This window comes from Sturnus vulgaris, chromosome 12, assembly GCF_052056855.1.
Source record: "Sturnus vulgaris isolate bStuVul1 chromosome 12, bStuVul1.hap1, whole genome shotgun sequence".
NCBI classification, from domain to species: Eukaryota; Metazoa; Chordata; class Aves; order Passeriformes; family Sturnidae; genus Sturnus; species Sturnus vulgaris.
In genome coordinates, this window is record NC_142254.1 from 1,691,619 (window position 1) to 1,757,689 (window position 66,071).

Genomic DNA, 66,071 nt, shown 5'->3' on the forward strand with positions numbered 1-66,071 from the left:
AACCGACCGGGGAGGGGCCCCCCTCCGACCGGGGATACGGGGAGTGGTTCGCCATTCCTCACGTATCAAAGCATCCAGGCTAACAATCCCACTTATATACTGTAGGCTACAGAAGTTTCTAGAAAGCTCCTCCTAGTTTCTATTCCTAAGATCTACGTAACTATACTGCACGGCGCATGCTCTACTAATGGGTTGGGGGTCTCTTATCCTTTTAAGGGTCTTATTTCCGGTGAAGGCTCATCATCATCATCAGTGACCGAGGTGTGACCTGCAGGTAGCGCAGGCGCCCTGTGTGACTGAGCAGATGTTTTCCATAACATGACTTTAATTAAGTCCCATGCTTGTGATCATTCCATTTTTGACAGCTTCAAGGTTGAAGCTGTATTTCTAGATGCCGCTTATCAGACCTTCGTCCTTCGACTATTCTTATCTGACTTTCTTCCAACCTCCTTCTTCGACTCCCAACATCTGTAAGATGTCTTTTATCCTGTCTCACCCATCTCCCCCTTCTCACTCTGTAACAATTGTCTTCTATTGATCTAAATACAATTTTGTTAATATAGTTACAACTTAATTAGCACGAATCACATTTATCACACCTGGGAGGCACCATTTTGGAAGGGAAGGGTGTGATGCCATCTTCCCTCGGTCCCTCAGCCACACGGAGGGACCGCCTCATCCGGGCGCCATTTTGGGAACCTCATCTTCTGAGGAAGCCTGCGAGAGCATTCCTTGATCAAGTCAGGACATAAATGTGTTAGGAATCAAGACAATTCAGTGGCCATTTAGCAACTGGTTTCCCTTTCAGTGGCTTTTGAGGGTATCTAATGTTATGAATGGTTTTCTATTTTTCCAATTAAACAAACAACAAAGATTAAAAGTAACAACAAATTTTTAATAGTAGCAATTATAAATGAATACAATCAGAAGTATTAAAGATGATTACAAAAATTATTGAAGCTAAATACCATCCACTAAAGTATTATAGTTGTATAATTTGGGATGGATAAAATATGAGAGTAAGTGTTTTAGTATAATTGAGGTTCGTATAAAGCATAAGCAAAACCCACCGGGGGTACGGGGAGGGGCCTGCCCTTCCTCACGTACCAAAGCATTTGGGCTAACAATCCCACTTATATACTATAGGCTACAAAAGTTTCTAGGAAGCTCCTCCTAGTTTCTATTCCTAAAATCTACGTAACTATACTGCACGGCGCATGCTCTACTAATGGGTTAGGGGGTCTCTTATCCTTTTGAGGGTCTTATTTCCGATGAAGGCTCATCATCTTCATCGGTGACCTAGGTGTGACCTGCAGGTAGCGCAGGCACCCTGTGTGACTGAGCAGATGTTTTCCATAACATGACTCTAATTAAGTCCCATGCTTGGAATCATTCCATTTTTGCCCATTTCAAGGTTGAAGCTGTATTTCTAGATGCTGCTTATCAGACCTACGTCCTTCTACTATTCTTATCTGACTTTCTTCTAACCTTCTTCTTTGACTCCCAACATCTGGAAGATGTCTTTTGTCCTGTCTCACCCATCTCCCCCCCTTTCACTCGGTAACAATAGTCTTCTATTGATCTAAATACAATTTTGCTAATATAGTTACAATTTAATTAGCACGAATCACATTTATCACATCTAACAACTCTCAACTGGCCATCACATATTTCTAAAGGAATCTCTGCCTTCAGGGAAGGAGTCAGGGCTTTGAACACTGAAGAAGATTTTTTCTTGAAGAACTACAGCAAAACTGCTCCTTGTTGAGACAGGAGGAGAGCTGGGGAGATCTCATGCCTGAACTAGTATCCCAAGCTGAGCTCTGGGACGAATGGTTTGTCTATGACAATTGTGGTGCCAGTGCCCACAGCCATCAACACAAATGTAGTCCAAAGGCTGTTCCCAGTGAACAGCTGGATAGTGTCAGCAAGAAGCCCAGTGTCATCCAGGGTTGCTGTGCTTGTCACAGGAACCTCATCCCTAGTGGGGATCATTCCTTCTCTGGCTTCAATAACATAGCAGTGGGGTTGGCAAGCCTGTAAGACAAGCATAGTATGCATGTAGGATAAATGTGATTCGTGCTAATTAAGTTGTAACTATATTAACAAAATTGTATTTAGACCAATAGAAAGACAATTATTACAGAGTGAGGGGGGAGATGGGTGAGACAGGGCAAAGGACATCTTCTAGATGTCAGAAGTCGAAGAAGGATGTTGGAAGAAAGTCAAACAAGAATAGTAGAAGGACGTAGGTCTGACAAGCAGCATCTAGAAATAGAAAGTTTTGACCTTGAAATGGGCCAAAATGGGATGATTCCAAGCATGGGACTCAATTAAAGTCTTGTTATGGAAAACATCTGCTCAGTCACATAGTGCACCTGCGCTACCTGCGGGTCACACCTCGGTCACTGATGAAGACGATGAGCCTTCATCGGAAATAAGACCCTCAAAAGGATGAGAGACCCCCTAACCTATTAGTAGAGCATGCACCATACAACATAGTGGCGTAGATTTTAGGAATAGAAACTAGGAGGAGTTTTCTAGAAACTTCTGTAGCCTACAGTATATAAGTGGGATTGTTAGCCTGGATGCTTTGGTACGTGAGGAATGGCGAGCCACTCCCCGTACCCCCGGTCGGAGGGGGGCTCCTCCCCGGTCGGTTTTGCTTATGCTTTATACGAACCTCAATTATACTAAATTACTTACTGCCAAATTTAGTAGAATCTTAAAAATATGCTCTTTGATTGTTTCATCTCCAATACTTTGTCATTTCCAATACTTTGATTGTATTCATTTTGTTACTATTAAAAACTTACTATTAAATTTAATCTTGTTTCTCGATAAATTGGAAAAATAGAACATCATTCATAACAACTTGGTGCCGAAACCCGGGAACTCCAGTCCAAGTGAAGAGTGGCTAGTTTTGGCAAGGAGCACCCCACCAGTTGTTAAGGTGGTCCCGAGGCTAGACCAGGCTCTCTTGGAGAAGGAGTTCCAAATTAAAATAAAGCATAAAGAAAAGAAGCTAGCTACAAGGAGGCACGCCAGAAGAAGAAGGCTCCCGTGGGAACGCCGGCAGAAAGGGAAAGGTGCCCGTAAAACGTCCTGTGCACCAGAACCCTGTGTGAAAACGGGCTGTGTGAGTACCATGGGGTTGGGTAAAGGGGGCGGCTGTGTGCTTGTGTGTGAGTGAGGAATGTCTGAAAGGGGAGAGCGAGTGAATACCCCGGGAGGGACCGGGAGGGAAAGTCTCAGCCCGAGAACTCACGGGAAAAGTCTTTGAGAAGCGTGCTGATGCTCGGAGAAGTGATTTAAGAAGGGAGTGAATGAATCAGGTTCAACTATCTGTTGGGAGGATAATAGATGGAAGTTTCAGTACGTGATTACGAAGGATTGTGGAGAGTGGCCAGAAAAAGAAGTTGGGGAGAGAATAAAAGGAAAAGAAGGAATTAGGTGGGAACCAAGTGGTTGGCAAAAGAAGTGAGATCATGTATATTAAGCGAAGGAGTTGAACCGCAGAACGAGTGAGAGAGCAAGGGAGCTGCTGCCGCCAGAGATGGGTCAGAGTGTTACCGTATGGACTAGAAATCCTGAATATTAGAATATAAAGTGTATAAACCATAATAGTAGTAGTAATGCTAAGGCTTGAAGACTGCAGTCCCCAGAGTAGGCCCTGGGAAACTAGCTTAAGAATGTGCTGTGCTAAGAGCATGCAGAACCGTTAGTGATAAGGTTAAAGTATAAACATAAATAAAGTACTGGTGGTGGGCAGTGGCATAAGAGAGAGATTGAGGGGGAGAACACTATAGTCCTAAGATAAGCAACCATGTAGGATTTATGACGCCAAAATGCTATCTTCAAGGTGAATGTATCTACAGAAGAATGTGTACTTCTGCACATAAACCATTTGTAAAAAGGGTATAAAAAACCCTCTAAAAAGCGAACCAGGGGGATCCTGACTTAGGACGCGAGTCCGCAGGTCCCCGGGCCCTGAATAAAGCACCGCATAAACTGACACTCTGTTAGTTTGTGTTTTACTTGGGGTTTCGGGCAGCAAGAGGAAAAGTAAAATCTCCGACCCAGGGGTTGCGAAGTGTGAGAAAAATTCACAAGAAGCCAGTGTGCCTGGGAACCGAGAAGGGGTTTCCAAGAAGGGGAGCGAGATTCCTCAGGACAGCCCCCTGGGGATAGTGTTACAATACTGGGGTACAAGGGAATCCCGAAGAGAAAAAAGTAAACAGAAAATTATACAGTACTGTATGTTTGAGTGGAGAAAAGAAAAGATTTGTGCAAATAATTTATACTGGCCAGAGTTTGGATCATGTGAGGATTGGATTTCTCAGGTTTTAAATCTATATGTGAATTCAAAAGAACCTTTTAACCAGGAGGAAAGTGAATATACTGCTTTGTGGCTTCCAAAAGTGGGGGGTGAATTTGTAGTTCAAAGGCAGGAAAAAGAAGGTTATTCGTTATACCTGTTGCAAACTAAAGGACAGGCAGTAAAAAGGGACCAGATAAAGCCATGGGACCCGTTAGATCACCTCCCACCCCCATACAGACAGCCTGTCCAGCCTGTCCAGCCCTTGGTCCCCGATGCACCCCCTATTCAGGACGAGCCAGTAGCACACAGAACTAGAGGCAGAAGGGAACAAGAGGAAGAAAGTGACAAAGAGGACGAGGAAGCAGGAAGGGAAGATAGATTATACCCTCTTAAAGAGGTTCCAATGGCAAATCTGGCCCCAGGACAGGGACCTATTAGTTATGTGAGTGTTCCCCTGAACACTGGGGATGTTAGAGAATTTAAGAAAGAGATGGGCAGGATGCTAAAAGATCATATTGGAGTAGCAGAGAGACTAGATCAGTTATTGGGACTGAATATTTACACCTGAGTGGAATTGCAGTCTATTTTAGGAATCTTGTTTACAGTGGAAGAGAGAAATGATTAGACAGTCAGGAATACAGGCTTGGAATAGAGATCATTAGAAGCCAAACCAAGGAGATCAGAAATGGCCTATGGCAGATCCAAACTGGAATAATCAGGAGGTAGAACATAGGCAAAATACGAGAGATTTCAGGTGGATGATTATCCAAGGAATTCAGGAGGCAGTGCCCCGGGGACAAAATATAGGGAAATCTCCGAGTGAGCACCAAGGGAAAGATGAGTGCCTGGCAGAATGGTTAGAGAGACTAAGAAAGGATTTGCAGTTATACTCAAGCATGGACCCCGATACACCAGCAGGGCAGGTCCTTTTGAAAACACAATTTGTAGCTAAGTCTTAGGGGGGGACATCAGGGAGAAGTTGGAAAAATTGAAAGATTGGCAGGATAGGGGCTTCAGGAGTTGTTAAAGGAAGCGCCAGAAGTGTATGTTCGGAGAGATGAGGAAAAAAAAATAAAAGCCAGGATTCTAATGGCAGCAGTCCAAGAAATACAAGCAGCCACAAACACAAAGAATTTATCAGGAAAGAATAAAAAGAAGAAAGAAAAATCAGGTCCTACTTCTGAGGACACAAGACCTATGTGCTTTTCTTGTCACAAAAAAGGACATTTACAAAATTTTTCTCCTGTTACTAGGGTTACAGAACCCAGTTGTTTCTATTGTCATTAAAAAAAAAAAAAAGGACATATACAAAAAAAAATCAGGAAAAAAAAGGCAGCAAAATAAAAAAAAAAATGATTCAAGAAGACTAGGGGTGTCAGGGGCTCATTTATTTAATAAGGACCGAAACACCAGAAGAGCCCTTGATAAAGCTGAAAGTAGATTCTCAAAATGAAGAAATCATATTTATAGTAGACACAAGGACTTTGTTTTAGTTTAGGGTAAATTTCGGAGGAAATATTTGAATAAATTTTTTCTGGGGAACAAATTTAAGCAGTCTTTTTTTAATTAGTTAGAGAAAAAATATTTCCTCAGAGACAAGTGAGGAAAATAACTGTTTATTTAACAGGCAAAACAATTTTCAGTATAAAAATGAACAATATTAAACAACAAAACTTCTTATTGTTTCAAAAAGATGACAGATTCAAAAGAGGGTTTTTTGGTGAGTTGCAGCTTGACTTACTTTGTCTGGTATCAGTTCCTTCAGTGCTGGGAAACGCCATGGCCCAGGCCAGGCTTGGTGGGCTACGGTGTGAGCTTCCAGTGCTTTCTTGGGATTTTAGTCCAGAGCAAGATTGAATAATTCAAGAAAAAAAAAAAAAAGAGGCAAAACACATTCCAGGGAACTTTTTTGCTTTAATTGGTTAGGGAAAAAAAAAAAATTAACCAAAAAGCAAAAGAGAGTTCTCTCCCACTGTCCACTGCAGACAACTAGGTCTGTGAGCAGGAATGCAGGAGAGTCAGTGTAGTTTCTGATAACTAATTCTGCACTTTTTCTCCCCTCTTTCACTCCTGGAATCAGTCTTAAAGCTGCAGAATTCAATATTCAACACCAACTGAACAGACTATTTAGGGATACAAGCATCATAAAACAAGAAGAAACAATTTGACTGATAATGAAGCGGGGGGGAGCCCTGGGAGAAAACAGCAGTGTGAGTGTGGCTTTTCGGGAAGCAAAAGCACAGGGTGGGGAAACATGCTTTTCCTTGGCAGAAGTGGAGGCTGTGAAGAAGCTGGGGGTAACTCTGGAAGAAGAATGGATTCTTCTACCCAACGGTAGAAGAGCGGTGCCGGGACCTTTGGCCCAACAGATCCCAGGCAGCTCGCATGGGGGGATTCACTGGGGCATGAGAGCACTTTGTGACCATTTTTTCTAAAATTTTATGGGTGTATAAGAATATTTGAAATTAGAAAACAAATTACTCAAGAAAATTGTAACGAATCCATGGTGAAGCTAAGGAGGGTACTGGGTGCCAAAAGGCCACAGTCTACATCAAGTTGGCATGGAACCGCTGTACTTTGGGACCAAGGGGAGATGTGGTTTTTGTATGTGTGATAAAAAATGTTATTTTATGGCAATGCTGTTTAACATACCAGTTTAAAGTTGTTTTGAGAGGTGCATTATCGAAGTCTGGACATCCTGAATTGGCTGCCAACTGCAACCTCATTGAGCCTGAAGGCCAAACAGCGCTGATGGGAAAGAATCAGACACCTCGTTAATCAATGGGAACAACCCAGGAAGATGGAAAAATTTCTCCAAGAGCCTCCAACAGTCAACATTAACTGATTTATTTGAAGAACTACAACTCCAGCAAAAGAGACTGGTAACACCTGTTATTAAGAGGGTCAAAAAAACAATTAACACACTGAGAAGGTACTAACCATGGCTTAAAGTGTTGTCCATAAATTTGTGTTATTTGTACCTGTTGTTTTAATTTGTGGTGAAGAGTAACTAGAGTGAAAGAAAAAGAGAGACAATTGGTTTGTTTAAGTTGTGTATGTAAACAGCTAACTTTAAAAAGATTTTTTAGTGATTTTTTGGAACACCACTGAGACAAGTTGTGTAAAAACAAATCTTGTAGTTGGCATATCTCCGGAGCTTCAGTGGATTAGGAAAAATGGCTGATCAATCTAGGGAGAGAGATAAGGCAGTGCTGCAGAACTACAAATACTTTGTGCCATCTTTGGAACAGAAAAAGTTAAAATGGCTCATACGAACCTTATGAGGCCAAGGGTATCAAAGAGAAACAAATCCCAGGATAAAAACTTTGCTACCGAGAAGATGGACATCTCGGCCCTTGGCTGCAACCCAAGGGGCCTTGAGACAGGTAGAAAGTTAAAATTCCTGAGGATTATTTTCATTGTGCTTACTATAATACCCCTGGCAACTGGCTAAAACCATAAGACAGCATGGAGCAAAAAAAGAACAGACCATGCAGGAACAAATTCCAAGACGACAAGCAACACAAGAGCCAACAGTAAAGAAACAAACTATTCCTGATGCCTGTGGGTCAAGGATAAGGTTAAATCAGTTTTTGTGGCACATTCAAATGTTAGTGCTGCCTGTTACGATTGTAGCAGCTTTTTAGAAAACTGTGTGAGAAGTCAAAAATTCTATTGAGTAAGAAGAAATTTAGGATTCAATGGGTGAACTCCTTATCCTAACCATGATCAACTTTGTCCTAGATATAAAATTTTCTTTTGTTTTTAAAAATATGAGAATAGAAGTTGAAGAATAAAGAGAAACAAAAAAAGATAGAAAAAGATCAGAGGGAAAGAGTTAAGAAAACTGAATGAGGTGTAGAAACAATGAAAACAGCACTATGGCGACTGGGATTTGCCAACTTCAAATAAAAACCTTTTTGCAGATTTGATGCAAGAAATTGATCTAGACTATCTATTAGCAGAAGAAGGATGAGTTTGTGGGAGGTTTAATGAATCTGAGTGCTGTATGGAAATAGATGATCATGGGGAGGCCATCACAAAGCTTGCTGATAAACTTAAGAGTGGCATATGGACCACTTCAAAAATGGAATTCTATCCTGAAAGCTGATTGGTGGGATAAACTTTCTGGGGGCGTGTGGTGGAAAAAACTGGGATTCATGCTGTTGTGTTCTGTTTTAAAACTATTGTTTCTACCCTGCATGATACCCTGTCTAAGCAGACTAATCCACTCAGTAATTCAAGGAATGCAACTTACAGCCATGCCCATGGATCTAGAATCAACAGCAAAAGGGAAATTAAATTCCTTGATGGTACTGAAAGCACAATCCACTCGCACTCGAGGGAGAAAGATCGAGAAAATGGTGACTGAATGCAAAGAGAATACCATGGCATGAGAAATGTTAACCAAATTTGAGAAGGAGTATGAAAAGCTGGATGCCACATAAGAAATGTTAGAAAAATTGGAGTCTAGAATGAAGAAACATAGACAATACCAAGTAGCAACTTTTTAGAGCACGAATCAATATGATCAAAAAGAGAAATGGGGGAATTGTGATAAATGTGATTCGTGCTAATTAAGTTGTAACTATATTAACAAAATTGTATTTAGATCAATAGAAGACAATTATTACAGAGTGAGGGGGGAGATGGGTGAGACAGGGCAAAGGACATCTTGCAGATGTCGGAAGTCGAAGAAGGATGTTGGAAGAAAGTCAAACAAGAATAGTAGAAGGACGTAGGTCTGACAAGCAGCATCTAGAAAGTTTTGACCTTGAAATGGGCCAAAATGGGATGATTCCAAGCATGGGACTCAATTAAAGTCTTGTTATGGAAAACATCTGCTCAGTCACACAGGACGCCTGCGCTACCTGCGGGTCACACCTCGGTCACTGATGAAGACGATGAGCCTTCATCGGAAATAAGACCCTCAAAAGGATGAGAGACCCCTAACCTATTAGTAGAGCATGCACCATACAACATAGTGGCATAGATTTTAGGAATAGAAACTAGGAGGAGTTTTCTAGAAACTTCTGTAGCCTACAGTATATAAGTGGGATTGTTAGCCTGGATGCTTTGGTACGTGAGGAATGGCGAGCCACTCCCCGTACCCCCGGTCGGAGGGGGGCTCCTCCCCGGTCGCTTTTGCTTATGCTTTATACGAACCTCAATTATACTAAATTACTTACTGCCAAATTTAGTAGAATCTTAAAGATATGCACTTTGATTGTTTAATCTCCAATACATTAATTGTATTCATTTTGTTACTATTAAAAACTTACTATTAAATTTAATCTTGTTGCTTGATAAATTGGAAAAATAGAACATCATTCATAACACAGCCTAGTGTCTTGTGGTATATAAGAAAAGGAAAGACTAAAGAGGGGAGGATAAAAATCGTAAAGGCTCAATATCCCTAAATTTAAGCAGCAGTATCAGGCAACAGCAGAGCTTATACAACCTGTATTTCCCCTTCCTCTTTGCTCTTTAAACAACCAATGAACAAAACATTTTAAGCTCCCCTTACGAACGTATTTCCCCTAGAACTTGCCTAACCCGAACGTATACATCCTTGTCAGCCCTAGTAAGAGCACCTCCCATGACTGTCCCTGATCAAAAGGGATTCCCACTCACAGGACAAAACAATCCCAACAATCCTGAACCCCAGGCGCCTGCCCACCAACTCCCTCTCCGGCGGGTCCGGGTACAGGTCTCGAAAAATGTCCCGTGGGCGTCGTCAGCCAAAACTGTTCCTCATGCCGCTTGGAGGGTGCCAACTCTCCCTTCAGCGAGCCCTGATATAAGTCCGGTCTCGCTTTAGGGTTGTGGCTGAGCCAAAGGCGTCTTCTTTCCTGGGACAATGGTGCAGCCAATTTGTCCCAGGAGTCGCTCACAGAGACTCTTCCTGTACTTGTCTGGGCACCCCTTGAAGCGGTGCACTTCAATGGGTCTCTCTGGGAGCGACCTGTGCTTTCGGAGCCCGGAGCACGCTTGCTAAAAACAAAAACTGTCTGACGAAAGAGACAAAGGACCCGTCTTTGTACGGAAATCTGAGGGAAAGTTTATTGGGTCTTGAAGGGAGTCCAGGATCTGCAGTTCGCTGATTCCCACTTTCACGATCGAGGGGGCACTGAAGGGGGAAGGAGGTGGGATCGAGGGTGGACTGAGGCGGAAACGAGGCAGGATCGAAGGGAGAACAAGGCGAGAGCGAGGGGGGAACGAGGCGGGATCGGGAGCGGACGGAGGCGGGACCGAAGGAGAGACCAAGGCCCGCCCAGCTCCACCGCCCTCGGGCCCCGGCCCGGCCCCGGCCCGCCTGTCGGGTGCCGTGGTTGCCCGGTAACCGCGAACGCGGCCCCACCGTCTGTGACGGCTTTGCGGCCTCAGCTCCCGCAGAACGCGCTCCTGGCCCGCTGTTGGCAGCCTGAGCGTGTGCGGACGGCTACACTGCGCCAGTCGCCAAGCGAATTGTTCTCAGAGCATTGGTCTCTGTGAGTCCTGAGCTCGCAGAGCATTGGGCTCTGCGGGCTTGTCCTGAGCTCGCAGAGTATTGGGCTCTGCGAGCGAGTCCTGATCTCGCAGAGCATTGGTCTCTGCAAGCGAATCCCGAATTAGGTTTGAAGGTAAAGGTTGACTAACGTTGTACTTTTTGGTTTTGTCACATCTGTGCTCTGAAGAGAATGCCAGAGGGAAATACAGGATGTGAATAATGCCAGTCTTCGGGTACAGCAGTTCAGTGGCATGTACAGCTGAGTGGATGTACATTAGATGGTCTACTGATGGGGCTTTTTTTTCACTGAAGAAAAGCAACATTTCCTAAATATATTCGTCTATACGTTTTTCCCTCTAGTGATTACTTACCTGCTTAAAGATGAATGAGTTCTGTTCAAGTTTCAGCGGGTTATTATGATCTGGTTACCAAAATTATTAGGGAGATGCCTCTGAATTAAGGTGCAAACGAGACCATTTGCCAAAGTCAAAAGCCAGGATTTTATGTAACAGTAAATGTGAGGAAGAGAGAGAGAAAAATAAATAGAAAAAGGAGGAGTGGGGGAAGGGGGGTTGGGAAGGGGAGGGAGAAAGAGAGTGACAGAGATGATTAAATAGAAATTATCACCTTACCTCCCTGCAGTGGGACAAGATTGACTCTGTCTCTTGTTACTTTCAAATAATAGAAAATCTTTAGCACCAGTACATCCTTTGAGTCTGGCATGAATTGGGTTCTGTATTTTCAGATCTGTTGTGTTACTTTGCATCCCATGCAGTCATCTGGTTCAAGGCCTCAGGCATGGGTCTGGGGGCACTTTGATGGGTTATGACACCTCCTCAGCTGCCCCTCATGGGAATCCCCTGGATGGGGCCTTCTGGGCTGGGCAGTTTTAGAGCTGAGCCAGTTTGTGGGAGGGAGGATGGGTGTCCACTGCCTATTACCAGAGGTTATGCCATACCCCCAAAATTTCCTCCTTCTCCCTCTGTTGATGGGAGGTTTGTGTGCAAAGCTGGCCTCAGCAGATGAGTCTGTGCCTATGATTTGCTCAGCCTGAACCCAGACAGGGCTGATTTTCAGGACAGCTGCTGGGTTTGGCTTTGTTGTGGATACATTTTTCTCCCTCAGCCTTGTTTACTTCTCCCCAGACCTGAGAGAATAGGACAACGGAGTCCCCTTTATCTTGTCTCAAGTTCCCTTAGGTGGCTTAACTCACAGTCCAAACTTCCAGTCAGGAGGCATTTTCAGGGAGGGGTGGGCTTTGGTGGTCACAGCTTCATTATACAGTTTTTTCACAATGGGCAGAAAGTCCTTTCTAACAATATTTAAGCCATTAGCTGTAACATTCAAGTTTCTCAAGTCTTGTGAGGAGCAGCTAAGAGAGTAGAGGTTGTTTAGCCTAAAGAAGAGGAGGTCAACTCAAGCTATTTTAAAGTAATATTTAAACTACAGCTTTGTCTGTTCTAACTATTATTAATGTTCAGATTTTTAGCTCCGGGTTTCAGTATGATCCATCTTGGAATTGCAAAACGTAGCCATATAGTTCAAAGAAAGTCCAACTAGACGCCTTAGGACACTGGCTGCTTACGCCAAACAAGCACTTAGCTACTTTCAAAGAATTTAAAATTTGTAGCACCAGTATATCCCTTGAGTCTGCCATGAATTGGGTTCTGGATTTTCAGAGTTCCATTGTTGCTCCTTCCAGTTTTGTTGAGGAATTGTCACTCATCTGTGACATCCTCCCACCAAAATGGCTTCTGCATTCCCGGAGAAGTCATCGACACCTCGTCTTTTGTCCAGGGAAAGACTGAAGTCTATTACTGTAAGTACCCACTGGGGCCGTGTTAAGGCTGGAAACTCTCCTCGTGTCCCTCCTCTCCCTGCCCTGCCTGTTGTCCAGCAGCACTGTGAAGCTGCAGACCCCTCCCCACCTCTTTGTGCCGTTCTCCTGTGGGTGGGGGCTGTCCTGGTGCACTAGGGAACACCGTGTGCTGCTTCAGGGACACTCCAGCATCTTGCCTGGCTGTGCCACCGGAGCCAAGTTAAACCAATGTACAGCTGAAGCCCTCAGCATGTGCTTCTCTCCCTTTCCCTTTGTCACAGTAATTCCTCCTGTCAGGCTGGACACTCACCTGTGCTGCTCTGACCAACCTGCCCTTGGGCGTGTGACGTGAGGGGGAAGCTCAGACTCTGCCCAAAGACTTGAGAGACAAGGCTGGTCCCAGCTAGAAGAGGTTCCAAACCAGCTGCTCTCTCTCATCTCCTGTGTGGGGCACAGATCCAGCCCTGCAGACAGCAGTGGAGTCAGGGCCACAAAGGTTCCCTGGCTGGCTGCAGCTCACTTGACTGAAGATGCCCCACTGCTGAGGCTCTGTCAAGGAGATCCCTTTGGTTTCTTCTGTGGAGGGGTCTGTGAGCCAAGAAGGAGAACACAAATGCTAATTAACAGAGAGAACTAAAACTTGGACACCTTCCTGTGCACCTCACTCTTGGGCCAACTTTGCTTTCATGCATCTCTTGGACTCTCTCAGCAGTGCTCTCTCCTCGCTGTGAGTTTTGAGTGTTGTGCAGGGATGGAGTTAGGGGAGTTCTGAGAGCTAGCTCCTCCCCACTCTCTGAAAAGGTCACTGCCTCAATCCAATGAAACTAAAGAGGAAACAAATACCCAAAGAGCAGAAATCCCCAAATATGTCACATCAAATCACGGAGAAGCTAATGGCACAGAGCCATGTGGTTGGAGTATGTGTGTTGCACCCTGTATTATTAGTTTACTGATGCTAAGTATTTCAGCAGGTAACTTCCAGGGCTTCTGGAACTGTCCTAGACGATGTGATCACAAATTATTCACCAGTGCCACTTGTTCAAGTAAAGCTTTTCTGAACAAGCGCATCTCTGAGGCTCTAGCTGGGTTTTTTTTGCCTTTCAGCTGCTTCCCTCCAGATTCCTGAGGGAGAAGTTTCTCAATGTGAAGAAGAAGGCCAGCAATGGGGCGAGTTTTCTGCCCAGAATTGGCCCATTTCTACCCATGAGTGGAACTAGTCAAAAGGTAGCCTTTTCCTGTTCTTTTCTTTTCTGTTTGATGTGAAGTTTGAAGAGGGCGTGTGCTTTTGACAGGCTTGCCTCCAGCAAAATACCTCAGTGTCTAGGTCCTGTTGTCATTGCAAACTGCTGGTGGTGGTGGACTTGGAGTCCTGATCTGCACTAAGCCAACACAAATAACCTCTGCTGAAGCTGCTGGGATTTGTTGGAGTGTAGCTGCCATTGCTAAAACAACAGGGGGAAGGCTGGGGACACAAAGGCACAAAATTACCATTTGCCATTCTCCTGCTGAAATAGCCACCTCTTGCTTTGGTGTGGTCACCATCAAGAGCTTGGGGTCATAGGATTCCCTCCAGAGTGGCAGCATTGGCCTTTGAAGGCCGAGGACCTGCAGTAATTCCTTCAGATTTAACAAAACTAATTGCATTAACGCCTTGGGTTGGAACAATGTGTAGGGACTCTGATGGGATGTTAGATTTTGCAGGCTGCCAGATGTACAGGGGATTTGCCCTGGGCAGAGGGGAATGGATGTGCTTTATCTGGATCAGAGCCTACTTAGAGGTGTGTCTAAAGCTGCTTTTCTTGCAGGACTGGCTCAGTATAAAGCACAGACGAAATGGGTAGGTGACTGAGGTGGGCTGCTGAGCAGGAAATTGGCAGTAAGAGACATGTAACAAACTGGTTAAGGATTGCCCTGGAGAGGGGCCTTAGGAACACCTCAGAGAGGGGCACAACTAAGGGACAAGCGTGCTGCAGCCACTCCCTTCAGCAGACTGAGTCTCCTGTGAGGTCACACAGGAGACCTGCTTGTGTCTCTGGACTGACAGCAGTGTGGCTGGAGAAAGCAGACAAAGCAGGGGAGAGTTTTCTCAAAGCAATGTCTGCTCCAGAAGCATTTGCTGTTGTGTCCTTCCAGACGTGCCTCTACAATCGTATCAAATAAGATAGCAATACTAGGTTACAAGAAAGCACCCATTTAAAGCTCATGGAAAAAGGAGATAGCAACTCTACTCTTACCCAAGTTGCTGCTAAAAGAACTGAACCTTATCCTCATTCAGCATTCACCTCATTTGTCTTTTTCCCAACTTCTGTGTTACTTCATGTTTGCCTTTACCTCTGTTAGAAACGCACTAACGTTTAAATACAAGTATAGGGGACAAAATCATCGAAGCAAAAGAAAACTGTTTATTAGTAACGATTCAGCTGAGCCAGGCATCTCTTGCTCCCACCCCAGACAAACAAACACACCCTCCAATCTTTCTACCCCTTTATACCTGGCTAGAGTGGTCCCTGTCCCCTTTGCCATTGGATGGGTACTCGGGAACTCAAATTCTCTCCCGACCGCCAACTTTCCTGCCCCCTCCCCTCTCATCCTGCATCTTTTTAGTCAGGTCTTCAACCCCATCCCTCTCCCAGCTCAGCAACATGCAACAAAACAACCAGAACAAACCCAAACACATAGAACCAACAACTTTCACTCCTTCACTTAGTAACATTTGGCTTCAGCAAAATATCACCTCATCTCCCACACCTCCTCTGGTACTGTTCTCTTTTTACTGATGTCTAAGTTCTAGATCAAAAAAGATATTTGTAGTTATGTGGGCCTCAGTTTCTTAGAGTAAGGACATCCCAAAATTGTTTCCCATGGAGTCTGATGTAAATTCATGGGTTTTACTTACTCCATGAGTGCTCAGTCAGTGCCCCAGAGCTCTGTGACTCCGTGGGCACAGAGATGTGCTTAAGGTAAGTGCTGCCTGCCATTCTGGAGAGGAAACCTGCAGAAATACATGCCAAAAGAGCAGCTTGGCTTGAGCCTGCTCTGTGTGGCCCAGCAGCTCATGATCAGCTCAGAGCTGAGGTGGGTAAGCTACTGTTTCCCCAGTGTGGCCTGGGCAGACGTGCTCACCCAGAGTCTGTACTTCACTGGGGCTCAGTGTAAAAGTCTCCTTCATCAACCTTCTTCCCAGCAGCTGAACCTCTCCCTGCTCTCTCTTGCCTCTCCAGTTGCCATCAGTTCACCAGAAACAGAGCTTGTTCCAGGTTTCCCCACCAGAGCTGGTATTTGAGAACTTCGTCACTCAGGAGGTCTCTGAAATGGTATTGTCTCTCGTAAATAAGGACAAGGTAAGTGCTGGGACATGGAGCTTTAAGACTGTGCTGAGAGAGGAGAGTGGTGTCATTCCCATAGTGTACAGCAAAGCAAGTTATCTGCTGCAGCACATCCAGAAGAAAATGTCTCAGCGCCTTTGTCCTGCAAGATGGTGGAAATCTTCCTGTGCAGGGAATTCTTGCCTGATTTTGGGAATGCATTGATGGTATCTATCCCAAAGGAGTTTCCTTCTCTTGAAAGCGCTGGACTGATAGGAATGTTGAGGGCTGTACAGCTCGTACCTGCTCTCATGCTTTGCCTTGAGTGTATACCACATCCTGTGTCTCCTTGGCTAATCTTGGCTCCTGGTAGGAATCTCTGTCTCTCTCAGCCTGTTTGGCTCCCTTTGTGCAGCTCACCGTCAAGGCTCAGAGGCTGAGTCTTCTCCACTTGATGCTGCAATCATTTATCATTAATGGCATTGGCAGTGCAGGAAAAGTGTTCTGAAACAGCCCTGGAATCAGATTTGTGCAGCAGAAGCAGCAGGAGGCCTTTAGGTGCCACTTCAGGTTCTTGCTAAGCTTCATCCGGCTCTGCTCAGATTTTCCAAATGCAATGTGGTGCTCTGCTTTCCCTTTGGAGAACCACAGCACATGCAAAGCCATGTGCGCCTGGAGGTTTTCAGCTTCACTTGAAGAAATGGTGATTGTTTTGCAGTTTCCCAAGAGAGTTGAGAGCAAAAAACTTGAACAATGTCAGCAGTTGTGTTCCACTGTAAAGAGGAAAACTGAGACCATTTGAATTTCAGTCAGGGAAACATTTTCTCAAATGAGGCTTGTGCCAAGAGTGGGCTTGTGGGAAGAGACAGGAGGGTCTCAAAATCATCTGGTTTAGACTTTTTGAGAGCATTTTGGTGCTCAGGCTCGATATCTATGTGCTAGAAAACGCATGTTTGCTGTGTCTGTGTATTCCAGAGGGCAGAACCTGTCAGGAATGCCCAGCAGCCCAGCTTGCCTGCATAGGCAGCAAGAACCCCTGGAGAGCCAAGACTGGCTTTTGATACTGGAACCACACTGTGAGTCAGTGCTGGTCATGTTCCTCCAGGCAGAAAATGCCTTGGAAGCCCATAGTCGATAGGCACAGCCTGTGTTTCTGTCACCTTTGGCAAGCTGACTGCTCTCATCGTTTTGTGATTCTTCCTTGCTGCTTTACTGCCCATTTAAATTCTCTTTGTCATCTCCTTGGTTTAGGGGTTGTCTTGCTGTGTTCCTTCTTTTGCTTTTCAGGTTTGCTTTTATTCCCAGTAAGGCCACAGAGTTTGGTCTCCTCTCTTGCTGATCTGCCCACATGACTGTATCCCCAGAAGTGCCCTGCCCAAACCTGATCTGCTAGCAGGGAATTTCTTCCTTCCCCCAGGATAATGTGCTGTTTTGCTTTCAGGCAGCACATTCCCCCTTTGGAACACGACTGTATGGCTGTGTGTGGGCACATGCCAGCAGGTTTTTTTGGCCTTGTTGAATATGCAGATGACTTGGTTCAGGTGCTCTGTCTCCATCCTGCTGGTGCTGACCTGCTTGGCCCTTCCTTCCCACCAGGTTTTTTTGGCCTTGTTGAATATGCAGATGACTTGGTTCAGGTGCTCTGTCTCCATCCTGCTGGTGCTGACCTGCTTGGCCCTTCCTTCCCACCAGGCATTGCCCTACTGCCCCTGGCCAAAATGCTGGGCGCAGACAGAAGGGATTCAAGTTGACCCCTGTGAATTATGTGCCTTTACCACCACAGCTTTGGAAAAGGGGTCACCAGGGCATGGACAGTTCTCCTCTCGTCCTGTTTCCACCAGTTGCATGATCATTGTTTCATGTCTTTCCTGCAGTTTCCTCGGCCGGTGAAGGTCTCCATGGAGAGATCACCTCATTTTGAGCTGATGTGCCCCAATGATGTGTTCCACATCGTGCCACCAGGCACATCTTCCCCTTTGCGCATCCGCTTCACCCCCGACGAGATGAAGGTGAGACTGGAGGAGCCAAACCTCAGAATTATCTCCAAAGCCATTGTTTTCCCTGCACTCTGGCAACGGCCCATTCCATGCTGTGGGCTTGGCTCCAGGCTGTGGGCAGGCAGCCTGCAGCCACTCACACCTTGGCATGTGGTGTCAGGCATTGCACGCAGGCCTGACAGGCTCTGCCTCCTCTCCTTGCACATTGCTCAGCATTCCCGAGGGAAGATGAATGGGGAACAGTATGAAAATGACAGAGGGGTGTGTAGCCGTGGAAAGGGGTTTTAACCCTTTAAGTGCGGCGCAAATAAGATGCACAGCTACATGGTGGTCTGTCATGACAGAAAGAAAGAGACAAGTTTATTCAGAAACACACTTGGTTTTATAGCATGACTCGCAACCCCAAGAGTAGAGAAAAGGTGATTGGTTCAGAGAGAAGACACCCCATGCTTAGGGCCTGGTCACGTACCCCAACAGGTGTTCTATCTTGTTCTTAATTCCTTTTTATTTTGACCAAATTATCACCCTGGGAGAAATTCTCCCTAGCCTTGAGCTGGACCAGCTCATTGGCTGAGAACAGAGCTGAAAAGCTCCAGCCTGGAGTATTTTTCAGGCTGTAATTTTCTTACTTTCTCAATATGTGTCCCACAAGGGGTGTTGATGGATGTTCGGCCATCTCTAGGTACAGTGGAAAGGGTTTAATTATTATGGAAAACACTAGAGGAACAAAGAGGTCAGAGAGCTTTCCTCCTTCCTGACTGGCAACTGCTTGCCTGCCTCACCCTGGGCTGGAGCAAAGACGGTGCTTTTGCACAGCCTCTGTTCTCCAGCCTTGCAGTTGTGCTGTCCCAGAGCCCAACTGACCACGACACAGCTGCAAGGCCAGGGCAGAGGATGTGCTGTGCCCGTGAGCCCAGCCTGGCACAGGCACACTGAGCTCTAGGGGCCCTTAGCCAGCAGGAGGTTGGTGAGCTGCAGGGGACTTGGCCGCCTGCTTGAAAGAGCTCGTGTAGGGCAGGTACAACCTGCAGGCAGACCTGTGAGCCCAGAGCCTGTGGCAGTGACACTGCTGTGGCTCTGTGTTCATGCCTGTCACTGTGGTTCCTCTGTCAACTGGCACCATTCTGTGCCAAAGGAGCTTTTATGTGGAGGTTTGAATACCAGTGCTGAGGCCCTGGCAAGTCAGATCTCAGTGCTGTGATCTGGAGGCTTTTTCATGCAGAAGGCTTTAGGACTTGGCATCATGGAAGGCAAGAAGCCTTGCAGGGAAACAAAGAGAGGCTCTTTCCAACAGCATCCCGCTACCTCTTAGCACTGTTCTTCTCCTGACTTGGTTGGAGAGGCAAAGTTAGAGTGGAGTTCTGAGCCAAGTGATGTTTTTACACCAGGTCAGAGGTGCTTTGGGTGCAGCTGTTTTCTCATCTTCCTTTTGCTGCTTAGAGTCAGTTTAACACTTTGTCCTATTCTCAAACAGCAGGAATAGAAGCCCAAAGAGGAACGTCCTGTGTTCCCTAGCTCCATGTTCCTCAGAAGGGACTTAGGAATTATTTAATATCATTAAAATTTAGAGCAAAAATTGTGGTGGCCTAGGGCAGTTCTTTGTATGACCCAAGTGACACAAGAGCTTAATGCCACCGAGACAGATTTTGCAAAGTGCACTGGTGCCTTTCAAATGTGACATATTAGTAGAACTTAGTCTTCATTTTGGGGTGGAATAGGTGAATTGATGCCCTTGAAGGGTTATAGGAAATGGGTTTTTTTCTGCCATGGGGATGCACTAAATGCCCTGTGCTGAGCTAGTTTCTTTTCCTGCAGAATTATTGCCACGAGCTCGTCTGCCTCACTGCAAGGGAACGGATAGTTGTGCCAATTCGGGCCATTGGTGCCCGAGCTATCCTGGACTTCCCTGACCAGCTGGACTTCTCGGAGTGCCCAGTCAAGTACAGCACCCGGAAGACTCTGCTGGTTCACAACATCGGGAACCTGGCAGCTGATTACCAGCTGAGCACCCAGAGGTGAGGCAGCTCATCTGTCCTTGTGCAAAACCCCTTTGGGAGACAACAGAGCTGGTCAAGAGCAACAAAAGGAACCGGAGCATCGGAGCTGCTGCCCTGCAGCCCTGGCTGGAAATGGGCAGGACATGTGGGGCAATTTGCTCTTGCTTCCCGTGTTTTATGCAGGATGCAGCCTTTGAGCTTTCTCTGTCCCAGATTTCCTGCAGGCTGCTGGAACATGTTAGTAGCTGGCTTGCACCTTCCTGGGCACAAGCAGCTTCTGAAATGGTTACTCCCCACTGTCAGCCAAATAGACCCATTCTCTGGGAGGCCACAGGCACGTGGCTTTCCAGTGGTCCCTGCATCACATGCCCAACATGAGCTATGTTTGGGCAGCCGGTGCAGGTCCTTGTACTTAAAGCTGATCTGATTTCCCTTGTCAGCTGAGGACATCAGTCACCTCTTCTGTTCTATGACAAACCTTTGAAAGCCAGTTGAAAATTTCAAAGGGATGATTTAAATCTCTGAATAAGGTCTTTCCCCCTTTCTTTGAGATTTCTTTTTAAATACTCCGAAGTTCCTGTGTTTCTGCCGCTTTTTCATTTTGGTTTGTGTTAAATGTTTGCCAAGAGATCCTGAATTCTTCATTGGCAACTTTCATAAAGGGCGAGCTCCTCTAATGCCTGTCAATATACCACATGCCCATAGGTACATGCACAGGTGTATAGGAAATAGGAGACATTTAGTGAATATGTGAAAAGCAATTGGGCTGATTTAGAAGACAGAAGTATAGAATAACTTTGTCTGGAGGGGAGCCTCTGGAAATCATCTGAGCAGACATACTGCTCAAAGCAAGACCAGTGTCTGGGGATTGCAAGGTGCCATTGGGAGATCTGGACCTGTCTTTAGATGCCATACAAGAAAACAAGCATGCAAATGGTCCTAGTTAAAAAGAGAAGAAAACCCATTCAACCTATTGAAACCCCCTCCATATCTCCATACCTTATCTTTTCTGACTGTCAGGTGCAGTAGTGATTCATTGATAGGGTAGATCTAACAGGATGAGAACTGTCTTAAAGAACAGCTCACAACTAACAGATAAAAGGCCAAAATTTAGCCTGCCAGCCCCAACCAAATGGTTTTCATTTGGTTATTACAGTGTCAGGGATGTCTCCTTCACAGCCCTTCTATGTGTGGGCTCAGGGAACAGCTTAGTGATGTTGGCTGAAAATCAGAGGAGTGAAGTTTAACTGTAGAGCTTGTGTGCTTGGGTCTTGGGGAGCCAGGTCTATGTGAGAGATGGCTGCTACAGCAGTAATAGAGGAGTCTGGTGGGTACAGCCCGGGGTGGGATGTAGAAGTTGCAGGGGCTGATTTGCACTCAGTTTTTCAGTTCTGACAACTGAGTCCTGAATTTGGCTGGATCCTCTTCTCCTGATAATTTGAAAGTAAGAAGATACTTTCTTTCTCAGACAATCCCTGAAGTCACCTCCAGGATTGTTATTCCCATTCTGCCATTTGAGGGCAGGCTCAATCTGGCTCTGGGGCTGCTGGGGCTTTGTCTTTCTTGCCCTCTCTCCAAAGTCTCTCGTCCAGCACATAAACATTGCTGGCCCAAGGCCTCTCCATCAGCCAGTAGCAATGTTCTCACTAGTGGTAATGGGAACAGGTCAGGCCCATAACTGCAGCCATAGGTCCTTAATGAGCAGAACCTGAAGCAACTTCATCAGCTGTCACTATTGGCATGAGTAAAGTTCAGCTTGCCAGATGTTCTCTTTATTTTTGCATGTGATGCATTCATCACCAAACTCCCAGAACACACTCTTAAGTGACAGATTGATCACCAGCAAATCACCAAGGCCAGGAACTTCTGTTTCCTCAGTGGGGCTGTAGAAGAGCACCAAGCCCAGCAGCTGCTGGGCAGAAGCACATTTCACCTGAGCTGTCCCTGAGCATCAAAGCACAGAGTCTTGTGTTTGTCAGGCTCAAGAGCTCTTTACCTGGTGACCAATCCTAATTGCTCCTGCTAAATCCAAAGTGCACCAACACATTTACATAATTATTTCCAACACATTACACAGTTTCTCTGGTGGGCCAAGCGAACTGTTACCAGCCTGGATGGCAACCCAGAGTCCCAGACTGCATTGCTGGTAAATACACAGAAACCTCCTGTTCTGCTTCTTTGATGTGCTCCTGCCAGAGTATGGGGGAGATGAGGTCGTTTTATCCCACAGGATCTTCTGAGGGCTGGATCTCCTCACAAGTGGGTCAGTAGCTGTTTCTGATCCCGTCTGTTCTGTCTGTCTTCTGTTGACTGTCATCTGTTTGCTCCCCGCTGAGCAGCTCCCAAGTGAGCTGAAGTGACCTGCACTGCAGAAGGAGTACAATCCCCAGATGTCCCCCTGAGTCCTGATCCCTGTCTTTGTGTTGCAGTCCTTTCTCCGTGGTTCCAGCCAGGGGAACTCTGGGCGCCGGTGACACCATGCAGGTGACAGTGGAATTTCACCCGCTGACTATTGGTGACCATTCCGCGTCCCTGGCAGTGTGCTGCAACACAGGTGAGTGCTGGGCCCTGCACAGGGCACAGGACAGTTCTCCACATCACTCCCTGTTGTCACATCTTCCTCAATTCCCTCTAGATGTTCCAGCTTTCCAGCAATGTTTCCAGCAATCCCCTCCCCTGTTCCAGCTTTACCCTAAAGAAAACTAAGAACTCCCTGGTGTTTAGGGGGTTGATAAAGTGGATCCCCTCTAACAGGGCTAAGATTTTTGGAATCCTGTTTTGCTGGCAGTTGCTGAGTGGAGGAAGGAGGAACCCTGATTCTCCACTATCGTGTGGCTGTGCCTGGGAGAAGTTTGATTTTATTGCTGAGCAGTGCTGTATGTGAGGTGTGAGGTCTCCAGCAGACCCTCTCCAATGCAATGTATTTCTTGCACACCTCTGTCCCGTATGCTGCTTCTCCATTGGCTTGTCACAGACCCTTTTTCTATGTTGCCCTCTGCACATACATTTAGTTTCTGTCTAATAACATTTTCAGGCCCTCAAGTTCCTGTTTGGTGACAAATCAGGACAAATCTTTCCTCGTCCCCATTTCCCAGGCCATTCATGCTGTTGCGGACCTCTCAGATCTATCTCCCATTTGATTTCTAGACTGAGGAATCCCATTCAATCTTCATATAGAAGCTGCTCGGTTCTTATTAATATTTCCTTTGTCTCTTTTTTATTTCATTTTAAATGCTCCAGCTTGGGTTTTGAGATCAGAACAATATAAAGTATTTCAAGACTGATGTGGCTGTGGGTTTGGACAGGGAGATGATGATGATTTTCATGGTGTTCATTTTGTAGTGGTTTGTCACATTGCAGAGCCGGGCTGGTTGTGTTTCCTTGCCTGTGTCCCCTCCTTCGGTGGGCTGTCACTTCACTTGTTCCTCTGGGCCTCTTTTTTCTGCCCACATGCCCCCAGGCATATTTGCTTGTCAGCAACAAAGGATCCAAGGGATCTGGAGAGACAGGAGTCTCGTGGGGTACCCAAGGGACACCCTGGGCAAGGCAGGACTGAACAGGGCTCCTCAGCGTCACCTGAAGGACTTTGATGCAGAAATCCCAGTGATCTGAGTGGGTCACCTGAGCACATCTGACCAATCTCACTGTACCTACTGTCAGCTTGGGGCCAAATCTCTACAAACACACTCAGAAATAAGGTGTTTAGGGAGGTGCCCAGGACATCCTCACGCCGTACATACAGAGCTGTCAGGATGTGACAAATGTACTGATCCATGGAACTGCTAATACAGCTAAAAGCTGTGACACTTTCTAGTGCAACCTGTTGTTTGCTCTGCTCCTTGTGCTTCCATCAGCAAGTGAGCTGAGCAAAGACTCCTCATTGCTTTGTTCCAGGTGAAAAAAGCATCCAGACAAACCTTCACGGAGAAGCTGTAGATGCCAACATTGGGTTGAGCACATATTCCATGAAGATTGGGAAGACTTTTATCAACACGTCAAACTATACAACCATGTTCATTGAGAACAGGAGTAACATCACAGCCTACTTCCAGTGGAAGACTTTTCCTACTGAGGAAGATGAGAATGAAGAGAAGAGGAGGTTGGTTTGAAAAATGCATTTCAGTCAGATACATGGCCCAAGACTAAAACTAACATATGGCCTCAGGGGGGTGTTGGTGCTTTTGAATGGTTTAGGCCAAGTAAACCATCTCTGGCACTAGGGTGTGTGTCCTAGGCTTCAGGAGCTCAGCACTTAGCATTGCAGTTCCATGTCTATTCCAACCAAGGATGGCATTTTGGGAAGGAAAGGTTGATTGCAATGACTGGATTTCCGCAAGTTCTAATTGGGCTTTTGCCTCTCTAATCTTCTTCTACATGACCTGGCAACATCCTTAAACATTTCATGACTTGCCAGCCCCTCTTTCCTCTTTCTTTTTTTTTTTGTTTTTTTTTTTCCCCTTAGTTCCTTCAAAAGCTGCTTGCTCATCCAGGCTAGCTGTCTTGCCTGTCAGCTCGTCTTTCAGCACACAGGGACAGTCTGCTCCTGTGCCTTCAAGACTTCTTTCTTGAAGTATGTCCATCCTTCCTGGACCCCTTTGTTTTTAAGGGCTGTTTCCCAAGACACTCTCCAAACCAGTCTCTTGAACAGGCTGAAGTCTGCCCTCCAGAAGTCCAGAGTGGAAGTTTTGTTGATGCCCCTTCCTTGTTTCACCAAATATTGAGAACTCTATTATTTCATGGTCACTGCGCCCCAGAGACAGTGGTGAGCAGATGAAGTTCATTAGTTATTAGGGAATTTCCTGGTGCTATCTAGTTCCTAGACCCCAGGGAGGCAGCAGACTCCCCTGTGGAATGAATCCAGTTGATACACAGGGCTCTCAGTTCCCCTTACAGGGGAGTCACCTACTACCACTACCCTTCTTTTCTTCTTAATACTTGAGGCTGTGATCTGTCTGGCAGATGAAGAGCAACTGGGAGACTTTCCAGACAGAATTTTTTCCTTAGTGCCATCTGCCTGACCCTCTGGATACAGGGCCTCATACCAATCCTGTCAGGGCACCTGGGGAGGTGATGGGGGTCAGGATGGAATTTTCTTATCTCCCTAGCAGAGACACATTTCCATTCCCCACCGTCTCCTAGGTGTCCTCTTTCTGCCTGATCGCAAGAAGGGCAGAGCTCCTCAGACTCCAGTGAGCTTCTCTCAGGGTTGGAAGGGTGTAACTCCACCAGTTAATTTCTGTTTCACTCTCCCTAATGCTCCTCAGCCTTTGCACTTCTTCCTTGAGCTCTGCCACCAGACAGAGCAGATCATTCACCTGCTCACACTGCACGCAGGTGTCTCTTGCACTATCCTCTGATACTAACACCAGGCTCAGACCCTCCCTGCAGCCAGGGCCCTGGACAGCTGTGTCCTTCCTGGGGGGTTCTGTTTGAGTTAGTACACTCTTGCTGGCAGCATAAATGGCTTTTAATCATTTGTTGTTGTGGTATGTTGTTTAATGTTAATTTTCCTTCTGTGTTGATGGTTCATCTCAGTTTCTTTCCCCTAAGTTAAGTGCATAATGGTTTTTCCCTTTCCCGCCCTTGTCCCAGTCAGTCATCCTAAACCCCTCCCCTTTATCTGGAACCTTCCCTGTCCCTCACCCTAAACCCTGCCCCACGGCATGTCAGTCCTTTGTAGCCCCTCCCTTTGTTCTAGAAGTTTCTGTGTCAATCATTCCCTCTTGCATTCATGATTGGTTGTATTGTATGTATCCCCACCCTCGGTTTGCCTTATTGGCTCAAGGTACCCCTTTCCCCGCCTTCTGTACCTCCCCCCGTTACCCGTTATTGGCCAGAGTTTTGTGCCTTCACCTTGCTCCTCCCCCGTACTTAAGCCGGTGTAGAAACCATTCTAACTGCCTTTTGCGGTTCCCCCTCCCCACCTCTGGCCTTGTTATCTTTTCCTTCAATAAATCCCTTCCCCCAGAACCGTAAAAGGTCTCTCCTGCGACTCTTTATCCCTCCCTGACGACTCGCCCAGGCGTAGCTGTTGCTACACCCCTTCTTCGGCTCCCGGAGTGGTGCCGGGGAGGGGCCACTCACCGACGTAGGCTTCCCGGAGCTAGCCGGTAGCCCAGGTGAGGTGGGCAGTGGGTGGAAGAAACGTCAATTTGTAAACCATTGCTGGGAAAAAAAAAAAGGCAGAAAGAGGAAAGAAAGTAAAAAAACATGCAATCACCTCACAACAAGCCAAAAGACACAACTCACTACACAAGGAGGGTGGGTGGCTGCTCCCTTTCTGCTCAGGCTGTTTGTGTGAGCTGCTGTGCAGAAACTGAAACAACACCGAGCAAACTGCTGTGCCAACAAAACTGCTGTGCCAAACTGCTGTGCCAAAATAGCTGTGCCAAAACTCCCGTGTGAAAACTTCTGTGCAAAACTACCGTGCCCAAATTGCCGTGGCAAGCCTCTGTTTCCTTCGGGCCAGGTCTCTCGCACTCCCCAGAGCCATTTTAAATTGCCTGCAAAGGACCGGGAGATCGAATGGCTGGAGAGAGGGTCCTTTAGTGCCCTGGGTTTCTTGGTTCTGCACTGTTCTCTATCTACTTACACAGTGTCTGACTTCCATACAAGCTCTCTGTGTTAAAAGAAAATCCCATTACCTTCTCTGGCTACTTCCCTGGGCTGCTTATTTCCATTTTTCCCACTTGCCTGGACCCCAGGTGATCTGTTTTCCCCTCAGAAGCAACTAGGTTTCCTCAAGGTCAACTTCCAACTGGTTTTGGTTTTGTGGGTTTTTTCCCAATTACATCTGTCTTCATGCCAGTTAGACTGTCACAAGGACATTTTGTTCTTCCTGACTTCCAGTCTTAGGGATGGTTTTAGCTCCAAAGCCACTGTCCTGCTGTCACAGAAGCTTTTGGGATCGCAGAGCAGAGAGGACTTGTTTATGAGAGGAGATAGTGCAGGATCCTTTCCCTCTCAGGACATTCTACTACCATGTACTGGGATGGGACTCAAAAAGCTCTGGATCATGAAAAGGTCTCTCCAGGAGTTTGCTGTCTCCCTCCTGCACAACCAAGTCTCACCCCCTCTCAGAGCCTCTCTTTTCATGCATATAAAACCCTGAATGTCACTGAAGGGATGCAGTGCCTGAATTCATCCATTTCCTTTGGAAGTGCTCTGGGATGCTCTTGTGAAAGACAGAGCAGGGAACGGGGGCAGGTCCAAAATGGAAGAAACAAAGAGTGATGATGCTGGTAACACATAGCTGCAACCCAGCATCGTCTCCCCTTCCCGGGAAAGTCCTGCAGTGCTCCGTGATCTTTATCTGCCTCCCCCGAGCAGCTCAGTGGTAGGAAAAGCCAGTTGAGGTGACTGGTGGATTCTCCCTCAGTTTTGGCAGAGGCTTTGAGCCAGGAGGTTCTCCTGAGGGATGCTGGCTTTCCAAAACTCTCCTGAGCTAGCAGGTGTGGAGTAAAACTACCTGCTCTGCTAGTGGACAAGTTATCCTCTGATCCATTTGGGACCCCCATGGCTTGTGGTCAGCCCTTGCTGGGGAGCTGCTGCTGCTCCTCCTCCCCAGGTGCTTTGCTCTCCTGCACTCACACTTCTCTCTGCAAGTATGTGGCTTATTAAACAACCTGCTGGCTTTGTCTCTCCCTGTGGCTGCAGGCAGTGCTATTTGCTGCAGCCACTGAAAGAGGTGCCACCGGACAACTTCATCGAGGAGGAAGATACAGAGCAGGAGGAAGGCTCTAGTGAAGATCACACTGCCCTCCTGAGCTACATGGTCCAGGAGGAGATGGAAAAGGTGCAAGAAGACCCCATGCTCTTCTCTGATGACATTTTTTCCATTGAGCCAATGGTAAGTGATCGCTGAGAACCGAATCTTCCTCCTCTTCCTCCTTCTCCTCCTCTTCCTCCTCCCACCCATCCTCCCCCGCCCCCATCCTGCCGGCTGCGGTCACTCGGCAGATCCTCAGCTGGCTCCATGTGCTGAGAGGGAAGTCATGGAGTTTCTGTGTGCGGCTGCAGAGCTCCCTGCTAAAAGCATTTCTGCCCTGCAGGCTCAAGGCAAGACTGGGAGCCTGACAAAGCCGAGCTCTGCTGCCAGGGCTCGAGCTCAAGGGCACTCGGTGCGTGTCCTTGCAGTGTCCACAGGGAGCAGTTATTGTAGGCAGGGGCTCCCCCGGCACGTGGTGCGTGGGGTTTAGCACAGGCTGTTGGAGCACTGCCAGTTCACATATTGACCTGAAGCATGCGTTGGGTCACTGGGAAAAGGAGGCCAAATTCAGCCCAAGGTTCATCACAGAAATGCCAATCCCTTCCTGTAACCATGACTTGCACTATTTCTGAGTCTCCCTTCCAGTGTCATCTGTAAGCCTGGACACAAAGGTGGAAGGTTGAAATGGGCCTCTTGAATTCTCTTGCACACAGGGACAGAAAACTTTTTCTTTTCTGTTTATGCAAGCAAACCCCCCAAGTCCTCCCATCAACCAGAGCCTTGATTCTGAGTATTGGTATTGTGAGAGATGAGGAATGCCTGGTGGCTGCACAGTGCAAAATCCCTTCTCATCTTGGAGTAAAACCTAGAATAATCCTAACGTCTGCTTTCTTTCAAAACAGGTTAAACTAATATTTTTATTTCCAAGGAAGGGTTCTCTTCTTGAGAAGAGCCACCAGTGCACAATGGCAGTTGCATACCACTGTAGCTGACAGCAGCATGATGTGACCAAGAGCCTGTGTCAGAGCAGTAGGAATGTTGTGGAGAGTGGGAGCTGATCAGCTGAGCATTAAGAGCTTCCAGCAGTGTGTTGAGCTGGGGTTTGAAGTGTTTCCTAGGGCTCCTTGTGTTGTTCACTCATCATTGATGCTCTAAATAAAGGCTTACGGGACTGTGGTTGAAAACAAGAAATGCGAAGTTTGAAGATTAATGCTTTGCTGTCTCTTTCTGATTTAGGAGGGAGAGATCAAGCCGAATTGTTCGGCCGAAATCAAGGTGACCTTTAAACCCCTAGAAGCACTAGGGTATCTAAGTGTGGCTTACTGCAGCATCTCAGGTACAGCTCCTTTCCCCTGCTTCTCTCACCCACAGTGAAGCCATGGTGCAAGGCCGAGCCCGCTGGGCTCCCCTGTAGCTGCTGGGAAGAGTCCCTGGTCAGCAGGGCAGTGCTGGCACATCCCCACTGTCCCTGCAGCTTCCATGGAGTCTCTCGTGCAAGGCCAGGGCTCAGAACACCTGTGTCTGGGTTACTGATCCCACAACAACGCAGGCAGTGCAGGGAAAAGTTTTCATGCTGTGACTTTGCCAGCATTTCCACAAAGGCCAAAGAGCTAGAGAGCAGAACAGCTTTAGTGAACCAGCACTAAGTCCCTCTAGACCACTGACCTCCAGGATGGCTCCAGGTGACATGGATCCATCATCAGAGGGAAGGAGCTGAGTTAGAAATGTGCTCCCTGACCCTGGATCACATCCCACTGCCCAGACACCACCAGACCAGAGGTGGCTGAGCCCCACTGAGCCCAGGGTGTTTGTAGAAGGACCACCCTTGGCCAGCAGCTCCTTCTGTCCCTGTGTGGGAATTGTCCCCTGGCAGCTCTGGCTGTGGAAATAGAACACAGTGCTGAGTGTCAGAAGTTGAGGACTTTGGCAACAAAATCCTGTGCTACTGGGCCAGGTAGTTTGGCAATTGCCAAACTCTTTATGAGCTTTGTGCCTTCGGCGAATGGATTTCAAATCTCCTCTAAGTGCATGGGAAGGAAACCATAGAATCATAGTATGTTAAAGGTGGAATGGACCTTAAAGATCGTCTAGTGCCAAGGCCTGCCATGGGCAGGGACACCTCCCACTAGACCAGGTAGCTCCAAGCCCCATCCAGCCTGGCTTTGAACACTTCAGGGCTGGAACCTCCACAACTCCCCTGGGAACCTGCTCCAGTGTCTCACCAACCACACAGTAAAAAAATGTGTTCTATTATCTAACCTAAATTTTCTTTCTTTCCATTTTACCCATGACTTCTTGGCCTGTCACTACAAGACATCAGAGATGTTTCAAACTCAGCAAACTGGTGGCTAAAATTGGAAAGCAGCCCAAGGAATGGGTTAGAAATTGGAAGTCAGCCCCAGGGGATATCTCCTGAGAGACGAGAAGGGTCCATATCTTCTCCTGCAGCATCAGGAGTTGGTTGCATCCGTCTCAGAGTCAGGGACTGGCATTGAGGCAGCCTTGAAAATACAGTATAACAGAGGGAATTTTTGTACTGAAATGGACATCTCTCCGCAGGCCGTGAGAGCAGGCTGCCCCTGCGCCTCAGAGGGCAAGGCCAAGGACCCTTGGTTGAACTCAGCTGTCGTGCACTGAACCTTGGGAACATTTTTGTCAACACCACCTACGTCTGTGAGGTGAGCAGCAGGGCTTGGGATGGATCCTGATGGCTCCTGAGGCAGCAGCAAGCCTGGTGGACCTGTGGAATTCCTGCCAACCTGGGCAGTTGTGAGCAGGGGATATTTGACGTTCTGGTCAAATCTGGGGGGTCACAAAGGTGTGTCTGTTGTTCATGAAACGCCAATCCCTGCTTTTGGGCAGCCTTCCTTGGGGATCAGCTGGGAGGCTTCCTGCAAAAGCGCTTGACACATGAAAGCAACACTGGGTCAAAAAGCTGCTTGTTCAGAGGCTTTTGTGGCAGCTCCAGACACAAGGCACCTTTGTACTGAGCTCTTCAGAAGCAGCTGGAACAAACTGGCCACGTTTGATCTTCAGTCCATGGCAAACAATTTTCAGTCAAGTGTCTCCTGCTTATTCCTGGAAGTCACAGGAAAGCCATCCAGCCTCCTGGCTCAGTGCTGGCCCTTACAAAGGCCTTGGGAGTTCTTCCCCTTGCTGACCAGTCCCTCACTTCAGCCTTGGTGCATCTCTGACTGTAGAAAGAGAAGACTGTCCCTGGGAATAAAGCAAAGGATTTTTCTACCTATTTGCCTCCCCCTCAATAGTGTCAAGTTTGCAAGAGAAAAAAAAACAGCAACTGAAAGAGCTTAAAAATGAGGCACTACATCATGCCAGACACTTTCAAGAGCCTGGATGTGGAAAGACATGCTGAGTTTTCTTACCAAAAGATGGTGCTGTCTATACATATGGATGCTCATGCCTCATTATCAATGTATTGTTTTCATGATATGGGAAAAGGTGAATAAGTTGATGGTACTGCTGGAGCTGTGCTAGCTGGGGCAGCAGCAGCTCTGTGGTGATTCACTGTGCAGCTGCAATCACCCCACATTGCTCTCAGGGCCAGGTCTGAATGAGCTTGGTGATGCTGACCAGAGGTGGACTGCTCTGTGTCCATGGGATAACCCCAGGGTGATTCCAGTTATGTGGAGTTACCACTGCTTTGCATGAAAACCCAAAGGCAGAACTTGTCCTGTTGTATTTTTTTGACTTCTGCCATTCAGCAGCACAAAGCATCTTCTGCCTTTCCTGGGTGTTAGTTGCATCATTAGACAGTAACTCACACCAAGGGAAGATTCCACATGTATTTCCATTTTATTTTCTTGCTGCTGCAGGTGACACTGATGAACCATGGAGCTATTGATGCTCCCTTCACCTATATCCAGACAACTGCAAACGTGGGCTACTGCTTCAAATTTGCACCTGAGGAGGGCATCATTGCACCAGGTGGGATCCAGACCATCCAGATCTCCTTCAATGCCACCGTAGCAGGGAGGTTTGAGGAAGAATTCCAGTTCTCCGTGGCTGGATCTCCTACGTCTGCAATCCTGACAATCAAGTAAGGGCTCTGGGAACTTGGTGGGCACATCTGCAGCTGTCTCTGCGACATCCCCCACCTGCCTCATTTTGGGGTTGAGCAGAAAAAAAAAGGTCTTGCCTGAGGCCTTAATCTCTGCTCTGATCCTGGCATTGCCTTCATGTGGGGGTGCGTGCTGCCATGTGTCGTACCTGGGAGCTGGAATGACTCCTCCCTGCAGGAATCTCCCTCTGCCTTGGGCCGTGGCAGGCAGTGGGATGGATCAGCTTTGGGCAGTAGCTGCTCTGGGATGTCCCACCTGAACACCCAGCAAGGCCCCGAGGGCGTTGGAGATGGGCCAGCCTGGGTGATTTGGCACCAGCAGCAGTGATTTTTAAAACTTCCCTTAAGAATCCATCCCAAACGGGCAGCAGCAGCCTCACCTCACCTGTCATGGCCATGCTGTGGGGGACAGGCTGTGCTCCCAACTCCTGTGCAGAGAGTGCTCTGGTGCCTCCTTTCTACAGCCAGGAAAGGGCTGATCCCATGGGCATTATCCTGTAGGCTGGTACCATTGCAAGAGATAATCCTGGCCCAGCAAAAGGGAGAAGGGGTGATAACAGGGGAGGCAGAGCTCAGTCTCAGGACCACAGCAGCATGAGGGGCTTGTCCCTGCTAGCCTGAGCCATGTGCTGGTAGCATGATGTAGTGTAAGCAGGAAAGCTGATGCTGGCTGCTCTGGAGCTTTGGAGCTATCTGCTGCAGTTGGGAGGCCCTGACTCAAGGCAGTAAAGAAATGAAAGCAATCTGCAGTCGATTATACCAATAATATAAGGGAGATGGATAAAAAAGAACAAGAAAGTTATTGCTTAGCAAGAGAAAAGCGGTGAGTAGGTCTGTCCATAGTAGAGAAACAATTATGCTGGCTTTGTTTTTGGAGGAGAAGTACTGCTTTTCTATTTTGGGAATCGAGAGGGAACCTTTCACCATCAAATAATTGATTCTCCTCTGTCCCTCCCCCAAACTGGTCATGGGATGTTATTGCATAAGCAGCTTTGTCCTTGAGCAAGGGCAGGTGTCTCTTGTTGAGATGTGTAGAGCAGAGCCAGTGGCAGTCCTGTAAACACAACAGAAGGCACAGTTCACTGGTCCTTGATTTTTAACCAAAAGGCAGAGTAGGCATTGATTGGCATCAAGCATGAAATAAACTCGTGAGTGTTGTGCAGCTTCAAGTGCTCATTTCAGCGGATGTTGGTGACTTTTGGAGTCTGCTGAGATCAAGGACAGTGAGGTGGTGTGGTAGATTCAGGACATGCATGTCCTATTGCTCTTGGCTGTGCCAGCTGGTGCACTGGTGACAAGATGGTCCTGTCCTGAACTGGTGCACCTCACTGGGTTCCTCTGAGAACGGCCTGTGCTTTTGGAGCCCAGAGCACGCTTGCTAAAAACAAAAAGTAGCTGAGAAAACAGGCAAAGGATGGGTCTTGGCATGGAAATCTGAGGGAAGGTTTCTTGGGTCTTGAAGGCAGTCCAAGGACAAAGACAAAACTGGGTTGAGGGCACAGGGTTAAATATGGGATGAAAGAGGCAGGTCTGAGGGTCAAGGTCCAATGGGGACAGGGAAAATTGGTGCAGAGGAGCGACAGCCAAGCAGGGGAACCAAAAGAATAACAGGGGTGGAGCACTGCAGCAAATCAGAGCCAACAGAGATCAGGAAAGGGGAGAACATTCTAGGAGGAATACAAATAAGGTGAACAGGGGCTGAATAGGGGTGGAACAACTGTACAAACCGATAGAACTTAAGACATTAACATGTGCCTGCAAAGGCCTATGGGAGGGAGGAACTTCTCACCATAAGCTTAGAGTGCTGTTTCTCCTTGCCTTCTTCTGCCCCTCCAGAGCTGGTGTTCCAGCCCCAGGGGCAGACTCTTGAGCCTCCATACTTTCCTCTAGAATTCACCTGTTGACTGTGTAGAACTGTTGCTGCTGTTTTCAGAGAATGCTTGGGTTTTCATGTCTCAAAACTCTGTAATGATTGTGTGGGTCAAAATCTCCTGAGAAAGCTCCTCCATGGAACAGCAGTTGCAGCTAAGAAGTAGCAAAGCAGGAAAGGCTGGTTACAGAAGTTTGTAGGGACACTTTGTCACAATCCACTGTTAATACAGGCGGGAGTCCTGCTGCTTCATGTGATCTCAGGGGTGCAGAAGACACAACAGGGGACAACAACCAGTTTACTCAAAACAGTGCACTTTTATTGAGTGCCAACTACTCAGTGTTTGCAATAGAGGGGGGAAATATAAAAGGAAACAAAGTAAAGGGAGAGAGAGAGAAAGAGGGGAATGGGGGAACAGCTACCAACAGATGAGACGCATCCTCGTGGTCCGGCCAATAGACGTGTCTTCTGCAGGGACTTCTCAAAAATCTTCTTCAGACAGTCACTTTTTATAGTCTTTTTCCAAAGGGAGTGGTGTCCGGCCAAGAGGTGGGGAGATTTGTGGGCCATTGTGAGGTGCTCTGAGAAGCAGGTGCAGGCATACAGAACATGCAGTTTTCAGTTAGAGCCTGCTCAAAAGCATTGTACCGTGGACAGCACACACACAAACAATCACTTGGCAAGCATCCACCTCGACCAGGCCAGAACTCCTGTCCAGAAGCGGGTGGGAGTCCTCGGGGCCTTAGCCTCTGCCCTTGCGACAGTCGTGAGGCGTATGAGGGAAAAATTCCAGACCAACTCTTACACACCTTTATGTGCATCACATTACAGATGGGGAAACTAAGGCATGGAGCCATGTCTGAGTGTGTTTTCAGGGTCCTTCATGGGACTACCAACAACTCGGGGACTTTTCCTGCCTGCCCTGTGGCCAAAGCCCCATCAGTGGCTGTTGGTTGCATGCCACTGGGCTTTATCTGCCTCCTGTCCACGTGGACACTGTGCTGAGCACGTGGTGGTGTGTTGATTTGAAACCCACAGTGCCCCTGACCAGGTTTTATGCCCCAAGCCACGATAGCCAGACACTTTGCAATTCCCTTTAACCAATTCATTTCCTCCTCTGTCCTACTCATCGCAGGGGATGTGTCTCTGAACCTGAACCAACTTTACACTTCAATGTCAATGAGCTCGACTTCGGTGACATTTCCTTTGGTGAGTGTTCCCTGGGCTTGGGCACAGCGTGAGGGATCTGTGCATTCCAAAATGGACCATTTGAACATGAAAGCATCCATCACTCATGTTCTGCCACAGCAGCCTCTTCAGGGTGTGAACTCCAGGGCTGCTGGTGCCATTGTGAGATCAAAGAGTACCAAGGAATAGAAAGGGAGTATTTTCTGGTGTCTCTGTCCTGGTTTAAAAGACAGCTGTCTGCCAAGGAAGGCGGGAATCTTCCCGGAATAGAAAGATGACCCCCACACAGCCACAGCTAGCAGAAAGGAGCTGATGGAGAAAAGACGAGAGGGGTCTTCTGCATGGAGTTCTGATGGAGGTTTATTGTGGCCACACACTAAAGGGGTCCAGGAGCAGTAGAGCCAGAACAAAGGAGATTCAATGCTTAAGGCAAGAAGGGACAGACTAGAACACGAGGGTCCAATGGGCTGAGAACACAGGGACGGTACAAAGGTGGGGCAAAGGGCAACAACCAATAAGGAAACGGGGGTGGAACACTGTGGAAAATTTGAGGCAATGGCTAAACAGGGAATGGAGAATTTCCCCAGAACTGGGGAGGGCGTTAGGGATGACATAACTGTATATGTACATGTGTACATATGTGCATATGTATATATGTATATGTACATTAACATAGAGGAGCAAAGAACTGTGGGGAGAAACCCTTTTTGTTGTCCTGAGTTAAATGCCCTTTAGGCATGCCTGTCCTTCCAGGGCATGGAGATTGGTATCTCCCTGGCAGGCCCCTGGGCCTCCACACCGCACCATACGTGGCTCTATCTCTGGCTTTCCAGTATGGAAAGCAAATCTCAGTGCTAAAGCAGAATAAAACCTTGCAGGCAGCAATCACAGTGAACAGCATGGGTATGATGTCCCTGTTTGTTGGGTGAGATGGGACATGGCTCCTGATTGCTAATCTCGAAGCAAGGCTCACGTTTGCCTCCAGCTGAGTGAACTCTGAGCCGTCACGTGCTTTGTCTGTTTGGCCCAAACCAAGAGATACCTTAAGGATCCTGCAGAGAGAAACTGCAGTAGGGTGCTTTGCATCACGTTCTAGTTCCTGATTCCATCCTCGTTCTTTTGCTGTAGCTTCTCTCAATGACAACTCGCTGTTTATATCTCTTGAAAATGGTGGGAGTGTTGGCAGACTTAACAGGGAATTTTACAGCTTGAATTTTCAGAGTAAATGCTCGGTCTGGGTGCATACTCATCAGTGACAAATAACTCATGCTGATTTGGGGCAGGTGAGGGAGCTCCTCTCCATCAGAAAGAGAGAAGCTTGCAGTGTTCAGCAGGGCTAAGACTGGGCATTTTCAAGACTGCAGTCTGCAATCAGTGTCAAAGAGAGCTAAGTGACAATTAATTTCTCATGCAGCTTCTTTGGTGAGCTGTGGTTCAGATAATAAGGAGCTAAACCCCAATCACACTTTTATCCTAGCAGGATATTCCCACCAAGAGTCGTGACATAACTGGTGCCTAAATGGATATTTGTGTCCTTTTCCTAGGCTTTCCCTCCACCAAGACCTGCCGCCTCACTAACCCCTCCCCAGTGCCCCTGAGCTTCAAGCTCCGCATGTCTGACGACGGCACGCAGCCTGCTGTTAGTAGCTTTGACCAAATACGCAACGACAGCGACCCATCCTGGACAGAAGGAATTCATTTTTATGTGGAGCCAAGGGAGTTTACAATGAATCCCAAACAAGGGACCATCCCTCCCCAGGGACACCAGGATATCGAGGTATGGGAAGAGTCCAGCAATACGTGCTTCAGCACCAGGGCTGAAGCTTCACTGCAGTGTGGGAGGGCTTTAGCTCTGCTGCCAGCTTTGAGCATTGTGTGAGGAAGAGATCTGCACTGGCCTGAGGCCTCTGTTAGCTGCCTTACTCGGGATATTCCTCAAGGAGCACTGTTTGGTTTCCAAAACCATATGCCGAGATCACATACCATATAGTCAAGTACTGAAGCCATTCTTGGGGTTTTGAGAGTAATTTCTTTGATTGCAAATGGGCAGAGGAAGGATGAGGACAGAGGGTGGCAGCTAGAGAGATGCCATTGTATAAAGCAGTTTCCTTTTGTTCTTGGTTTGGCTTCTGCTGTCCTGGGGAGCAGAATGATTTGTGTTCCCTGCAGGGATCTCCAGAAGAGACAAAACATTCTGCAGCTACGAACTGCCCAGCACTTGCTTGGCCACCCTTTGCCCTCAGCTTCCTGCTGTAAAGCTCATTCTGTGCAAGTCAGCAGATTTCCTCTGCATTTACGTCATTGTAGTTAGATGAAAAATTGGCGCCTTAATTTGAATACAGTGGTGTGGAAAGCTTTAGTCTAATGTTTTCATTTAGCTGACCCTGATAGCAAGGTGTGTTGATCAAATCTGGTATTGCCAGAAAGCTTTTGTTACTCTCACAGACTGTGCTCTACACATGGACCAGCAGAAGAATTAAGGCCAAATCCTCCCTTTCCTTATCATGCAACAAGAACTGGAGAATATCACATGTGGGTAATGAGCTTTTTAAAGGAAGAATTCACTGCTCTTCTCTTCCACCAGGTGACCCTGTGTTCCAACACCGTGATGGAATTCTACCGGAGAATGCTGGTGGACCTGGAGGGTTTTGGCAGTGGAGTGGCATCACTGAGCATCACGGCCAGGTACCAGCACTTCCCTGGCCTCCCCCAGCACACTGCCTTGACCAGGGTTTGCTGGCTCAGCTCCCATGTTTAATGGCCTCATGTTCTGCCCAGCTGCATGTGAGAACAGCAGTGCTTGGAAAGCAGCCTGTGGTGAAAAGCACCGCTGCTCACAGCCCAGCACGGTCCTGGGCCTTTTTCTAAAGGGACCAGGAATGATATAATTTCTTGGCCTGGTTTTTGGTGCTTGAGGTGCAACAAATTTCCCGAGGGCCTCCTCTCCTTCTTCCTGCAAGAGGTGGAGTTGTGCTGGCTTGCAACCACCCTGCATTGCTTTGGGACACACCAAGCAGCTGCTGAGAGTCAGGGTCTGCTTCTGTTCATGAGGGCACGTGACAGCGGGGAAGTGGCTCACAGCAAGAGTGGTGAGGGCAAGATCTTACGAGGGATAAACAGCCCTTGATGTGGCAGGCCAGCTCTCGTTTTTCTCCTTCCCTCTGCTTCCCATGTTGAAGCTTTAATGTTCTCAGACTTAAACCAAAACTTGTTCTTGCTGCAGCCAAATTCTATCTTGCTATGCCACTGTGAGCATCAGTTTATGACAAGAGGGATGCAGTTCCCTGGTGCTCTTCCCTCTCCCAGGCAGAGCCATCCAGTCAGTGCCTGGGCTGCAGTTTCGTTAAGCAGGTGTAAAATTGGGGACAGGCAGTGCATGGACCTGTGAGGGACTGAGAGAGCTGTAGGAACTGGGAGGGGGTGATCACCCATTCTGTAGGGCAGGTGGTGTGCTGAGCCCTCCAAGGCTGGGGCAAACAGCTGAGTTCTCAGGCAGGGCAACAGTGCCATGGGAGAGAAGGGAGTCATTTCTACTGACACACTAGTTGTGTGTTCCTTGAGCCTTAGTGAGCACTGATCCTTTTTGGGAAGGCTCCCTCAGAGCTCATGGATCACTGGGACTGTTACAGGAGTCCTTGCAAGCCTTCTTGGGTAAAGGAGGGGCTGAGGCAGCTGTGGGACAAAGTGCTCTGCCTAGGGCACTTGGCAGCCTCTGGCTGCTGCCTCTCAGGGTTTGCCCCTCCTTGACAAGACATGTTTGAGTGGGAAGACTTTGAAGGCAATTGATCACTGTAGGGCTGTTAAATGTCTGTTTGACAGTGACAAATGTATTATGCTCCATTTCACAATCTTCGGGGGTAAACGTTCTCCGTTCCCTCAGTATCTCTGATTCTCTTGGGGTCATCTCTGCCCAGATGTCTCGTTCCTGAGCTGCGAGTGTACCCCCACATGCTGCTGTACGATGAGTGCCGCCCGAAGGTGCCATATGAGAGGAAGTTCCTCGTTGTGAATGACACCGACCTTCCTGGCTGCTACGGGCTTGTTCCCCAGGTTTGGCATCGCATCCACCTCCTCGTCGCAAAGATGACTGAGGAGATTATTAGGGGGAAAAAGGGTTTGGATAAGACCTTGCTGGTTTCTATTCAGTCTTAAAGATCTGCTGAGAACAGGATCCTACATGAATGCAAACTTTAGGATGAAGTTTAACCTCCTGAAGAAACAGTTTATGTTCTAGTCTGCAGGGAGTTTTCTTGTGGGAGATCTTAGAGGGTTGTGAAAAGCTGCTGCCAGCCCAGACACCAATGCCTGTGCTGGCAGCCTCCTTGCAGGAGCCCTGAGAATGCTAAGCCTACAATTCTTGCATCTTCTTTGTGCCTTTTACCTTTGTCCTGGGGATTTTTAAAAATGTGTGTCAGTTGCTGTTATGGTGGATGTTAAGGAGTTTATAAAGTTTCTTCAGAGGTCTCTCTGAAATTGCATTTGATTCTGTCCCTTCTAGAAACGCATGGAGGACACTCCTGTGTTCTACTCCAGCCCCCAGCCCTGTGGGATTGTCCAGCCTCACAGCATTGCAGAGATTCCAGTTGTACTCGAAGTCCAAACATTGGGCGAGCATCGCACCAGTGTTGTTATCGGCGTGTTCGGGGATGAGAGAAACCCACGGGTGAGTGCGAGGGGAGATGTGTGCCTTTGTGCAACTCGTCCTGCCAGGGTGCAAAGTGTACAGGGATTCTTCTGGGGAAAACAGGCACAGGCTGCTGTGGAGGCCAGAAGGGATTGGTGGTGTAAATAGCTCATGCCTTACATTACAGCTGGTAATCTCAGTGTCTGACACAGAATGTAGTTCATCTAAGCTGGAATTGAGGGTCATTTTAATTGACTAACCTTTAAAATGCTATTAACTTTGGAAACATCTGTTTTAAAATGTCTTCTCCTCTCTCTGAGCACAAAAGAGGATGTGAAAGACTTCTGGGAACCTTGAGCTTCCTGTAAAAGAAGGGAAAGCTGGCAGTTGAAGAGTAGTTGCAAGGATTTAAACGTGTATTACAACATATGGAAATGATGATGCCAAATTCCCTGGATGACACCAAACATCTGAACCTGGGCCATTGTGGCACTGCATGTAAATCAGTCAACAGGAAGGACAGGCAGTGCCGGCTGTGCCAGGGAATCTGAAGTTTGACAAAACAGTTGCTTTCAGGCTGCTTACCTTAAAGAGGAGGGTTTCTCCCCATCAGAATAACCAGTTGTTTAACTGTAGCCTGCTCTTAACCAGAGATTTCTTGCAAAGCTTTTACCTTGGGATCAATAATTTGTAGCTTGAAAGTTTCTCTTACCTTAATCCTTTTTAATTTAGAGATGAGTATGTCATTTTTTTTCCCCAAAAGCCCAGCATTTCAGCTGGAGAGTGGTAGCTGTCCCTAAAGAAATAACTTGAGAGGGGTTGAGCTGTTTAAGCTTTTTTTAGGTTTCCGTGTTGTGGTTTGTTTTGGTTGTTAAAAACATCTTTCTCACCTGCTTCCTGGAACAGAGTGTAGTATTACAGAGCACTGGACGGCTGGCAGACATCTACCCAGTTCCAAGGCTGATAGAGTTTGGCAGGATCCCAGTGCTACAGCCTAAATCACAAACTTTTAGCCTCTTCAATGAAGGTCTTGTCCCTAGAGACTTCAGGATAGAGACAGTAAGTATCTGGGGGGCTGTTTTCCAGGGAAATGGACTGGTCAGAAGCAGCCATGACTTGGTTTTTATATGCAACATTTCCGTATCACCCTGTGTGAGAGGAGGCAAGATACTCCAATATTCCATCTGAGCGAGGCAAGAAGAGCCTGGCTCTGGAGGTTTTATCTGGGGCACCCCCCAGTGAAATCAGGTGCAGAGATGTTGGAGCAGAAATTAGTCTGGATTGTGTTGACAAGTTCTCCCTTAATTTTAGGGAAGGTCTTTAGCTGTGCGTGTCACATTTTTGGAGCTCTGAGATCAGGAGAAAGCTGTGGTCCTGTGCTCCCCAGAGAGCATGGATTTCCCTGTGGTTTCCCTGTTCCATCTACGTTTGCTTTGTGCCAAACTGCTGTTAATACTAGAGAGCCGAGTGCGAGGTGTGTCCTCAGGCTGCTCGTGAGGAGGCAATTTTCACATCTCCTGTGGGTCATGCCAGTTGGGCTGTCCACACAAAGCCCCGTGTGGGGGTAGACACCCCACAGCCTGTGACCTCTGTGCCTGACGTGGTGCCCGAGTTCCCCAGCTAGCTCCTGAGCCCACGCCGAGAGTGGCTGCTCCGTGACCAACAATGGTCTGCACAGCAGTAGAGCTGGGCTTGCTCTCTACAGCACACAGATACATTGAAGCACCGAGGACAGAGGCAAAGACCAGAGAGGGAACTTTTGCGTGGAATCCCAGGCGATCCATTCCAAGCAGGGCTCAGGGACAAAAGACACACACTGCCTGTGCGGGGGACTTTTCTACAGGGGAGGTTCTAGGGGAGGGTACAAACTCTCAACCAAGAGGGGGAAGACTGGGGAGGAGCACGAGGCAGGGTTTCCAGTACTTTAAGCAGTGAGGAAACATAGCGGGAGGGAGCAATTTAAACAAATGGGGCTTCCAAGATTAGGGGATTTCTGCAGGGGATTTCCAAGCAGGGGGTTGGCACAAGCAGAGATTGACAGCTTGGCAGGGGAAAGGGGCAAAGAATATTCCACAAGAGGCAGGTACAATGTGGGATTGACAATTCAGGAGCAGGAGGCACAGAGAACATTCTATAAGAAAGGGTAGGTCTTAGGGAAGATTGACACCTGGGTAGGAGGGTACAACTTAGGCTAAACCTACAACCTAGGGGGAACAGGAGCAAACCATTTAAGAAAAATCACACCTTTGGGGAGCAGCTGCTGAGAAAGGCTGCTTAATATGTGGAGGCTGCATAGGGCAGAAGGAGCTGGTGTTGCTCCCCTGGCATGGGGAGCAGGGCTGGTGCAGCCAGGAAGGGCTTGTAGATGGGGGCTGGGGCTGGGTTGGGATGTCTGCTTGGAGGGGGAGACCTTTGAGGAGCTGGAGGTTTGTTCTTCTTCATGCTGGGTGCGTTGAACTTGTGGAGCTGGATACAACCTGATACTGTGGACTTCAGTCCGTGGATAAAGCATCAGAGTGTGTGGGAGAGTCCAGGCTCAGCCTCCTGAGCCAAGGAAGAGGGGCGTGAACTTTTCCTCTTGCTGCTTTTCCAGCTGTTTGGGGGATAAATGCAACCTTAAAGTGAGGGATTTTTCCAGGACAGCTTTCTCTAACTCCACAATGAAATTCTGCTTTCAGCCTCTGCAGGGAGCAATGCACCTTGGCTGGCTGGGCCTGGCATGTAAAGGATGGGTTTCACATGCTCGTACCAGGGCTGGACCTGCAGAGCTGTGTTTGTGCAGCTGTGCTGCTGCAAGGCCTTTCCCCCTCCCCGGGGCTCTCTTGCCCAATCCATGAAGTCCATGAGAAAGCAGATGACAAGAGTTCTTGGGAAGAGTGGGCCATGCCCACCCATGACATGTCATTCAGTTTTCTTCTGCTTCCTGCTTTCCTGCTCGGCTGTAACCATTCAGAGGTGACTTTTCCAAAGCAGAGGGCACTGGGGCACCTCTCTGATGATCAGTGGGAAGTGAGGGCTTCAGTCCTTTAGGGGATGTTGAGAAGCACTGATGGCCCCTCGGGAAAGAATAGTCTGGTGTTGGGGTATTGCTCAGCTGGCTTTGCAGGCTTATTCTTCAGGCTCTCAGCAGTGTCCTCCAGCTGTGTGGTTTCTGGAATGGCATTTGAGCAGTCCTGGCTTCCTCGGGCCTTAAGCCTTTGTAAGAAGCCAGGAGAGAGAAAGCAGCTTTCCTTGACACATACTCCAGAGAAAGACTGGGAAAGGAACACTCTCCTGAGGATAGGTGTCCTTTGGGTCGGGTAAAACTGGCTTAATTAGGTGAGTCCATTAAAGGAGAGGAAAATACAGGTTGTATAAGCTCTGCTGTTGCCTGATACTGCTGCTTAAATTTAGGGAAATTGAGCCTTTACGATTTTTATCCTCCCCTCTTTAGTCTTTCCTTTTCTTATATAGCACAAGACAGCAGGCTGTATGGTTTCCATCCTACATGCATATTATGCTTGTCTTACAGGTTTGCAAACCCCACTGCTACATTATTGAACCCAGACAAGGAGTGATCCCCACTAGGGGCAAGATTCCTGTGACTATCACAGCAACCCTGGATGACGCTGGGCTTGTTGCTGACACTGTCCAGCTGTTCATTGGGAACAGCCTTTGGACCACATTTATGTTGGTGGCTGTGGGCACTGGCACCAAAATTGTCACAGACAAACCATTCGTCCCAGAGCTCAGCTTGGGATGCCAATTCAGGTAGGAGATCTCTCCACTCCCACCTCTCCTCCTGTCTCAACAAGGAGCAGTTCCACTGCTCTCAAGGAAACATTCCTGATAAATACCTGGTAGAGCTGCAGAGTTTCTAGCGTTGGGCACTGGGAGGGCTGTGCTGGCTCATCACTGGCCGGGTGTGCCCCTTGGTGACTCAAATCTCACCTTTTTGCTTGCCTTCTCTGTCTTTTCCTCTCCCACTGTGCTTTTTGCATCCCCACAAGGTTTTAATCCCTGTCCTCTGTAGTCCCTCGATGCAAGCAGTTGCAGCTGCCTGCACCAGTGCTACTTCAGTGCCATCATCGCTGGGCTGCCTTTAGAACAGACCTGCTCCAGCCTGGATTAAGAAGGGCTGGATCAAACCATTTCTCAGTTCAAGGCACCAGCACCCACCCAGCAGCTGCATCCTGACCAGGAGCTACTCGTGCAGGTGTCCCTTCCTCCCACAGCAGGTCCCTGTTCATAGCTATGTTATTTTCCAGGTATGAGCATTACCCACCTAAGTTCAAACCCCAGCCACCAAAGGAGAAGAGAACGAGTTTGGATTACTCGTTTCAAATGAGACGCTTCAAGATTAGAAATGGGGAGGACCCAGCCACAGCCCTGAGAGAATCGTGGGATCCTGCCCAGTCTTTAGGAGCAGAGGTAGATTTTCTTGTACACTACTGCTTGTGTTGCCTCCCCACCTTACCACCAACAAGTAATGCTCTTGCTGACCTCCCTTTTTGCTGCCCTGCTGTCCTGTGCCTTGAGAATGGGCTGGGCAGCAGAGCCAGTGGTTGGACATGAGGTGTGTGGGAGGGAGAAATAGGAGAGTTTTCCTTGGAGAAGACTGCTGAGATCCTGCAGACCTGTGTTGAGTGTGAGATTTTTTTGCCATGTTTTCTTCACAATGTAAGATGAGGCTTTTATCTGCATCATGATGACAAGACCTCCAGCTTCCTTCCCAGAGCAAGCTGTGATGAGTCCTGATCTCCATGTAGCCTCTTCCCAACCCAGCCAGACCACCTGTTTCCAGGTGTCTGCTTTCACCTGACAGCTGGTATTGCAGTGGTGGCCCTGAAGCTGTCTTACAAACGGAGACTTTGCAAAGTGGCTGTCTCTTCCTCCTAGCATAGAAAATGGCTTGTTTTTCAGGTGCCGCCACATACTTGTGAAAAGTATTACGTCCCACTAGGTTTGGGGGGATTCAGGTTATCCGCGGATGTACCACAGAGTGCCCTCGAAGTGGAGAGAGTAAGAGGGAATCTCTCTCTTCCACATTTTCAGTGTGGCAAGCAGGGCTGTAGCTCCCAGTCCCATTGGTGGCCCTCAGCATTGCACACAGAGGGGCCTCACATCCCTCCAGACCCATCACAAAGCGCTGCTGAAACAACTGGTTGTTGGAAAGGCTGTGCAGGACATGTAGGGCTGCCCAAGGATGCTGTGCAGCACCTATGGAGGGCATTGCTCCCCCTGGACCTCATCAGGTGGTCCATAGGAAATTTTTGCAGGAGCTTTTGCTGTAGCACCTTGAGAATGCAGCATATATGTCAGAGAGCGAGGGGAAAAGCCTCAGGAGTCAGATGATCTGGGCTGGAGTCCTTCGCTGACATCCCTGAGCTCCAAGAGCTCTCACTTTGAGTCTCTTCCTTTTCTAAAAGCAGTAAGAAATGCTTTCTAAAGGCAAGCTGGGCATCCGAGAGAGTTTCTACTGCCAGGAGACATCCAAGTTCACTTGAATGTACTGGATTAATGAATGCATTGATCTGTGAGTGTGGAAGAAGATTTTCCCCATGGTCCCTCCATTGGTCAGTGGCATGGATGCAGGATGACATCAGGGTGATTCTGGCTGTGTTTGAGGAATAGGCCCCTCTGGCTATAGCTGCAGTTTGCTCCAAGATGCTCTTCTGCATCCATTTCCACACTCAACATCTCAATCTCTCCTGTCCTCCAGGCTTTCAGTATCCTGCCACAGTCGGGCGTGCTGCAGCCAGGAGAGAGACAGCAAGTCTCCTTCACCTTCTCTGGCCACCCCAACACCACTGCTAGTGTCACAGCACTGTGCCACGTGGAGGGAGGCCCCACCTACGAGGTGGGGCTGACTGGGGAGGCCTCACACCTCAGCTACTCCCTAAGCCAGCGGGAGATCAACTGCGGCTTTCAGGTACCACACATGTGCCCTGGCACAGCTCCCTGCCTTGGAACCACGGCCAGCGGGTTCCTGCCCACCTCAGTCCAGGGCTTTCTTCCCTTCCAGCCCCTTTGTTGGCTCTGGGGCTTGGAAGTACAACCTTTGAGGGACACATCCGGCACCCAAGCTGGTTTAATATGGCCATCTCCAAGCCTCTCTAAGATGTTGGGAATGCCTCTTTTTCAGGGTACCTAACACTGCCTCTTGCAGCAAGCAGGGTCCCAGTGGGGATCCTCTGAGGGGCATGTCCCTGCGACATCCCTTTACTGATCCACTCCTAAAGCCTGACCTCCAAGGAAATGCTCTTGTCTTAAGCTCTTGCTTGATCCACACATTAATTAAGGGAAGAAGTTATGCTTTCAGTCACTATAGTTGGAGAGACTGTCTCAGAATAACCCTCACTTCACTCTTTTTCAGTTGAAAACCCCCAGATATTTCCAGCTGCTGGCTCTGTCTGTGTTGCCCTGTGACGCCCTTGTTGTGTGTATGTTGCTTGCCAATACTTAAATGCAGGTGCCTTTTCTTCTGAGACGCCTCAGTGTTGTCTCTGCTTCTCCTGGCTGTTGGTGACCCCTCAGAGTGCAGAGGGCCTGTGTCCCCTGGTTCATTTATTACTGGCCCTCACATGGTTGTTAGCACACCTCTGTGTGCTGCCAGAGCTCCTTGGTCCTGTGCAGGTGCCCTGTGCCTGGGGGTTCCTTAGGTTCCCAGGTGCCCGTATCTGCTCCCTGGTCTCTGCTCCCATGATGGGTGTGCTTTCAACCCCGGGAGAGAGGAAGGAGACTCCCAGCAGCAGGCCTGGGTCTGTAACTTCCCGCTCCTATGCCTTCTCTCCAGATGTTTAATAACCTTCATCACAGCACAGTCACCCTGGCGAACACTGGCAAGATTGAATTCAACTGGGTGCTAAACCTTAGCATTGCAGAGCAACATCTGCCTGGCGTGTTTGTGGTCAACCCCACCATTGTAAGTAGCACAAGCGACTGACCCCAGCCCTGTGTCAGGTGGCCCAGGAGAATTTTAAAGGGAAAAAAAAAAAAGGAGGGAGGGAAGCGGGGGGAAAAGTCAGAGGGGAAAACCCCAAACTCAGCCATTAGAGAGAGAGGGCTGTAAGTAATTTCTGCTGGGGGCAGAGAAGCAAGTGTTCTCCTGATAGACTCCCTCGTGGCCTTGGCTGGTGGGTGGGTGGCTCTGCTGTCACAGGGCAGACACCAGTGGGAGGCACAAGTGTGCTGGTCACTTGAAGCAGTGCGCTTCACTGGGTTCCTCTGAGAACGGCCTGTGCTTTTGGAGCCCAGAGCATGCTTGCTAAAAACAAAAAGTAGCTGAGAAAACAGGCAAAGGATGGGTCTTGGCATGGAAATCTGAGGGAAGGTTTCTTGGGTCTTGAAGGCAGTCCAAGGACAAAGACAAAACTGGGTTGAGGGCACAGGGTTAAATATGGGATGAAAGAGGCGGGTCTGAGGGTCAAGGTCCAATGGGGACAGGCAGAAGTGGTGCAGAGGAGGGGCAGCCAACCAGGGGAAACAATAGGATAAGAGGGGTGGAGCAATATGGCAAAACATAGCCAATGGGCATCAAGGAAATGAAGAACATTCCAGAAAGGGTACATACAAGGTGAACAAGGGCAGAACAGGGATGGAACAACTGTACCAACCAATAGAACTGAAGACATTAACATGTGCCTGCAAAGGCCAATGGGAGGGAGGCACTTTCCAGCCCAACCTTGAGGGGCGTTTCTCCTTGCCTGCTTCTGCTTCTCCTGGTCTGAAGTGTTACAGTCCCAGTAGCAGAGTGGTTGTCCTTCACAGTTAGTGTCTTGTGCTGCTGTAAGGGGAACAGAGGAGAATTCTAATTGCTAGATTTCTCAGATGAAAGTAAATTGCAAACAAAGCAAGTGTTATATCTGAAAAGTCTTTCTTAAGAAAGAAAGAAAGGGGGTGGTCCCAATCAAACCAAAAACGGCAGGGAAAAATTGGCAGTGCTTGACTGCTTTTGTATGCTAAGATTCCTCCCATAAGCCAGCCCTTTTAGGAAGACTATTGGTCAGATGGGTAACATTTTCCTGGGCTTTGAGATCTGCCCACCTCCAAGGGGGAAGTCTCTTGCAGCCCCCCAGGGACGGAGCCTGCCTGCATTTTCTCCTCACAACCTCCTTTACGCATGGGGTGTGTTAAGGGTCCCAGCATGTGTACAGCCCCTGTAGTAATTTTTCACCCCATATCAGGAAGTGGATCTATAACATACGTTGTGGCATAAATAAAAATTTACTTGGTTCCTCACAGTTCCTCTGGGGACCCTGACAGCTTGGATCTCAGGTTGTGCTGGCACCGGAGTGTTTCTGAGGGTCACCTTAGCCAGGCTGTGTGATCACACAGGACATAGTCCTTGGCCCTGCCTCCTCCCTGCCAGTGCTAAGCACCACTTCCATATCCCTTACTAGGCTTGCTGCTCCCTGCCTCCTCCAGCTTTCATGCTGTACTGCGGCTTTGTGGGGCAGTGAGGGGGCCAGGGAGCAGCAGGCCTGGGAGAGCAAGGAGAAAAATTAACAGCATCCCACCACTGACCAAGCTGCTCAGTCCTGCCTGGATGTCTTTGAGCCAAAGCAGCAATCCTGCCTTTGTCCCTCCTTGCAGTGGGAAGAGGAAGCCGATTGGCTTTCCCATTTCTTCATGCCTGTCTCCTATAAGGGATGCGAGGAGCTGCTGGCCCTGCTGAGTGCAGGGACTTCTCTTCCACAGCAGTAGCAAAAGAAAATTTTTTGTTGAGGCTCTTGCTGGCAGAGGACAAACCCCGTTAGCAGCACAGCTGTGCTCACATCAGGCTGTGCTGGGGCTGCAGCCTTAGGAGCCCTTGGGGAAGCACACTGCACCCTGGGGTCAGAGTCTCGACCTTTTGGGCACAAGGAATGTAGAAGATGTGGGAAGCAAAGCCCACTCCTCAGTTAAAATTTAAAGAAAATTTAGTAAGAGACAGCAGAGGACAGAGTCAATAAAGCAAAAGTAACAGCACTGGGTGCTTGGCTTGGGTGCTTAGCTGCAGCTAGAGGCACACCAGTCAACACATCAACACCCCTGATAAACCCTGGGTATTGCATCAGCCTCATAGGTATTTACAAATGGTTATTAGTATTGAAATATTTTAACGGAGTTCTTCCTCCATCCCGCCTTTTTGGAGCATGTGCAGTTGTCCTAGTCCTGGTCATTTGTCACTTTTCAGCACATTCAACACATTTCCATTCCTTCATTGGTTAAATGTTAGTATTGCATTAACTCCACACCAACATTGCTATCCCAACGCAACCTTTGCATTAGAAGAACTCTAAACTTTAGCAAAGCTTCTTTTACGAAAGCCAACATTTATAAAACACATAGTATTTACTCTAATAATTGCCAAAGCCAACACTGTAATAGATTTATCACAAAGTGATGTGGTCTGATGGTTTCTTCTAGATGAGAACCTGTCCTTTCAGCCTGTCTGTCCCCTGAGCCATCCCCCATCAGACTCTCTGACGCATTCCCTCCCTCTTCTCCCATCCCTGCAGGGTTCCATTGCACCTGGTGGGAAGCAAGTGCTGAAATTCTTTTACATGCCAGGAGTACCAGGAGCCTTCAGCAGGACTTTCCAGCTTAAAGTGGGTGACCTGGACCCGGAAAATATCTGCCTGAAAGGAGAAACATTCTTTCCCATGATCAGTGTCAGTCTGCCCTGGAACATCGAAGGTGGGCACTGCCTGTCTGCCCCTAGGAAGGGCCCCTCTGGTTTTGTTCCCTGCCATATGCCATAGGGTAGCTTATGCCCACCTCCACCAAGCCTGAGGTTTGCAGGACTCCCAGACCAACTCAAGCCCTCTGGTTGCTTCATGGGTCTTGAGCAGAGGATCCCATGTGGGCTTTGCCCCAGGAACTGTCCTGCAGAGCTTGCCAGCACATTTGGCAGGCTCCTGAAGGATGATGGCTAGACTGAAAGGCTTGGGAAAGCTGTAAGAGAGGCTGGCAGGGCTTCTGACAGGGTTGGATTTGTGTGACATTGCAGGCAATGAGATGCTCCTCTGTGGGGAGGGACAAACGTGATGGGTGGGAGCAAAAGCAGTGAGGATTCAGAGAGGAGCAGCAGCATCCACTTTGCATCGATGTCTTGAGGGATTTCTTTCTGGAAGAAACCAGTGTTGGGAGGCAGGGACTTCCCAGCTTCAATGAGATTGGCACTTTCCTCACACTTCTCTTTGTGGACGTTTTCTTCCTTCAGGAAATGAAAAATATGAGCAGCTCATAAAACACCTGCAACAGTACAGTCAGGGGAATAAATCAGTTGAGCAAAAGAAGACTCAGACCCCAAGGAAGCAGATCTTGAAGATGGAGAACGTGAAGCCCCGCGTGCCTGACTCTGGCATTGTAGTAAGAGCAGCTGCAGCCCCGTTTGGCACATGCCACCCTCTCTATGGCACCTGAGCCCCTTGCAGCCCACAGCAGCGTCCTGGTGCCCTGATGGCACCTGGGACCTCCCTGCCCACTTGCAACCATGTGTCACCTCAGCATTGCCCCTAGGACTTCCACTCTGGTCATGCTCTCCTCTGGGGTTGCACCAGCTTCCTGGCTACCCCAGGGAGAGATCCTGAAGGCCATGCTCAAGGGATGGAGCTGATGGTGCGTTGAAGGAGATTCAGGTCATTGCTGGGGAGTTGGTTGGTCCCAGTCCAAGCCCTGCTAGACTTGCAGAGCTGAGCAGCAGCTGCTTGATTGTGCCCTGGGACTGTGCTGGTGGTGCTCATCTCCAAGAGGCACCGGCTTGGTCCCGGTTCCCTTTCAAGACAGCTTTTGTCCAAGGTGCCTTGGTAGTGGCTGGGGGCAGGCAAGTATCAGGAGCTCTGGAAGGTTCCTGGCTTGTCTGTCTGCCTGGCCAGATCAGGCAGACTTGGCTAACAGTGGCTGGGCAGGCAAAGATGCTGGAGTTACTTGCATGGAGATGAGGTCCTGGCTGAGAAAGCAGGAGGTGTCACAGACACTGAGCAGGCAGACAGGAGGACCCCACATCCCCTCTCAACAAGAGCAGAGTGGGATCCTTTCTCACATGCAAACCTTGGGAAAGACCTTTGCTAACCAGGCACTCTCTTCCCTTTCTTCAGCCAGACACTCAGCTGCAGATAAAGATGGTGACAATGCTAATAGAGGAGGCTGCTCTGGAGCTGCAGGAAATGCTCATATCCCATCTCCCAAACAGTTTCCCTGACAAAGAGCTGTGCCAGAGTCTTGTCAAGTGAGTAGGAACTGCCATCCCCATCTCCAGGTGCCCCGTGGGGTACACCCAGCAATGTCTCCCTGTCCTGAGAGCTCCTTGTGTCTGCTGAGCTGGGAATAACCTGGACTTCAGAAAGGGTGTGGTCCTGGCGGCTGTGACACTCATGTGAGCAGTGAAGTGTCCTCCCTTCCCCAGCACCACGCTGAGCTTTGGGCTGCTCAGCTCCCCAGAGGTGTGGGGTTCTGTTCCTAGAGCTGAGGACAGTGCAGACCTTCAAGTCCTTCCAGACAGCATAAATTCTGTCCCTGCTGGCTAGCTCTGAAAGAGACAATTCCCAGCTGATGTCCTGGTTCCAACTAACAGAGCACGCTAAATAAAAGGAGAAGGGAACTGCACATGCCAGCAAACCCTTTAAAACCCAAAATCAGATGGCGTGAATCCTGGTGGGTTGGCAGGGCTTATCTAGGTCATTTGGTCTGTCCCTTTACACCATCGTGATGCAACACAAGTACAGGGTGCTTCAATTCAGGAAGGAGATGCTCTGCAGAACAGATCGTGTGATCTGGGTTGCAGAGCAATGAAGATTTCCTGTGCAGGCAAATCTTATTCCTAGGCCCCAAAGCAATTTCAGGCTCAGGCCATACACCAGGCTAAGCAGTTTCATTGAGACCAGTGGAGGTCCAGTGTCCTCACCTATACTGGCTTTTCACGGCAGAGGAGCTGTGGCCAGTGTCCATTTAAAACTAATTTCATTTTCAGATACCATTAGTAGCTGATAAAACCTAGGACCTATACTCCTGACTTCCCAAAGTCATTGCCAGGTGGTCAGGCCATGGGTTTCATGGGCTTGAGCTGAGTTTTTACAGCAGCGAATCAAGAACTAGCCACTTGATTTGTATCCTCCATCCACCTGGACATGTAGCCAGGCTGTGGTTTAAGGACTGTCCTTACTCCTCCTTGCAGAGTTGAGCTGCCCGAGTATGTCCTGGACATGGGCACTGTAAGAAAGGGTTACACTGAGAGGCGCACTCTGATGATCACCAACCCTGGGCGGATGCCGGTGTCCTTCCAGGTCGATGTATCTGCCCTGCGGGGCACAGGTAAGCAGTGCTGGAGACACTTGCTGTGGGCTTGAGAGAAGTGTCTCAGACAGATTAGCTTAAGCCACTGAACTTGGGGAGGTTTTTGAGCTTTTTCTTCTCAGCGCCCCTGCTGGGAGCTTTCGAGGCAGAATTCTCCTGGGCAGCCATGCCCAGGGCACCTGGGCTGTCTGTGACTGCCCTAACGCTTCAGTGCAGGGGCCAGATGGGCTCATCACCTATGTCACCTCTCAGCATCTTCTGCCCTTGGCTCCCACGAGCATCAAGTCTCTCTGGGCGCTCTGTGGGCTTGTTTTGCAAAGCAGCGGGGTCTGCTGTGTTTTGGAAGTGCTTTGGTTGGAGTTGACACTGTCACAGCACTTGTAGTCAGCCCTTATTGAGGAAACAGCCTGTGATATCCTCTGATGGATCAAAAGAGGTTTCCAAAAGAGGCCTTGAGGCAAGGCTGTGCTTCCATCACACAGTGGCTCACTGTGTTTGAGGCGTGTTCAGGTGCACTCTTTAAGTTTTTGTCCAGGTCACAGCATGGCATAGGGTTTTTCCTTTCAGCCAGTACACCTGTAAGGCCTTAACGTGCTTATGATGCATTTCATGTTTCTTGTGTATCTCAGCTGCTTTGTTTTCATCTGTTCAAGGTTTCAGAGTGAATCTGGACCAGATACAGAGCCTGCCTCACAGACACACCATAATGTTTGAAGTGTGCTTTGAAAGTGCCCACCGGTCACGGGGTGACGTGGATGTGCTGCTGCCCATAGAGGTACCACAGCTCTTGGGGCAGGCAGCAGGCTGGGCACAGCAGCAGATGTCACCTGCACCCTCCACTGACTTCTCTGTCCTTCTGCAGGTGGCAAAAGGCCCCACGTATAACATCCGCCTCCGTGCCACTGTGTTGGAACTGTCGCTGCACCGCTCAGGGCAAGGTCTGGAGGCACGGTTGGAGTTCAGCCCCCCAGCACTGAAGATGGGGTGGACGCCACAGTGGCGATGAAGAACCCACGCAATTTCCCTGCTGAGCTTTACTCACTGGATTTTGATGACCCCTGCAGCTACCCTTGCAAGCTCCGCTGAACACCTTGCTCTTAATTACCTACGTTAATTAACTAATTGTTAATTAAACCATTGGCAAGAAATCGTTAATTGTCAGCTTGTCTTGTTTGGAAAGACAGGTGCCTGCGGGACCTCTCTGGAATGGAGAATATGACCCCCTTCCCTCCAAATTATTATAACTTTGAAATTAAGGGGCTTTCAGGCAAAGAGAGGGGAAAAGGAGGAACAGTTCTTTACTAGTATGTATAACAAGGCAAACATACAACAACAGCAGCAACAACAAACAGAACCGGCTACCTAACCACAGCCTTCTCTCGGCTGCAGGCACTTTCCCTTGGGTGTAGTTCCTTTTATTCTCCTTTTTTGCTGAAGCCCTTGATTTAATTATCCTGTCTGGTCAGTGTTAAATTCATTCTATTTAAAAGTTCCTGATTTGTCAGCTCACGTTGCTGTCCATAGTCCTCCTCCAACTCATTATTTGCCTTTATTCATTATTTGCCTCCCTTCCCTGCCCGGCTGTGACTGGAAAGGATTGTGAGAGATGAGGTGGTATTTTGCTGAAGCCAAAAGGCTATTAGGTTAAAGAATGAAAATTGTGGATTCTATGTGGTGTTGTTGAGATGGGTTGGATTTGTTCTGGTTGGTTTGTTGAGTGTTGCCGTGAGCTGGGAGAGGGGTGGGGTTGAAGAAGTAACTAAAAAAGAAGTGGGATGAGAGGGGAGGGGACTGTAAATTTGCAGATGACATCAAACTGGGAGCATGTATCAATCTGTTGCAGGGTAGGAGGGCTCTGCAGAGGACCTGGACAGGCTGGATGGAGAGACTGAGTCCAACAACAAAGTTTAACAAGTCCAAGTGCTGAGTCCTGCATCACAGCAACCTATTACATTTTCTCAAAAAATTACTTGGCTCCAGGTAGAAACTTTGAGTCGGTGGTGAATCCAGCTTAATAATGGATTCGTTTTCCTTCTCAAAGTGGAGCAAAGGCTCAAAGCAGTATCATTGTCATCTTAACGAAGACAGCCAGCCCTACTTTCTGTTTAGTGTTACTGATCGTCCCCTTTCCTTTGCTGCTTCCATCAGACAGGGAGAATTTAGAGAGTTCATCTCCCTTTAGCCTTTCAGAAGTGATAACAGACATGCATTTCATTTTCCTGCAATCCAACCCTGCCACAACAGGCAGAAGCTTGCGAGCCTTCCTCAGCCCTTTGTCCTACTGCTACCACCCCACCAGCCTAAGGAACAACAAAAACCACCCCCAAAAAAGGAAGGCTGTAAAAATGACTTCACTCTGGACCTAATTGCATTTCAGAAGAGTTTCATTTAATACATCTTTAGACAATTATACAATATAGGAAGCACAAGGGGTTTAAAACTGTATGTATACAAGGATACATCTTGACCTTACCTGGGTCTTTTACTTTTGCAACCTACAGAAGGCACATGAAATAGTATTTATAAGCCAGCCTACATTCCTTAGATGCAAATAGCTCACCTCTGTTGTTGCATCACAAGGTAAGGTGGAAAGACAAGCAACTAGATTTGCTTCAACAAGCACCTGGCAAAGGTTGCGCATAAAACAGATTACCTCTTCTCCATCAGCTATGGAAAAGAACCCAGTCGCATGCCCTCAAACCTCAAAAGCCACTCCCGGAGAAGTGCAGACTGTCAATGTGTGTGTTCAGCAGTGTTATAAATGAGAGACGAATGTCTCGATTTTCAGCAAAATTTAGATTGTTTTATTTGATATAGAAAGAGCAAGCAGCGCTGGGTAACGTGAGGGGTCACCGCCCACTCCACGCTCCACCGAACCTTGGTTTGCAGCCTCTTCTTATACTGGTGTTTCTCGTTGTTCACAAATTCACAAAGCCTTTGGGTGATAATCAGTCACAGATAGCCATCCGGTCCTTGTAGATGACCACCAGGGAAGTTCTGGAAGTCTGGTCTTTGTAGATAACCACCTGAGAAGTTCTGGGAGTCTGGTTTTTGGGATAGGCAGTATTGATCAGACAAAGGCAGGGAGGGCATTTTGGGAAGACCGATTTTGCAAGCTGGTAGCTGATGCAACTTATTTGAAAAACATAACATAACATAATATAATGTAACATAATACAACATAATATAACATAACAAGGTGATTTTAAAGAGAATTATTTATTCATATAATTTCCTTTATCTAGTGTCCATGCTTCACTTTAGAGCTTAGTATTCTGGTTTATACAAACCCTAATGCTTTTGTGATTAACACGAATCTTTTATCAATTGTCACAGCAGCACTGCAGCACATGGCTGGCACGGTCAGTAGACCAGGCAGCCTCGGCGGCACTTATCCTTTGAAATGCAGGGACCAAAGGCCACAGGGGACAAGTGCGGATTGTTGGTGTCCTGTGGAAACCAAAGCCCACAGCAGCAGCTGAGGCCGTGAGGACTTGGGGGCGTCCTGGCCTATTTCAGCTCCTCCCCACCCTCCTCCCTCAGATCAGCCGTGTGTGATTTACAGCTCATTATCAGAGCTCCGCTTTGAAGTCTTAGCAAGCACTCCACATCAGCCCAAATATAAAAAGGAAAGAACATATCAAAATTTTAAAATGCAAAGGCGGGGTGGAGGGGTGTGAGGAAGGCAACCGTCTAAAGATGAAACAGCAGCTGCGTTCTTCGGTGGGAGGGCTGGCGACTCCCGAGGGAGAAAATGGGTCACGGCTCAGGTACCGCTGACCCGGCGGTGCGGATGGCTCCGGGCAGACCCCGAAGCGAGGCGGGTCCGCACTGCTGAGGGACGGGATGGCCGGGCTGACAGCGATGGGATGGCTGGGCTGACAGGGACGGGAACGCCGCGATGAGGGGCAGCGGCGGCCCCGCGGAGCTGAGGGCGGCGCCCGGCCCGACCCCTCAGGGCGCGGCCGCCCTCGGACTCGGGACAGCGCTGAGCCTTCCCCTCAGCCCGACGGGAAGCGCTTGCAATTGCAGAACCATCAGGGCTGGAAACGATCTTTAACACCATCCAGTTCAACGTCAGCCCAGCATTGCCACTGCAAACCCTAAACCAAGAAACCATTTCCCAGTGTCAGATCCAGAGGCCTCTTTAACACCTCCAGGGATGGCAACTCCACCACCTCCCTGGCCAACCTGTTCCTAGGCCTGAACTGGGACAATTTTTTTCTAAAATCTAACCTGACTTTCCTCTCTCAGCGTGAGGCCAGTTCCTCTGGTTCTCACGGCAGGCCCAGCAGAAGAGACCGACCCCACCTCACTGCACACTCCTGTCAGGGAGCTGGAGAGAGCCCTGAGGCCCCTCCTGAGCCTCTGCTCCAGAATGAACAAACCCAGCTCCCTCAGCTACTCCTCACCGGACATTTTCCCAACCCTCATGAGCCTTGTTGCCCTTCTCTGGACACACTCCAGCCCCTCCATGTCCTTTTTCAAATGAGGGGCCCAGAGCTGGACACAGCACTCGAGGTGTGGCCTCAGCAGTGCCCAGCACAGAGGGGCAGGCACTGCCCTGCTCCTGCTGCCCACACTGCTGCTGATACAGCCCAGGTGCCATTGGCCTCTTGCCCACCTGGGCACACCTGGGCTCACGCTGAGGTGACTGCTCACCTGCAGGCTGTGGCACTTGGCCTTGTGGAACCTCACACCGCTGTCCTTGGCCCATGGATCGAGTCTATCCAAGTCCCACTGCAGAACCTTCCCGTCCTCCAGCAGATCCACACTCCCCCCCAACTGGGGAGTCTGCAAATTTACTGAGGCTGCTCTCAAACTCCACATCCGCATCATCGATTAAGACGTTAACCAGGAGCAGCCCCAAAACGGAGCCCTGGGGAACACATTTCAACACAGCTCAGCTTGCATACTCTGCAGCTGGAGGCTGCAATGTCCCCACAGCAGGAAGAGCTGCCATCCCGTGGCATTGGCCACACACACGGGTGCAGGAGAAAACCCTTTTACTAGGTGAATGTGGCTGACAGACCCCAGCTCTCAGGCACACATTCCTTTTCCCTAATGACCCTGAACTCAAGAGATGGTATTTCACCTTCCAGCTCTTTGCACCATTGGATCCTCAGACCATCAGAGCTCCATCAGCCTCTCTCACCTTTTTGCACCTTCTCCCCACTCAAGCTGATGAGCAGCTTTTATAAGAAAAAATGCAGTTCTGCTGCCAACGACGTCAGCCAACTTGTAAATGCAACTTACCCTGCCGAAAACAGCTACTGCCTTTTTCTTCCAGAGGTGAGTCATCAGAAGAAATGAAAATGTGTTGCATTTTACACCAAAGAGGAGAAGAAACGAAAGCGCTCACAGAGGATTTTGCAAAGCCAATATATGCCAATATGACTTATCCTGTTGGCTGCTCAGTTATACAGCCCTTTGCTACTTTACCACTTGTCTTGTCCGGAGATTGTGCTCAGATAATTCAGTGATGGGTACAACAGAAATGAAATAAATCGTAGCTGGTCACGAAATACTACAACTTAGGAAAATTGAAATAGATTGTGAAGTATTTGCACCATGATGACGACAGTTATCACTTAGAGACCAAAACAAGCCTTTTTAACAAAAGGTCATTTACATCCTTTTTCCTCAAGCCCTACTATCCATTTGTTTGGCTGATGTAGTATAATGTAAAAATATTGGTCAATATCTTCTATTGTTTCACCATTCCAACACTTCTGTTGTGTTTTATAAAAGCTCTGAGTATTTTTTACTTTGAAAAAAATACATATTATTTTGGTAGTAGCATTGAACTTCTGTGTATCCTTTTGGCACTCAACTGAAGAAATGAAGAAAAGAAAAGGTCAGAGGTGGATAATAGATCACAAGGAGCAAAGTTACATGATATGAGTACATTACTACCACTACTACTTAAGAGCATCTCTCACAAAAAACAGACTGGTTACAATGTCCCAACTCCTTCATTTCAACTCTCCAGGACTTGTTTCCTGCTTTGTAGAGCTGAGTTGAGCCATTTTTACCTAATATGAATACCAACTAGTAATACACACTTACAGCTCTCTTGTACTACTGCACCAGCACCAGTGTCTAGGGTTGCAATACAGGAAGTGACCAAAAGTATGTATTCTATCACCATCTGTTGAAAGCAGGTGGGGCAGTGATTCTTAGCTCTGTGGGAGATATTCTCTGCTAATGGGCCATCTGTTAAAACCAGGTGGGGCAGTCATCCTTATCTTCTCCACAACCCATCCTTCCTCCAGGACGATATCGTCTGTTAATGGGCCATTGAGTCCCTCTGAATGACTGTTAAAATTACATCATCCTATTGACTCCCACTTAATGACTGATAAAATTACATCATCTCAATGGGAGATGCTCCAGCCAGGGAGAGGAGCCACCCCTTTCCTACCTAGATAAAAACTGAGATCTGAAACACCAAGGCAGCCTTTTTCCACTGGATTCCAGAGGAAAATCGGACCTTTCCACATCATCACTGGACCTTTGGAGGAAAACTGCACCCTTCTACAGGAGCACTGCTTCAACTGAACCACATCTGTCACTGCAGGAGGACTGCAGCCACCATTTAATGGCACTGCTACCAACACCTGACTGATGGGGTGTCAGGTTGTATTCTGCCTGTGTCAGTGGTTTTGGGTTTGTTCTTTGTAATACTGTATTTCTATTTTAAGTTTCCTAGTACAGAACTGTTATTCCCATATCTTTGCCTGACAGCCCCTCAATTTCAAAATTATAATGATTTGGAGGGAGGGGATTTACATTCTCCATTTTAGAAAGAGGCTCCTGCCTTTCTTGGCAGACACCTGTCTTTCAAACCAAGACAACTGGGTACCCTTAAAAGTTGTTAGGGTATTGTAATGCCATCCATGAATTTAAACACATTCAAGATGTTATTTGTAGCTTATTTTTTTAGGCACATTGTAGCAAAATTTTAAAACTTATTGCACATGTTGAATCTCCCTTTGTAAGTAGTATTGTCAGTAACTGGACTGTTATGTGTATGGGGATGCACACAATGATTTATGTACTGCTCAATTCTGTGTGACTGCAGGCTTTGAGAAAGAGTCATCCCTCTTGGCATTTTGACTCATCTGGTCTCAGTAATTATAGATTCAGACTAACTTGTTAGAAGCTTGTGAAAACATGTATCAGAAGTTTATAGCAGAGCTGCATTGTAGAGAAGGATGAGAATTCAATGAATACTAAGAATAAGTTTGAAAAGCCAGTTATCCTACTGGCTATGTCCAGTTGTTATCCACTGTTACAGTACAGTGCACAATCAGCTTTGTTCTTTGCAAAGTACAAACAGGACAACAGGAAGGAGAGTTTCAAGGAGAGGGCAAAGGTGCACATACCTCAACCTGTTCACCTGGCTGTGCAAAGGGAATGACCAGTGGTACTGGACAGGCAGTGAGCTGCAGTTGGTCATCTGCAGAGAACGCACTTCTTCAGTGCCAGCCAGGATGCAGCCAAACTCCAGGCTGCTGGATTTGGAGATTGGGGAAGTGGACTTCTCCCTGAAGGCTGATATGCTCCACATAAGGATGGCCGTTGGCCATGTTTATCTTCAGAACCTTCTTGTCCCTCCAGCTATTAAAATCCAGTTCATTAGCTGGGTCAAATGTGATGTAGAGATGACAGGTCTGCCCTACATCGAGTGTCACAGGCTGCAAGGAGATGAACAGTAATTAATCACCTGTGGGATGATGTCCCAAGGTCTGACAGCTTGAAACAGTAAATGCTTGAAGTGTGACCCCAGCATGGGCTCCTCGGTTCATCAATCATTTCTCCACAGCAAGGGTCTGACTGCAGGCACCACAGTCTAGTCCAGGATTCCCTCAGGCCCTTGTTCCTGTGCTCAGGAGCAATACAAGGGGGTGGCTGCTGGAGAGCTGGGATGCTTTCCGGGAGACACCTTTACTGCACGGCTGGCCCAGACCTAGTTGCCTGCTCCTTTTCCTTGTGCCTTAAAGCCAGGATGGATCTTCTCAATTCAGATAAGATTTTGATTCCTTCAGCAGCTTTGCTGCTGCAGCTCAGGCCAGGCCACTACTGATGCTACAGAATAAATTTCTTGACTCAAGAACCTTCCCACAGAAAGGCTCCACCACATTGCTCCTCTTCAGACCCCACTGGAGGAGTCCAGGGCTGCTCACCTGGCCATCTGGGAGGGGCTGCTGGTCCACATCACAGACCAGAAAGGGCTGCTTCAAGTCCAGTGTAAGGTCAAGTGGCAGGCAGCAGGTGTTTTTTAAAGCCAAAGGCTTGTACTGCAGAGCCAGGACATCCCTGGGTTTCTATGGGAACAGGAGACAAGGAAAAACAACCTCAACTAGCCACAGACCTCCTTCTGCTTCTGCTGCATCTCACATTTTTCAGCCCCAGAAATGCGTACATCTCTATTTACCCTTCCTATTTGTTTCTATCTTTCCTGGAAATTTTTCTTTATAGCAGATGCTTTTCATGTTTAGAAACCCACAGGATGCTCTAGGGACAGGGAAACACTCTCACGTAGAGATGAGGGAATAGGCCCCTGAGAGGAGGCGGCTGCTTGAACAAGATCTAAAGCAGAAAGTGAATCCAGACCATTTGTCTCCAGTTTTGTCCCCCTATTGGGCAGAACAGCACTAGATGGTCTTCACTCACACACAGACATTTCTTACAACTTTCTTGGCTCTAGCAGCCTCATAAAAGCAGTTTGTCTGCAACATGTGTCCTGCAGCCCTTGCTACAGGGATACAGTGTCTGGTCTCAAAGCTCTGATCAGCCTAGGCTCCTCCTTCCTCTCTATGCATTGTGCTGGGCCTGCTGCATGGTGTAGAGAAACCAGAGAGTTTGGGAAACTAGCTCTGGATGTACTGGTACCAGGCAGGTGCTGTGCCATAGGATGCAATAAATCAGTTTGTGTGTGTGACATCAAGCAGAACCCAGACAGGATTAGGGAGTGCTGAAGAGCTTCTAGTTACATCTGAACTGCCTTTTCCAGGGATTCTGTACTTCAGTGGAAGCCTGGGAACCAGAGGAGAGGCCTGAAACTACAGAAACCAAATCATAAAACAACTTCTCTTTTTCAGACAACTTGCAGGAGAGGGAAAGATGATGCTGGAGTTAGAATCTAGAGACTAAATGGCACCTGCTCTGCCTCAGTGTTATCATCACTGCAGCTGCAGGATGTCTGGAGGTCCTTTGAAACAGGTGAGGCTTCAGGAAATGCACAGATCTATACCATATAGCTATACCATAAAGCACCTATGCCAACAGCAAAGAAAGGCAAAGAGACACAGGAGATGATGGGTTTTTTTCCTTGTCAGCCTGAGGAATTCACAGGAATCTCCATTTTTCCCAACTTCCCTACAGCATCGGTGTACAGACATCATCGTGCCCTGGAGGATCCTCATAAACCTCCCTTTACAGTGAGCAGAGAAACTGGCCTTTCTCTGGAAGTGGCCACGATCCCCCTTGGCAGTGCAGCTGTAACTGCAATTTTATGTTGGGGATGTTAAATACCAGTCTCATCTCTACAAGCACCTTCACTCACTTCACAAAGCGCCTCAGGAAGGCTAAAGAGGGGCTTTAACACAAGCACACACCACCCTCAGCCATGCTGTGAAATATCAGGATGAAATCCAGAGACTTACCTTCTCCACCCGGAAACAGAATTGTCCGGCTGATAATTCTATAGAAGGGTCAACAAACTTGCAGGTAATAGTTGTTTCTATTATCTTCTCTCTCCTGCTGGCTGATCCAATGGCAGCTTCACACATTGCATAATCGTGCACCTCCTGCATGCAAGAGCCACTTGTCACCGGTGGGTGGTGGCAGGGCATCCAGCAAATGCCCTGCATTGGCTCAGCACCCACCTCCCACCACAAGCCCTATTCTTGCCTCAGAGTTACAGTCACTGCCCCCTTTTCTTCCTGTGATGCAGCTTATTTATTCTACACTCAGTTGTCTGTAACACAGCACCCCAATAACCACAAAAGGCACTTGTGAGAAACTCCCTCCCTTCACATGGCTTGTGTTTTACTCCATGCTTACCCCAGATAAATCACTTGGCACTTGTTTAATTCACTTTCTTTTTGGGCTCCTAGTCTAAGTGTAACTCATTTCTCTGCCCTTCTTTGCTGCCTAAGCATGGAACACTTTTTGCCCCTAAAGAGCAGTATTTCCTTCCGCCCCTACTTTGGGAACAGCACTGGGTTTTGGTAGCTGTGGAATCACAATAAAGCCTTAGCTGGTCTGATGGTGGCCAGCAAGGAAAGCAATTGGTGCTGCCACAGAAACGTGTGACCTTAAACCAGTTTCTGGAAGGCCCCATGTCATTTTCCCAGGCAAATGTCAAGGCACTGTGGAACAAGCGCAGGGGAGGGGATCTGATGGTTCCCCAGGCTCAGCCCTTGGTGGGAACCTCACCTGTGTGATGCGGGAGAAGCCTCGCAGCACCATGTCCACAGACTCGCCTGGCTGCAGCTCCATCGACGGTGGCTCCAGCCCAAACACGGTGTTGGTACTTTTGGGGCTCTGGCAATCATCTTCGGCCTTGGGGCTACTGAGGGCTGAGACTCTCTGGCCCTCCTCCTCAGATGGGCTGTGACGTCCCACACTCCAGGAGAGCCGTTGGAAATGGTGGCCCCTGTTTGTTACTTTGAACCAACGAATACAGGGAAGGAGCCTAGAATAGACGATGCAGAATAGTATGGGAGTAGCTATTTCCCTGGTCATCAGCTTGCTCCCAATGAGCAATCTGAGGTGGTAATAGCTTGGACAATGTCTTAATTTCCAACTCTTAATGTGGATCAGAAACAGTGTCTGATAAGCTGCCCTTCTGATGTCATTATTGCAAAGAGAAACATGTTTATAATGGTAATGCAGCATTTTCCTGCCCGGGCTAACAGGACTTGGTGTTTTCCTGCAAACTGTTTGTTCTGGGGTGATTCATACTGTTCCAGTATTTTGTATCTATCTGTGCCCAAAAGTTTTGCTCAATCTTTGAGATCCTGCACTTTGGGACCTTGTGTGTGGGGGTATGATTGCAGGCATTTCTAAAAGCCAGCTCGGAGGCACTTTCTGGATGATCCCAGCAAGCTGGTAAAAATCGTCTGCCAGCTCCAGGACAGGAAAGCAGGGGAGCAGGGCCTCTCCTGTTCGCAGCACCTTTGGTTTTGACTGGTAGCCATTTGTAGAAACTTTTGCACTTGTAGCCATTTGCAATTAGAAACTGTTTCAAAGTGAACTTTGCAAACTGTGCCGAGCGAGGTGCTGGGCAGAGCAGGGCAGCAGCAGAGCCCACGAACAGCAGGAGCAAGTGGCGGCAGCGGCGCTGCTGAGCCCACACAAACCAGCAAGTTTCCATCTGCCTCTGGAAGTGCTCTGTGGGCTCCTGCCTTCCTGGTGGGGGTTGTCACCCTCCTGTCTCTTTGCTCCCGGGGCCCCTGCTTGCCTGGGAGGCACCATTTTGGAAGGGAAGGGTGTGATGCCATCTTCCCTCAGTCCCTCAGCCACACCGAGGGACTGCCTCATCCGGGCGCCATTTTGGGAACCTCATGTTCTGAGGAAGCCTGCGAGAGCATTCCTTGATCAAGTCAGGACATAAATGTGTTAGGAATCAAGACAATTCAGTGGCCATTTAGCAACTGGTTTCCCTTTCAGTGGCTTTTGAGGGTATCTAACAACTCTCAAGTGGCCATCACAGGTTTCTAAAGGAATCTCTGCCTTCAGGGAAGGAGTCAGGGCTTTGAACACTGAAGAAGATTTTTTCTTGAAGAACTACAGCAAAACTGCTCCTTGTTGAGACAGGAGGAGAGCTGGGGCGATCTCCTGCCTGAATTGGTTTCCCAAGCTGAGCTCTGGGACGAATGGTTTGTCTATGACAATTGTGGTGCCAGTGCCCACAGCCACCAACACAAATGTGGTCCAAAGGCTGTTCCCAGTGAACAGCTGGACAGTGTCAGCAAGAAGCCCAGTGTCATCCAGGGTTGCTGTGATAGTCACAGGAGTCTTGCCCCTAGCGGGAATCACTCCTTTTCTTGTTTCAATGACATAGCAGTGGGGTTTGCAAGCCTGTAAGACAAGCATCATATGCATGTAGGATGGAAACCATACAGCCTAGTGTCTTGTGGTATATAAGAAAAGGAAAGACTAAAGAGGGGAGGATAAAAATCGCAAAGGCTTAATTTCCCTAAATTTAAGCTACAGTATCAGGCAACAGCAGAGCTTATATTACCTGTATTTCCCCCTCCTCTACTCTTTAAATAACCAATGAAAAAAAAATTTTATTCTCCCCTTTCGAATGTATTTCCCATCAGAACTTGCCTAACACGAACATATACATCCTTGTCAGCCCTGGTCAGAGCACTTCCCATGGCTGCCCCTGATCAAAAGGGATTCCCACTCACAGGACAAAACAATCCCAACAATCCTGAACCCCAGGCGCCTGCCCACCAACTCCCTCTCCGGCGGGTCCGGGTACAGGTCTTGAAAAATGTCCCGTGGGCGTCGTCAGCCAAAACTGTTCCTCATGCCGCTTGGAGGGTGCCAACTCTCCCTTCAGCGAGCCCTGATATAAGTCCGGTCTCGCTTTAGGGTTGTGGCTGAGCCAAAGGCGTCTTCTTTCCTGGGACAATGGTGCAGCCAATTTGTCCCAGGAGTCGCTCACAGAGACTCTTCCTGTACTTGTCTGGGCACCCCTTGAAGCGGTGCACTTCAATGGGTCTCTCTGGGAGCGACCTGTGCTTTCGGAGCCCGGAGCACGCTTGCTAAAAACAAAAACTGTCTGACGAAAGAGACAAAGGACGAGTCTTTGTATGGAAATCTGAAGGAAATTTTATTAGGTCTAAGGGAGTTCAGGATCTGCAGTTCGCTGATTCCCACTTTCACGATCGAGGGGGCACTGAAGGGGGAAACGAGGTGGGATCGAGGGGGCACTGAGGGGGGAAGGAAGAGGGATCGAGAGGGGACTGAGGCGGGATCGAGGGGGGAACGAGGCAGGATCGAAGGGGGACTGAGGGGGGAAAGAGGAGCGATCGAGGGGGGACTGAAGGGGGAACGAGGCGGGATCGAGGGGGCACTGAGGGGGGAAGAAAGAGGGATCGAGAGGGACTGAGGGGGGATCGAGGGGGAACGTGGTAAGATCGAAGGGGGGACTTGAGGGGGGAAGGAGGAGGGATCGAGGGGGGACTGAGGGGAGAAGGAGGAGGGATAGAAGGAAGAACAAGGCGCGACCGAAGTGGGGAACGAGGCAGGATCGGGAGCGGACGGAGGCGGGACCGAAGGAGAGACCAAGGCCCGCCCAGCTCCACCGCCCTCGGGCCCCGGCCCGGCCCCGGCCCGCCTGTCGGGTGCCGTGGTTGCCCGGTAACCGCGAACGCGGCCCCACCGTCTGTGACGGCTTTGCGGCCTCAGCTCCCGCAGAACGCGCTCCTGGCCCGCTGTTGGCAGCCTGAGCGTGTGCGGACGGCTACACTGCGCCAGTCGCCAAGCGAATTGTTCTCAGAGCATTGCTCTCTGTGAGCGAATCCTGATCTCGCAGAGCATTGGTCTCTGCAAGCGAATCCCGAATTAGGTTTGAAGGTAAAGGTTGACTAACGTTGTACTTTTTGGTTTTGTCACATCTGTGCTCTGAAAGAGAATGCCAGAGGGAAATACAGGATGTGAATAATGCCAGTCTTCGGGTGCAGCAGTTCAGAGGCATGTACAGCTGAGTGGATGTACAATAGATGGTCTACTGATGGGGCTTTTTTTTCACTGAAGAAAAGCAACATTTCCTAAATATATTCGTCTATACGTTTTTCCCTCTAGTGATTACTTACCTGCTTAAAGATGAATGAGTTCTGTTCAAGTTTCAGCGGGTTGTTATGATCTGGTTACCAAAATTATTAGGGAGATGCCTCTGAATTAAGGTGCAAACGAGACCATTTGCCAAAGTCAAAAGCCAGGATTTTATGTAACAGTAAATGTGAGGAAGAGAGAGAGAAAAATAAATAGAAAAAGGAGGAGTGGGGGAAGGGGGGTTGGGAAGGGGAGGGAGAAAGAGAGTGACAGAGATGATTAAATAGAAATTATCACCTTACCTCCCTGCAGTGGGACAAGATTGACTCTGTCTCTTGTTACTTTCAAATAATAGAAAATCTTTAGCACCAGTACATCCTTTGAGTCTGGCATGAATTGGGTTCTGTATTTTCAGATCTGTTGTGTTACTTTGCATCCCATGCAGTCATCTGGTTCAAGGCCTCAGGCATGGGTCTGGGGGCACTTTGATGGGTTATGACACCTCCTCAGCTGCCCCTCATGGGAATCCCCTGGATGGGGCCTTCTGGGCTGGGCAGTTTTAGAGCTGAGCCAGTTTGTGTGAGGGAGGATGGGTGTCCACTGCCTATTACCAGAG

General features: G+C 48.3%; 2 protein-coding genes across 2 annotated transcripts; both read left to right on the top strand.

Annotated features, from left to right (window-relative positions):
- Positions 1-15,634: 15,634 nt before the first annotated feature.
- On the top strand, positions 15,635-23,541 carry LOC148222315 (axonemal central pair apparatus protein HYDIN-like). The gene is made up of 6 exons (XM_088172229.1): positions 15,635-15,709; positions 15,852-15,971; positions 17,810-17,944; positions 19,748-19,947; positions 22,359-22,483; positions 23,390-23,541. The coding sequence occupies exons 1-6, from the start codon at positions 15,635-15,637 to the stop codon at positions 23,539-23,541; spliced, it is 807 nt and encodes a 268-aa protein (XP_088028355.1).
- Positions 23,542-23,939: 398 nt separating this feature from the next.
- On the top strand, positions 23,940-43,151 carry LOC148222316 (axonemal central pair apparatus protein HYDIN-like). Its single transcript, XM_088172231.1, has 13 exons — positions 23,940-24,028; positions 27,586-27,778; positions 27,981-28,112; positions 28,874-28,973; positions 30,197-30,315; positions 31,471-31,694; positions 34,721-34,794; positions 36,318-36,550; positions 37,358-37,458; positions 38,688-38,823; positions 39,272-39,436; positions 40,304-40,456; positions 42,909-43,151. The coding sequence occupies exons 1-13, from the start codon at positions 23,940-23,942 to the stop codon at positions 43,149-43,151; spliced, it is 1,962 nt and encodes a 653-aa protein (XP_088028357.1).
- Positions 43,152-66,071: the final 22,920 nt, after the last annotated feature.

Coding starts and splice junctions, on each gene's coding strand:
- LOC148222315 (XM_088172229.1), top strand. CDS start 15,635: ATGCCAAAAGAGCAGCTTGGCTTGAGCCTGCTCTGTGTGGCCCAGCAG. Junction 15,710..15,851: donor TCAGCTCAGAGCTGAGGTGG/GTAAGCTACTGT, acceptor TTGCCTCTCCAG/TTGCCATCAGTTCACCAGAA. Junction 22,484..23,389: donor GGCAGTGTGCTGCAACACAG/GTGAGTGCTGGG, acceptor ACATGCCCCCAG/GCATATTTGCTTGTCAGCAA.
- LOC148222316 (XM_088172231.1), top strand. CDS start 23,940: ATGTTCATTGAGAACAGGAGTAACATCACAGCCTACTTCCAGTGGAAG. Junction 28,113..28,873: donor AGGGGCTCCCCCGGCACGTG/GTGCGTGGGGTT, acceptor TTTCTGATTTAG/GAGGGAGAGATCAAGCCGAA. Junction 36,551..37,357: donor AGGGACACCAGGATATCGAG/GTATGGGAAGAG, acceptor CTCTTCCACCAG/GTGACCCTGTGTTCCAACAC.